Source organism: Bufo gargarizans, unplaced genomic scaffold (genome assembly GCF_014858855.1).
Source record: "Bufo gargarizans isolate SCDJY-AF-19 unplaced genomic scaffold, ASM1485885v1 fragScaff_scaffold_5_pilon, whole genome shotgun sequence".
NCBI classification, from domain to species: domain Eukaryota; kingdom Metazoa; phylum Chordata; class Amphibia; order Anura; family Bufonidae; genus Bufo; species Bufo gargarizans.
In genome coordinates this window covers 49,494-117,212 of record NW_025334147.1, presented here as the reverse complement: position 1 = coordinate 117,212, position 67,719 = coordinate 49,494, and the positions used below count along the sequence as shown (strand labels likewise).

Genomic DNA, 67,719 nt, shown 5'->3' with positions numbered 1-67,719 from the left:
TTATGTACAAGAATATAACTACTATAATACTGCTCCTATGTACAAGAATATAACTACTATAATACTGCTCCTATGTACAAGAATATAACTACTATAATACTGCTCCTATGTACAAGATATAACTACTATAATACTGCTCCTATGTACAAGAATATAACTACTATAATACCTCCTATGTACAAGAATATAACTACTATAATACTGCTCCTATGTACAAGAATATAACTACTATAATACTGCTCCTATGTACAAGAATATAACTATAATACTGCTCCTATGTACAAGAATATAACTACTATAATACTGCTCCTATGTACAAGAATATAACTACTATAATACTGCTCCTATGTACAAGAATATAACTACTATAATACTGCTCCTATGTACAAGAATATAACTACTATAATACTGCTCCTATGTACAAGAATATAACTACTATATACTGCTCCTATGTACAAGAATATAACTACTATAATACTGCTCCTATGTACAAGAATATAACTACTATAATACTGCTCCTATGTACAAGAATATAACTACTATACTGCTCCTATGTACAAGAATATAACTACTATAATACTGCTCCTATGTACAAGAATATAACTACTATAATACTGCTCCTATGTACAAGAATATAACTACTATAATACTGCTCCTATGTACAAGAATATAACTACTATAATACTGCTCCTATGTACAAGAATATAACTACTATAATACTGCCTATGTACAAGAATATAACTACTATAATACTGCTCCTATGTACAAGAATATAACTACTATAATACTGCTCCTATGTACAAGAATATAACTACTATAATACTGCTCCTATGTACAAGAATATACTACTATAATACTGCTCCTATGTACAAGAATATAACTACTATAATACTGCTCCTATGTACAAGAATATAACTACTATAATACTGCTCCTATGTACAAGAATATAACTACTATAATACTGCTCCTATGTACAAGAATATAACTACTATAATACTGCTATGTACAAGAATATAACTACTATAATACTGCTCCTATGTACAAGAATATAACTACTATAATACTGCTCCTATGTACAAGAATATAACTACTATAATACTGCTCCTATGTACAAGAATATAACTACTATAATACTGCTCCTATGTAAGAATATAACTACTATAATACTGCTCCTATGTACAAGAATATAACTACTATAATACTGCTCCTATGTACAAGAATATAAACTATAATACTGCTCCTATGTACAAGAATATAACTACTATAATACTGCTCCTATGTACAAGAATATAACTACTATAATACTGCTCCTATGTACAAGATTATAACTACTATAATACTGCTCCTATGTACAAGAATATAACTACTATAATACTGCTTCTATGTACAAAAATATAACTACTATAATACTGCCTATGTACAAGAATATAGCTACTATAATACTGCTCCTATGTACAAGAATATAACTACTATAATACTGCTCCTATGTACAAGAATATAACTATTATAATACTGCCTATGTACAAGAATATAACTACTATAATACTGCTCCTATGTACAAGAATATAACTACTATAATACTGCTCCTATGTACAAGAATATAACTACTATAATACTGCTCCTATGTACAGAATATAACTACTATAATACTGCTCCTATGTACAAGAATATAACTACTATAATACTGCTCCTATGTACAAGAATATAACTACTATAATACTGCTCCTATGTACAAGAATATAACTACTATAATACTGCTCCTATGTACAAGAATATAACTACTATAATACTGCTCCTATGTACAAGAATATAACTACTATAATACTGCTCCTATGTACAAGAATATAACTACTATAATACTGCTCCTATGTACAAGAATATAACTACTATAATACTGCTCCTATGTACAAGAATAAACTACTATAATACTGCTCCTATGTACAAGAATATAACTACTATAATACTGCTCCTATGTACAAGAATATAACTACTATAATACTGCTCCTATGTACAAGAATATAACTACTATAATACTGCTCCTATGTACAAGAATATAACTACTATAATACTGCTCCTATGTACAAGAATATAACTACTATAATACTGCTCCTATGTACAAGAATATAACTACTAATACTGCTCCTATGTACAAGAATATAACTACTATAATACTGCTCCTATGTACAAGAATATAACTACTATAATACTGCTCCTATGTACAAGAATATAACTACTATAATACTGCTCCTATGTACAAGAATATAACTACTATAATACTGCTCCTATGTACAAGAATATAACTACTATAATACTGCTCCTATGTACAGAATATAACTACTATAATACTCCTATGTACAAGAATATAACTACTATAATACTGCTCCTATGTACAAGAATATAACTACTAAATACTGCTCCTATGTACAAGAATATAAACTATAATACTGCTCCTATGTACAAGAATATAACTACTATAATACTGCTCCTATGTACAAGAATATAACTACTATAATACTGCTCCTATGTACAAGAATATAACTACTATAATACTGCTCCTATGTACAAATATAACTACTATAATACTGCTCCTATGTACAAGAATATAACTACTATAATACTGCTCCTATGTACAAGAATATAACTACTATAATACTGCCTCCTATGTACCACGAATATAACTACTATAATACTGCTCCTATGTACAGGAATATACTACTATAATACTGCTCCTATGTACAGGAATATACCTACTATAATACTGCTCCTATGTACAAGAATATAACTACTATAATACTGCTCCTATGTACAGGAATATAACTACTATAATACTGCTCCTATGTACAGGAATATAACTACTATAATACTGCTCCTATGTACAAGGAATATAACTACTATAATACTGCTCCTATGTACAAGAATATAACTACTATAATACTGCTCCTATGTACAAGGAATATAACTACTATAATACTGCTTCCTATGTACAAGAATATAACTAGCTATAATACTGCTCCTATGTACAAGAATATAACTACTATAATACTGCTCCTATGTACAGAATATAACTACTATAATACTGCTCCTATGTACAGGAATATAACTGCTATAATACTGCCTCCTGTGTACAAGAAATATAACTGCTATAATACTGCTCCTATGTACAAGAATATAACTACTATAATACTGCTCCTATGTACAAGAATATAACTACTATAATACTGCTCCTATGTACAGGGAATATAACTACTATAATAATACTGCTCCTATGTACAAGAATATAACTTACTATAAATACTGCCTCCTATGTACAGGAATAATACCTTACTATTAATACTGCCTCCTATGTACAAGAATATAACTACTATAATACTGCCTCCTATGTACAGGAAATATAACTACTATAATACTGCTCCTATGCTACAGGAAATATAACTGCTATAAATACTGCTCCTAGTGTACAAGTAATATACACTGCTATAATACTGCTCCTATGTACAAGAGATAACTAGCTATATACTGCTCCTATGTAGCAAGATATAACTACTATAATACTGCCTCCTATGTACAGGAATATAACTACTATAATACTGCTCCTATGTACAGGAATATAACCTGCTATAATACTGCTCCTATGTACAGGAATATAACTGCCTAAATTACTGCTCCTATGTACAAGAATATAAATGCTAATACTGCTCCTATGTAGCAAGAATGATACTGCTATAATACCTGCATCCTATGTACAGAATATAACTACTATAATACTGCTCCTATGTACAGGAATATAACTACTAGTAATAATGCTCCTATGTACAGGAATATAACTGCTATAATACTGCTCCTATGTACAGGAATATACTACTATAATACTGCTCCTATGTACAGTAATATAAACTACTATAAGTACTGCCTCCTATATACAAGAATATAACTACTATAATACTGCTCCTATGTACGGAATATAATACTAAAATAATACTGCTTCCTATGTCCAAGAATATAACTACTATAATACTGCTCCTATGTACAGGAATATACTACATAATACTGCTCTCCTCTATACCAGAATATACCTACTATAATACTGCTCCTATGTACAATATAAACTGCTATAATAAGCTCCATGTACAGTAAAATATAACTGCTATAATAATGCCCTCCTAGGTAAAATACTAAATACTATAATACTTCCTTCCTATGTACAATATATAAATGCTATAATACTGCTCCTATGTACAAGAATATAACTACTATAATACTGCCTTCCTATGTACAAGAATATAAATACATACTATACTCCTCCTATGTACAAGAATATAACTACTATAATACTGGCCTCCTATGTTAACAAAGAATATAACTACTATACTACTGCCTCCTATGTACAAAGTAATATAACTACTATTACTACTGTTGCTTCCTAGGTAAGGAATATAACTACTATAATTAACTGCTCCCTATATACAAGAATATACCTACTATAATACTGCTCCTATGTACAAGAATATAACTGCTATAATACTGCTCCTATGTACAGGAATATAACTGCTATAATACTGCCTCCTATGTACAAGAATATAACTACTATAATACTGCCTCCTATGTACAAGAATATAACTGCTATAATACTGCTCCTATGTACAAGAATATAACTACTATAATACTGCCTCCTATGTACAAGAATATAACTACTATACTACTGCCTCCTATGTACAAGAATATAACTGCTATAATACTGCTCCTATGTACAAGAATATAACTACTATAATACTGCTCCTATGTACAAGAATATAACTACTATAATACTGCCTCCTATGTACAAGAATATAACTACTATAATACTGCTCCTATGTACAAGCATATAACTACTATAATACTGCCTCCTATGTACAAGAATATAACTACTATAATACTGCTCCTATGTATAAGAATATAACTGCTATAATACTGCCTCCTATGTACAGGAATATAACTACTATAATACTGCCTCCTATGTACAAGAATATAACTACTATAATACTGCTCCTCTGTACAAGAATATAACTACTATAATACTGCTCCTATGTACAAGAATATAACTACTATAATACTGCCTCCTATATACAAGAATATAACTACTATAATACTGCTCCTATGTACAGGAATATAACTACTATAATACTGCTTTGTAGATTTGTCAGTTTCCAGTATTTCCGGCAGTAAGCTTGAACACCTATCATTCTATTTCCGCATTTCTCGATCTGTAATGTTTCTTTCTTGTATCTTTGTCTTAATTTTTTTTCTATCACTTTAAATTATTTGACAGTTTTATGTGAGTTTTTTTTTATTATTTTCCAGTTTTGCAGTTTTTCTCCCGGGGTCGGAGCTGCAGAACTTGTAGAATATAAATAACGCTGCAGGAATTCTTAGGGGGACGGAGCATTAGGCAGAGCCGCGGATCCGCTCATTAATTGGGCCTCTGGTGGTTTGCTTTTGGTGTGAATAATATCCTCATAAAATCAGCGCTCGGCTGAGGGTGCGGCGTCGACCTCGGCCTCGGCTCCTGTCTTCTCGTAGATCGGAATTATTTGTCAGTGATCCGATAAAACTCCGAAAATTTATGGCAGTGTATTCAGGAAACCGTAAAAACTTTTTATGTTAGAATTTTTTTTTTTTTATATTAAAAAAAAAAGGAAAATTTTATTCCAGTACGGCAAAAAGAGAAATGTAAAAATTTTCGGCAGTTCTGGAGCTGAAAAATTGCTCAGTTGTTAAGTGTTAAATATTCCACAGGGGCCTAAGTATATGGGGCACTCGGGCCCTGGAGCCTGTGGGGCCCATAATGCATTCGCTTCCACCCCCTCCAGATGCAGTGACACATAAAGGGTCACAGACTGGGGCAGCCTATGCTGCTGTGAGCACCAGTCTGACGGTGTCCGTGTGTCCGTCTGCTCTCATGTTCTGTATGAGGAGGAACGAGCACCACAGACCGCACACACAGTGGGGCCCAAGGGCCACTGTTCTCCAGTGAGGTTTAGAGATTCCAGAAATAACCAAACAGAATATTTCTAAGAGATCTGACAGCAGAAGACAACTGCAGAACATTCCAGTGTTTGGGGGTAGGTGCCCTTTAAGAAGCGAAATTTAGCACAAACCACAATAAATTACAGAGTAAAACCGCGGCGGACTCCGTATCTGACACTGTAATTATCTGCACATGAGGCCAGATGTGTGGGCTGCTGCTGAGGGCGAGGCGGGCGAGGCGGAGACGTGTAACGCCCAGGGCCAGTGATCAGCCAAGAGAAGACCCAAGTGATGACCCTGCTGGTGAGCATAGTGATAGTCCCAGTGATGACCCCCATAAAGATCCCAGTGATGACCCCACTGAAGCCCCAAGTGATGACCCTGCTGGTGAGCATAGTGATAGTCCCAGTGATGACCCCCATAAAGATCCCAGTGATGACCCCACTGAAGCCCCAAGTGATGACCCTGCTGGTGAGCATAGTGATAGTCCCAGTGATGACCCCCATAAAGATCCCAGTGATGACCCCACTGAAGCCCCAAGTGATGACCCTGCTGGTGAGCATAGTGATAGTCCCAGTGATGACCCCCATAAAGATCCCAGTGATGACCCCACTGAAGCCCGAAGTGATGACCCTACTGGTGAGCATAGTGATAGTCCCAGTGATGACCCCCGTAATGACCCTCATGATCACAGTGATGACCCCATTAGTGAGCATAGTGATGGTCCCAGTTATGACCCCTGTAATGACCTCCATGATCACAGTGATGACCCCATAACAATCCCAGTGATGACCCCACTAAAGACCGAAATGATGACCCCACTAGTGAGCATAGTAATGGTCACAGTGATGACCCCATAACAATCCCAGTGATGACCCCACTAAAGACCGAAATGATGACCCCACTAGTGAGCATAGTAATGGTCACAGTGATGACCCCATAACAATTCCAGTGATGACCCCATTGAAGACTGAAGTGATGACCCCACTGGTGAGCATAGTGATGGTCCCAGTTATGACCCCACTGAAGACCGAAGTGATGACCCCACTGGTGAGCATAGTGATGGTCCCAGTGATGACCCCATAACAATTCCAGTAATGACCCCACTGAAGACCGAAGTGATGACCCCACTAGTGAGCATAGTAATGGTCACAGTGATGACCCCATAACATTTCCAGTGATGACCCCACTGAAGACCGAAATGATGACCCCTCTAGTGAGCATAGTAATGGTCACAGTGATGACCCCATAACAATCCCAGTGATGACCCCACTGATGAGCATAGTGATGGTCCCAGTTATGACCTCCGTAATGACCTCCATGATCACAGTGATGACCCCATAACAATCCCAGTGATGACCCCACTAGTGAGCATAGTAATGGTCACAGTGATGACCCCATAACAATTCCAGTGATGACCCCAGTGAAGACCGAAGTGATGACCCCACTGGTGAGCATAGTGATGGTCCCAGTGATGACCCCACTAAAGACCGAAGTGATGACCCCACTGGTGAGCATAGAGATTGTCCCAGTGATGACCCCATAACAATTCCAGTGATGACCCCACTGACGACCGAAGTGATGACCCCACTAGTGAGCATAGTAATGGTCACAGTGATGACCCCATAACATTTCCAGTGATGACCCCACTGAAGACCGAAATGATGACCCCACTAGTGAGCATAGTAATGGTCACAGTGATGACCCCATAACAATCCCAGTGATGACCCCACTGAAGCCCGAAGTGATGACCCCACTGATGAGCATAGTGATGGTTCCAGTTATGACCCCCGTAATGACCCTCATGATCACAGTGATGACCCCATTAGTGAGCATAGTGATGGTCCCAGTTATGACCTCCATGATCATAGTGATGACCCCATAACAATCCCAGTGATGACCCCACTGAAGACCGAAATGATGACTCTACTAGTGAGCATAGTGATGGTCCCAGTGATGACCCCATAACAATTCCAGTGATGACCCCAGTGAAGACCAAAGTGATGACCCCACTGGTGAGCATAGTGATGGTCCCAGTGATGACCTCATAACAATTCCAGTGATGACCCCACTGAAGATCGATGTGATGACCCCACTGGTGAGCATAGTGATGGTCCAGTGATGACCCCACTGAAGACCAAAGTCTTGACCCAAGTGAGGAGCCCACTGACCACAGTTTTGACCCCAGCGGCCGGACCCTGCAGACCCCAGTGCTCGCCCTCACAGGGCTGATATCATTTAACCCTTATTCAGACGTCAGTGAATCCCGGGCAGCACACGTAGCCATTGATTTCAATGTGTATTCTCACATCCGTGATTCGCCATGGTCCGGGTGCCCGCACAGAAGCACGCCTTATTTGTGTCTGTGTGTACGGATCCATCACACATGATCATATACGGGTTCGTGAAAAAACATGGACACAAAGCGGATGGAATCTGTGTTTTACGGATCATTGATAGGAGACGCCCTTGAAATGACTTTTCAGCGGAGCAGCGTCCTTTGAACGCGGATCCTTCACAGATGACTGTCACTGGCGTGTGAATGAGGCCCTATACTGGGAATCTTCCGCACTGAGCATCAGGCACTGGTGGGGTAGGGAAGGGACAATCTTATGGGGGCGCCTCCTTGTGGATAGGATAGACCCCGGGGCTGGGATTAGTTCTCGCTGCCACAACAATCCCAGATCAGCAGGTGACAGCGACGGAATCCATCACAACCACAGTGCGGAGCATGCTGGGACCTGTAGTTCTACAGTACAGCTCTGCATTAATGAGAGCCCCACTGACTCCCAGATCTCCAGGGGATCCTGTGGGCTCACGATAGAGGGCCCAGGGCCCCAGGGGGATCTGTTTCCCATGGGAGGCGTCAGTAATAATCTGATCCGCTCGGTGCACAATGTATCAGAGATTATGATGGGACTAGTAGGGGGCGTGTCCTGTAGAGATGGGTGGGGACCTCAGAGTCCGGTCCGACGAGGGCCCAAGGCCCCCAGTCCCACGCTGCCCATGACTATGGAGCCTTTACTGACTGGGAAGTCTAGTGGGTGCCGGGGAGGTTCAGTGTGTTGTGATGTAGCAGAGCCGGCGCTTCCCAGGATGAGAGGAGTTTGTTCTCTTCCTGTCGCACACATGGATCTCATCAGCGGAGAGTCTGTGAGGCGGCATCCGATGCTTCTGCGTCTGATCAGCGTCTCCTCCGATCGTGTCAGGAACATGTGCGCCGCACTCGTCATGATTACCGGATGTCGCATACTTCACATTTTTCGGAATCGCTTTGGCGCAATATAACCTGCCCCCCGGCGATATTTTTAGGAGAATAGAATAATGTGATTAGATGATTATCATAAAATAAATGGAAAATTCCAGCACAGATGAGAGAGGCGGCGAGCAGTCTGCGAATCACGCGGTTGTCAGCGCAGTTGTCAGCGCTGTCAGGGACCAGAAATGACTCAGCGAGCTTTGCCTTGAAAGGAAACAACCGATGAGAAGGCGTTTTCAGGACGCCGGGGGACCGCGCCGGAAAGGACTGTAATCCGACAACTGCCGGATTGTCAGACACTCTGGGTTGTCAGAGTAAGGAGCGGCGCTGTACACGTGAAACCTGCTTCTGTCATTTAGTGAAGATGGGTGGGGGGCGGGGGTCCTCGGGCGGCTCCTCCGGTCCAACCTGAAGAGTAAGAACATAAGGACCATGCAGGCAGTGGTCATAGGGCCCCGGGAAGGAAGGGGCCCATTCTAGGGCTGTGCACACATACCAGAGGGGGGGCCCAGACATCCGGTGCAATGCGCAGGGGGACGCCCCCAATGGATGGGTATCCGTTCAGTATTCAGCCTGACACATAACCACCCCTTCATTAGCCACTGGCCCCAGGAGCTTACAATCTAACCCTCCCCCATACTAACATTGGGTTCATGGACGACACAGAATTCATATGAATCAAATGTAAACATTTATAATTCAGGATAACACCCATCATCCACTCAGAAGTCATGTGACCTGAAAAGGGGTAATATACAAAATGCTACATTGTTTCATTATTGTAGAGGAGACGCCCATCACTGGTGTAATATTAGGGGGCGTATAGGGGGGACCCCAATATAAGGAGGTAATGGGGGCTTCAGGACCTTCACCTATTATCCAGAGGGGAGGGAAGATGGAGGGGCGACCACCTGGACCGAAGAGCGGGGGGTTTGTTACAGTGTATCCACCAGTCTAGACTCCAGACTGATACATTATACAGGGATTGTGCAGCTCACAGATGACTATGTGACTGGACACATTGTAACAGACCCTCAGCTACGAGAGCAGGACCAGGTCACTGTGTTATGGGTCCTCTATCTACAGATTTGGCGCAGTGACATCATCGATGTCCGATTGTCTTCTGCAGGATCCGGGGGTCCAGGGCGGAGGGGCAGCGGGAGGCCTCAGGGCGCTGCAGTCACCGTCTCCTCTGTGTCGTCCTCACTCTTGGGGCTCGTCCTCTTGTAACTTTTTGGGGTGTCACCAACCCCCACTGTCGGAAAAACACAAAACCAGTAATGTGGGGTCAAGGGTCACAGACTGGAGGAGATCACATCAGCTACTGGATGCCAGTGATTCCCACCCTGAAAGGAGCCCCCCCAAGAGAGACATCCACACTCAGAGCCCCCCCAATAGAGACATCCATACTCAGAGCCCCCCGCAAGAGACATCCATACTCAGAGCCCCCCGTAAGAGACATTCCTACTCAGAGCCCCCCCCCCCCCCCCCCCCCGCAGGAGAGACATCCATACTCAGAGCCCCCCGAAAGAGACATGAGACATCCATACTCAGAGCCCCCCGAAAGAGAGACATCCATACTCAGAGACCCCCGCAAGAGACAGCCATACTAAGAGCCCCCCCGCAAGAGACATCCATACTCAGAGCCCCCCCAAGAGAGACATCCATACTCAGAGCCCCCCGCAAAAGACATCCATACTCAGAGCCCCCCGCAAGAGACATCCATACTAAGAGCCCCCCCGCAAGAGACATCCATACTCAGAGCCCCCCCCAAGAGAGACATCCATACTCAGAGCCCCCCCAAGAGAGACATCCATACTCAGAGCCCCCCATAAGAGACATCCATACTCAGAGACCCCCGCAAGAGACATCCATACTCAGAGCCCCCCATAAGAGACATCCATACTCAGAGCCCCCCATAAGAGACATCCATACTCAGAGACCCCCACAAGAGACATCCATACTCAGAGCCCCCCATAAGAGACATCCATACTCAGAGCCCCCCATAAGAGACATCCATACTCAGAGACCCCCGCAAGAGACATCCATACTCAGAGCCCCCCGCAAGAGACAGCCATACTCAGAGCCCCCCGCAAGAGACAGCCATACTCAGAGCCCCCCGCAAGAGACAGCCATACTCAGAGCCCCCCGCAAGAGACAGCCATACTCAGAGCCCCCGCAAGAGACATCCATACTCAGAGCCCCCCGAAAGAGACATGAGACATCCATACTCAGAGCCCCCCGAAAGAGAGACATCCATACTCAGAGACCCCCGCAAGAGACAGCCATACTAAGAGCCCCCCCGCAAGAGACATCCATACTCAGAGCCCCCCCAAGAGAGACATCCATACTCAGAGCCCCCCGCAAGAGACATCCATACTCAGAGCCCCCCGCAAGAGACATCCATACTAAGAGCCCCCCCGCAAGAGACATCCATACTCAGAGCCCCCCCCAAGAGAGACATCCATACTCAGAGCCCCCCCAAGAGAGACATCCATACTCAGAGCCCCCCATAAGAGACATCCATACTCAGAGACCCCCGCAAGAGACATCCATACTCAGAGACCCCCGCAAGAGACATCCATACTCAGAGCCCCCCATAAGAGACATCCATACTCAGAGACCCCCGCAAGAGACATCCATACTCAGAGCCCCCCGCAAGAGACAGCCATACTCAGAGCCCCCCGCAAGAGACAGCCATACTCAGAGCCCCCCGCAAGAGACAGCCATACTCAGAGCCCCCCGCAAGAGACAGCCATACTCAGAGCCCCCGCAAGAGACATCCATACTCAGAGCCCCCCGCAAGAGACATCCATACTCAGAGACCCCCGCAAGAGACATCCATACTAAGAGCCCCCCCGCAAGAGACATCCATACTCAGAGCCCCCCCGCAAGAGACATCCATACTCAGAGCCCCCCCCAAGAGAGACATCCATACTCAGAGCCCCCCGCAAGAGACATCCATACTCAGAGCCCCCCGCAAGAGACATCCATACTCAGAGCCCCCCATAAGAGACATCCATACTCAGAGACCCCCGCAAGAGACATCCATACTCAGAGCCCCCCATAAGAGACATCCATACTCAGAGACCCCCGCAAGAGACATCCATACTCAGAGCCCCCCGCAAGAGACAGCCATACTCAGAGCCCCCCGCAAGAGACAGCCATACTCAGAGCCCCCGCAAGAGACATCCATACTCAGAGCCCCCCGCAAGAGACATCCATACTCAGAGACCCCCGCAAGAGACATCCATACTCAGAGCCCCCCATAAGAGACATCCATACTCAGAGACCCCCGCAAGAGACATCCATACTCAGAGCCCCCCGCAAGAGACAGCCATACTCAGAGCCCCCCGCAAGAGACAGCCATACTCAGAGCCCCCCGCAAGAGACAGCCATACTCAGAGCCCCCGCAAGAGACATCCATACTCAGAGCCCCCCGCAAGAGACATCCATACTCAGAGCCCCCCGCAAGAGACATCCATACTAAGAGCCCCCCCGCAAGAGACATCCATACTCAGAGCCCCCCCGCAAGAGACATCCATACTCAGAGACCCCCGCAAGAGACATCCATACTCGGAGACCCCCGCAAAAGACATCCATACTCGGAGACCCCCGCAAGAGACATCCATACTCGGAGACCCCCGCAAGAGACATCCATACTCGGAGACCCCCGCAAGAGACATCCATACTCGGAGCCCCCCGCAAGAGACATCCATACTCGGAGACCCCCGCAAGAGACATCCATACTCGGAGCCCCCCGCAAGAGACATCCATACTCGGAGCCCCCCGCAAGAGACATCCATACTCAGAGCCCCCCATAAGAGACATCCATACTCAGAGCCCCCCGCAAGAGACATCCATACTCAGAGCCCCCCGCAAGAGACAGCCATACTCAGAGCCCCCCGCAAGAGACAGCCATACTCAGAGCCCCCCGCAAGAGACAGCCATACTCAGAGCCCCCCGCAAGAGACAGCCATACTCAGAGCCCCCCGCAAGAGACAGCCATACTCAGAGCCCCCGCAAGAGACATCCATACTCAGAGCCCCCCGCAAGAGACATCCATACTCAGAGACCCCCGCAAGAGACATCCATACTCAGAGACCCCCGCAAGAGACATCCATACTCAGAGCCCCCCATAAGAGACATCCATACTCAGAGACCCCCGCAAGAGACAGCCATACTCAGAGCCCCCCGCAAGAGACAGCCATACTCAGAGACCCCCGCAAGAGACAGCCATACTCAGAGACCCCCGCAAGAGACAGCCATACTCAGAGACCCCCGCAAGAGACAGCCATACTCAGAGACCCCCGCAAGAGACATCCATACTCAGAGCCCCCCGCAAGAGACATCCATACTCAGAGCCCCCCGCAAGAGACATCCATACTCAGAGCCCCCCCAAGAGACATCCATACTCAGAGCCCCCCGCAAGAGACATCCATACTCAGAGCCCCCCGCAAGAGACATCCATACTCAGAGCCCCCCGCAAGAGACATCCATACTCAGAGCCCCCCGTAAGAGACATCCATACTCAGAGCCCCCCTCAATAGACATCCATACTCAGAGCCCCCCGCAAGAGACAGCCATACTCAGAGCCCCCCGCAAGAGACAGCCATACTCAGAGACCCCCGCAAGAGACAGCCATACTCAGAGCCCCCCGCAAGAGACATCCATACTCAGAGACATCCATACTCAGAGACATCCATACATCTCCACCCTGAGCCGCCTCTACGAGAGACATCTATACCCAGGGTCCCCCGGAGGAGAAGTCTTCACCCGAGCTCCCCTGAAAGAGACATCTTCACCCTCAGGCCCCTGCGAGACACAGCTACAGCCGGAGCAACCCCACAAGAGACATCTCCGCGCTCCTACACTGGGGGCCACACTCCCAGATGCTCCTTTGCCCAGTCTCTGCTCAGGTTACTGGGAGTGCACATTGAGGTGACTGGTGTCAGGAGATCAGAGAGACTGGCTGAGCGTGGAGGAATCTAACAGCCTCCTTGATTTCTCTAGATTCAGTGTTGATAGGGTTAATGACCACTTCCTGTTTCTCAGCTGTTGCTCAGTGGTCATCACTTCTACCCTTTATAGTCTGACCCCTCCCTTCTGACTATGCGGTAGATAGCTTCATTTGATTTTGGAAAGAGCTGGAGTGTGTTTCTCCCTGAGTTTCTGCGCCTCTTTCTACATCAGAAGCTAAGTGTCTCGCCTGTTTGTATTTTGGCTTTTCCCCTTGGTTGTTACTTGGCCTCAGGGAGACGCTTGTTCCTTCTTTTGGGAAGGAACGGGTGGTCTCAGCCCTGCCAATATCTTTAGGGCTCCTCAGGGTCTCCAGGGCTTCCAGGTTCCTGTGTATGGGCATCTCTACCTTCAGGGGGTGCCCATACGGTTAGGAGTCAGGGCTAGGAGTAGGGTTCTTTAGGTGGTGACCCTTTCCCTTCCCTAGCGTTGAGGCCTAGTGGCTTTTCCCTTCCCCCTGGTTGTCGGTGTGGTGTTTCCTCCTATACCTCATCCGAGACAAGAAGTGAATGGGACGGGGGCTTTGGGGCAGTGATTTATCTGTCCTGGGGGGAGGTCATCAATATTTAAGTCCTGGACAACCCCTTTAATACTGAGCCGCAGTGGGTAAGTCTGAATGAGCCCCAAGCTGGACTATCCCATGCGGGGTGCACCACCAATGAGGCCAGGTGAGGCGACTGGGAGGGGCAAGCGGAAGAACCAAGGGCAGTGAGCGCTTTCATTGAGGCAAAGAGGTTAGGTTAGGAAATTGGCTTTGGGGGGGGGGACGTTTAAGTTTTCGCCTCAGGCAGCAGAAAGGCTGGTGCACCCCTGATTCCATGAGATGCCTCCTCTCCGATCACTCACCAGTTAATGAGCGCAGTAATTTCGGCCTGGTCTCGGTTCCTCTGTAGATCACAGACGCGCTCTGTAAAGAAAAGAGCTTGTGTGACCGTGTGTTATACTATACCATACCCACAGGACACGGCCATCACCTCGGACCCCGCCACATGCAGGAAGCATGGCGGTCACATTCAGCCCTCCCACCTTATATGGTTGCAGGTTCCTCGGTGACAGGACCCTCCCAAGGGGCGACTATTGGGGTCTGCACCACCATCGGACAGCGCTCCCTGCATACAGTGCAGAGGAGAACCTGCAGATCCGCACTGCTCTGCCACCATCTAGTGGTCAAAGTGCAAACTGACACCAGGAAGGTTCACCGTCTACATCTGTCAATGAGCTGCAGTCAGCTGAGGGTTTGTTACAATATATCCTCTAGGACAGGTAAACAGACCGATACACTGTAACAGAAGCTGCTGCTGCAGCAATCTCACCTGCTTCCTGCCGTCACTGGCACGGAGGCTCTGGTTGCGGCGGATCAGGATTTCCTTGGCTTGTTTGGCCCCGAGATCTGCAGACAGCGTGTGCCTGCTGTACAGCGTGTTCTGTAAGGACGAGAGGAGCGTTCATTAACTGAAAATGCTCCACTCACAGCCAGAGCTGCATTCACAATTCTGTATGCTGCTTATAGCAATGTGTGGACAAATATGCCTCTGACACCTCCAGATAGGCTTTATATCAGCCATAGTGCATTGTGGGAGCTGTAACTATCGAGCCACCAGGGGCATGTGAAGACATACTGCTTCAGAGCTAGCAGGAAACCAGCAGATTGCAGCTCTGGAGGTAACTGGAGTATGAGATATGATATAATATCAGAATTATGAATGCAGCTCTGGAGGTGACTGGAGTATGAGATATGATATAATATCAGAATTATGAATGCAGCTCTGGAGGTGACTGGAGTATAAGATATGATATAATGTCAGAATTGTGAATGCAGCTCTGGAGGTGACTGGAGTATAAGATATGATATAATGTCAGAATTATGAATGCAGCTCTGGAGGTGACTGGAGTATAAGATATGATATAATGTCAGAATTGTGAATGCAGCTCTGGAGGTGACTGGAGTATAAGATATGATGTAATGTCATAACTGCAGCTCTGGAGGTGACTGGAGTATAAGATATGATGTAATGTCAGAATTGTGAATGCAGCTCTGGAGGTGACTGGAGTATAAGATATGATGCAATGTCAGATTTGTGAATGCAGCTCTGGAGGTGACTGGAGTATAAAATATGATGTAATGTCAGAATTGTGACTGCAGCTCTGGAGGTGACTGGAGTATAAGATATGATGCGATGTCAGAATTGTACAGACTAACCCAACCAGGTATTTCTGGTAAAAACTAGATCGATAGTAGAGTAACCCAATAAATGAAAACATAGATTAACTAATGCGGGCGACCTTATTAAGACTTTTATTAACTATACATAAAAATTGGCCCGTATTAATTGATACAAATACAATGGAAATTTTTAAGAAAAAAAAATATGAAAAAGAATAAGAAATCACGGTGCCCAAGTAACAGCAGCCGCGAAATGTGCGTCAGCACGACCCGACAGGACCGAGGATAGCTGCTACACTAAAATGGCTATCTACCAATCTGTCCCGTAGACTGGGGCCCCTTCGATGGATAATTTGCGGGGTCTCTGAGACCACTTATTGAATATCTGGGTCTAGCTGGAGAAGGCCCCAATGCTTCGAGAGGACCCCCCTCACCTCTGTAGCCGCCTCATCACAGGTGGCTATTAGCCGGATCAGATTGCCCCCCACTTTTCTGCACGATCAGCAGTACGGACCCTCTTTAGGAGACCCCTTTTCACGGAATCTCTGCCGCAGGTCATCAGCCTGTGTTTTAAAATCCCAAAAGGCTGAACAATTCCTTCTCATCCTGAGGTATTGTCCAAAGCGAGATGTCCAGTTCGTGGATGTTGGCTTCCTGGAAGTTCTGCTTTGGATCTCGCCATGAGAGTCTCTTATCATCTCAATGTCAAGAAATGGAAATGTCTCGAAAATCAGAGGAAGCGCTCTCACCGATTCTTCAAACTGACCCTCATCACCTTTCCAGATCAGATAGACATCATCCGCACTCCTGATGTGTGCAGCGGGTGCCGCTCCAAATACATTAGTCCTTTCCCACCAGCCCAGGAACGATGCATACGATGGGGCACATGAAGACCCCATCGCGGTGCCGCTGAGCTGGTCGTAGAAGGTGCCGCCAAACAGAAAGAAACTCTGTGTGCTGTCCGCATCCGTTGCTCCGTTCCGTGGCCCTGCAAAAACTATGAGTCCCGTCCTATTCTTGTCCGTTTTGCGGACAAGAATAGGCATTTCTATAATGGGCTCCTGTTCCGTTCCACAAATTGCAGAAGGCACGCGGGCGGCATCCGGTTTTTGCAAACCAAACAGCGCGGTCGTGTGAACAAGCCCTAAGTGAGGGTATACCGGAGTAAGGTAAAGGTCCCTTTACAAACCTTAAAAATAAAAGTCTTAAAATGCCACCCCCGGGAGACCCAACTGCATAGAGGGCTTTGTGAGTCGGGTCTCCCGTGATTTGGAGAATCAAACGACCGCGTTTCAATTCTACTAAATCTGAGTATAAAGCCCATCAGATCTAGAAAGGGATAAGGACATAACAATAAACCCTCTGACAACGGGGGGACATTGCGATTATGGACACGGTCATGGACATGGGGATAGATGCACCTCGGAGACGCTCACATCTCCTCCTTCCACATCTTAGCAAAATAAACTGTTGAAAATCCTACGTGCGGCCAAAGCGGACGATTTAATTTCGGAAGAAGAGTTTGACTTCATGTATAAAAAACATCCCACGATAGCAACCTTTCACAGCCTACCCAAAATCCACAAGGGAGCGGCCCCGTTAAATGGCCGCCCCATTGTGTCAGGCGTAAATAGCCTTAGTCAAAATGTAGGGATCTACGTGGACCGAGCTCTCGCAGCGTTTGTAAGAGCACTGCCCTCGTGCACGAGAGACCCAGGCGATCCGGGATCTATCTCGTTAGAACAAGATGTATCCTTTGCATCTATTTTTTCTTCATATTTGAGACATACCCAGGGTAAGGTTTATCAAATAGCCTATTTACAGACGCCTATGCAGGCGCTGAACCTATCTTGTCCCAGGGGAAAATGTAATACTTCACTTATATTATTATTTGGGTTAAAATACCTGATTTATACCTTTATTTAATTTTACTTGATGAACCAAATAATAGAGAAAGATTAGAAATACAGTGAACACTCCACTGCGTGGTCAGATGATGGTCGGTGAGTCAGGCGGGAGAGCACGTGCGCTAGCCCTCACCCCGGGCACTTATAGGCAGTTGGCTGCCTTCATGTCGCTTGCAGTGACGCCTTCACCGAGGCTGAGTTGTGGGAGCTGAACTCACTCTTCCCACTAGGGATGAGCGGGAGGTGCCATATTCGATTTCGCGATATTTCACGAATATTCAATTGAATATTCGTGTTATATTCATCGAAATCGAATATTCGTAATTATTCCAATTATCGCTATTAATATGCGATTTAATTAATCGTGTATTGCAATTTTTTTTCTTAGGCAACGTTCCTATGACATTGACTATGGCTAGGCTATATGTGTATTTTACGAATATTCTTAATATTGCTCTAACTTCGTCTTTTAGAATATTCGTTATATTCTAAAAGACGAAGTTAGAGCAATATTACGAAATTTTGTAAAAACACATAGATTGTAATTCGGGTAATATACTGCTATAATCCTTTTTTTTTTTGTTGTCTAATTTTTTTTGCCTCTTCAGAACTTAAGTTTTGTTAAAGATGTGCACTATAAAAAAATACTATAGCAGTATATTAGCTAAATGTGTATTTTACGAAATTTCGTAATATTGCTCTAACTTCGTCTTTTAGAATATTCGTAATATTGCTCTAACTTCGTCTTTTAGAATATTCGTAATATTGCTATAACTTCGTCTTTTAGAATATTCGTAATATTGCTATAACTTCGTCTTTTAGAATATTCGTTATATTGCTATAACTTCGTCTTTTAGAATATTACAAATATTCTAAAAGACGAAGTTAGAGCAATATTAAGAACATACGTAAAAAGTTGAAATCACAATTCGATTATTATAACTTGAATAAATCGAATTGCGATTTCAACTTAGCACTGCTATATTCCATAGTAGGCTAGAATTAACGAATATGGAATATAGCAGTGCTAAGTTGAAATCGCCATGCGATTACTTCGAGTTATATTAATCGCATCGCGATTTTAACTTGGACCTGGTTTACTATGGTTGGCTTCAATGGCTTGGTAGAATTAGCGAATATGACGAATGTATTCGTCATATTCCACAAAACGAAGATATTCTCCATCTTCCTTTTAGCTACCTATTCATCAACTTCGTGAATTCTAGCAACCATATAGGAAAGTTGACTATAGAGACAGCGAAGTTTAATTCGCTATGAGATTATATTACTTTGCTTTTTTTTATAAATAGAATAATTATAATAATTATCAGGTATTATAATTATTCTATTTATTTTTTAAAAAAGCTAAGTAATATAATCGCATAGCGAATTACTTATAAATAAACAAATGTTAAGTGGGCTCTAAACCCTACTGCCCTATAATACTACATAGATGACTGATGATCTGTAATAGCCAAGTGTCGCTCACTGCTGAGATGTTGTATCTCTTAGGTCCTGTATTGACTATAGTGCCTCAGCTGTATAATTTAAAGGGGGGGGCACATGGGATGATGATGCAGAATTAATCTGCCATGGGATTTATAGTACCATATCTACGCGGTGCCTCGGCTATATGGTTTTAGCGGGGTTTCCCAGGCAATGGTGCAGATATAGTGCCCCATGGGGGTTGATCCATATTGCGGCACAGGTCACACTTACAGTACTAGTACATGCTGATTGCTACTATAAGATACATTCTTAGTCTGATTAGTAAGGTGGAAAAACCTCTATTTTCAAAACAACGTGATCTGTAGATAAGGAGCTCAATATTTTGGTTCTATACACATAGATGTCAACTGACACTTGAGCAATGAAATTTTTATTAAAATAAAGATAACTAGAACTATCTAATAGTTTATTGCCACCTACATCCTCTCCCTCGTTTTCACAGGAAAGCGGTAAATGCAAATCCCTCATTAAGCCCCTTTGGACTGAGGCTATCAAGTCCATAGATCCATCTTGTTTCTTCTTTCAGAAGGATAACATCAAGATCCCCCCCTTCTGGCGCCTAGACTCTTTTTACAGATGCCCCAAAATGTGAGCACTTTGTGATCTCAATCATGAGGAGCCCTTACATGTCTGGAGACTGACGTGTCTGCCTTGGTGTTGATGCTGCGGATATGCTGGCAGATCCTTCTCCTGAACGCTTGGGACGTCTTACCGACATATATCTTGGGACATGAGCATTGGGCGGCAAGTACTTTGCCTTTGGTCTTACAGTTTATATATTGTCTGATATGCAGGATTAGTGAATGATCGACATCTTCTCACAACAGGGCAGAACACGCAGTCACCACACGGGTAGGTGCCCACTATTTTAGATGTTAGCCAGGTAGTCTTTGGTGGGTCAGGGCCATAGAAGCTATGGACCAACACATCCTTCAGATTCCTCCCTCGACGGTAGGTGACACTGGGATTCTGCGTGATAACGTTCCTGGGATCATTGTCTGCCCACAGGACATGCCAGTGTTTCTTCAGAATCCGAAACACTTGATTGTTTTGGGCATCAAAGGTGCCGATGCATCTAACAACTTGTGCCCCCGATGTCTTTGGTGCAGCATTTAACAGTTCTGTCCGATTGATATTGCTTGCTCTAGCAGATGCCTGAGGCAAGACCTTTTTGGGATATCCCCTTACTCGAAAACAATCGTACAGGGTATTACTCTCTTTAGTAAAACTGGCATCGTCTGAACAGTTCCTGCGGGCTCCGATAGACTGTCCCACAGGTGTCCCCTCTCGGAGTGGTTTCGGGTGGTAACTATTCCACCGCAATAAATAGTTTGTCGCTGTGGGTTTCCGATGGATCTCGGATTGGATGTGGCCATCAGGGTCCAGGAAAAGTCTGAGATCAAGAAACGTGATTGTGTTATCATCGATCTCAGAAGTGAACTTCATCCCAATGGAGTTTGTGTTAAGGCTGTGAACAAATTGGTGACATTTTTCTGTGGTGCCTTCCCAGAGTATTAGTACATCATCAAGGTACCTGCCCCAGAAAAGTACGCGCTGTGTGAAATCAGAGTATTCATGTGTAAAACAATAGAGTCCTCCCACCACCCTTTGCATCTACTGACGTTGCGGTGCTGCACTCCTCTGTCCGCCGCTCCACTCCTCTGTCCGCCGCTCCACTCCTCTGCCCGCCGCTCCACTCCTCTGCCCGCCGCTCCACTCCTCTGCCCGCCGCTCCACTCCTCTGCCCGCCGCTCCACTCCTCTGCCCGCCGCTCCACTCCTCTGCCCGCCGCTCCACTCCTCTCCTCTGTCCGCCGCTCCACTCCTCTGTCCGGCAGTCTACTCCTCTGTCCGCCGCTCAGGAGTGCGGATGATTTCTATCTGATCTGGAAAGGTGATGGGGGTCAGTTTGAAGAATCTGTGAGAGCGCTGGACGTCAATAACATCGGCCTGGAGTATAAGATATCATGTAATGTCAGAATTGTGAGTGCAGCTCTGGAGGTGACCGGAGTGTAAGATATGATGTAATGTCAGAATTATGAGTGCAGCTCTGGAAGTGACTGGAGTATAAGATATGACGTAATGTCAGAATTATGAGTGCAGCTCTGGAAGTGACTGGAGTATGAGATTTGATGTAATGTCAGAATTGTGAGTGCAGCTCTGGAGGTGACCGGGGTACGATGAATCAGCACGGGCTTCGCACATTAGTAGCTATAAGAAATGTTGACTTTCACCCGCATCCAGTTTTGCGGCTGCTCACACCATGCGGTTCCAGTCACATGACTGCGCTCACCGTTTTCCTGATCTTGTACAGACTCGTGGACAGGATTTTCTGGATGTCGTCCTTCTCCCTCGCAGAAAATCGGATTCTGCTCTGGGACTCGTCGTAATGTCGCCTAAAAGGAACAGAAAAAAGAAAGATTTAAAGGGCCGGTACAAGTAACGCAGCTGGATCACTGGCTTCTGCAACTTTCTAATTCCTTTTTAGAATCTCTGCTTGCTGGAAGTGAATAGGTGAATTCTTGTTTATACCCAGAGGCTAAGAACCTGCAGTGACCTCATACTAGTAACAGCTGAGGGTCTGTTACAGTTGGATCCAGTTTGGACAATTATCCCCTCTTCCGGGTACCTCTGTACGTACAGCACCTGCCGCCGTGTTTGACACCTGACAACCCTCACAATGAAATGTAATAGGAAATATGAACTTTCCTTATGACTCATTCCCCTTTAAGACCAGTGGCACCAGGTGACTCGCTGGTTACAATGTATCATCAGAAGGCTCCGCCCACCTGACGGCTGCAGCAGGCGACATATATGGCAGCTGTCCGCTCTCGGCGAGCTCGATGGCGTGCTTCTTCTCCAGCTTCTCGTACAGGAGGACGATGCTGGACTTCGGCTGATGATCTCGCAGTAGAATCCTCCTCAGACACAGGCTGTCAAACTGTTCAAACCTGGAGACCCGATCAACAGGCGATCAGCCCGATCAGTGGCACAGATAGCATACCCTCAGCTAGATACCCATGCTGCCAGTCCCCCCTGCTGTATCAGGTTACCCGGCTGCAGCAGTGATGTACCCGTATACCCACATAACCACAGCAGCTGATAACTGCCCGGGCGGTATACGGCAGGAGACCACTGATACCAGTGACTGGCTGCAGCGGTGACATGCCTGTATACCCACATAACCACAGCAGCTGATAACTGCCCGGGGCGGTATACGGCAGGAGACCACTGATACCAGTGACTGGCTGCAGCGGTGACATGCCCGTATACCCACATAACCGCAGCAGCAGATAACTGCCCGGGGCGGTATACGGCAGGAGACCACTGATACCAGTGACTGGCTGCAGCGGTGACATGCCCGTATACCCACATAACCTCAGCAGCAGATAACTGCCCGGGGCGGTATACGGCAGGAGACCACTGATACCAGTGACTGGCTGCAGTGGTGCCATGCCCGTATACCCACATAACCGCAGCAGCAGATAACTGCCCGGGGCGGTATACGGCGGGAGACCACTGATACCAGTGACTGGCTGCAGCGGTGCCATGCCTGTATACCCACATAACCACAGCAGCAGATAACTGCCCGGGGCGGTATACGGCAGGAGACCACTGAAACCAGTGACTGGCTGCAGTGGTGACATGCCTGTATACCCACATAACCGCAGCAGCAGATAACTGCCCGGGGCGGTATACGGCAGGAGACCACTGATACCAGTGACTGGCTGCAGCGGTGACATGCCCGTATACCCACATAACCACAGCAGCAGATAACTGCCCGGGGCGGTATACGGCAGGAGACCACTGAAACCAGTGACTGGCTGCAGTGGTGACATGCCTATATACCCACATAACCGCAGCAGCAGATAACTGCCCGGGGCGGTATACGGCAGGAGACCACTGATACCAGTGACTGGCTGCAGCGGTGACATGCCCGTATACCCACATAACCTCAGCAGCAGATAACTGCCCGGGGCGGTATACGGCAGGAGACCACTGATACCAGTGACTGGCTGCAGCGGTGACATGCCTATATACCCACATAACCGCAGCAGCAGATAACTGCCCGGGGCGGTATACGGCAGGAGACCACTGATACCAGTGACTGGCTGCAGCGGTGACATGCCCGTATACCCACATAACCTCAGCAGCAGATAACTGCCCGGGGCGGTATACGGCAGGAGACCACTGATACCAGTGACTGGCTGCAGTGGTGACATGCCTATATACCCACATAACCGCAGCAGCAGATAACTGCCCGGGGCGGTATACGGCAGGAGACCACTGTCAGTCCTGGATGATTGCGGAGCGGTATATGTATCATGTCGGAGTCTTCCTCTTACTTGTCTCTCCAGTACATCTGCCCCCCGCGGCCGCACACGTCCTCCATTCCGGCGATCAGGTGATCCATCAGCTGCGGATAGGACAAAACGTATATCTCATGAGGGGACAACACCAACAACTAGAGGGGGCATGGTGGGAGTAGTAGTTCTATGAAATCTATTGGTGGTGGTAGTATCTCTTTAACAGCTGGGGACATGATGGGAGTAGTATCTGTAACTGGAGGCATGATGGGAGTAGTATCTAAAATAATTTTAGACATGTGTGAGTAGTATGTCTAAAACAGCTAGACAGAGACAGGGAAAAGAAAAAAAGAGGGTTAGTCACTGGGCCTTTCAGAATGATGGTCCAGGGATAACTTCGCAGGGCGCCAAAGGTAGGTCAAAGGGTACGTATAATTTGTTTGTACCAGAATTTTTGGAGAACAAGTATATGTATATATTAAAAATTTAGTGGAACAAAGGAGGGCAGGCTGCCAATGGTCTCGACCCACCCTGATGCCCTCAAGGTGGGTGATTAGGATGAAAACAGTGGGGTTGCGTAAAAAACGCTAGAAAGGACCACAAAGAGGCGCCAAGATCCCTAGTATCTAGGGTTGTGATGGTATATACCATCACAACCCTAGATACTAGGGATCTTGGCGCCTCTTTGTGGTCCTTTCTAGCGTTTTTTACGCAACCCCACTGTTTTCATCCTAAAACAGCTAGAGTCATGGTGGGAGTTGTAGTTCTAATGGATATACAAGCTGTAGCGTTTGCAGATCTGTCCCCATGACACTGGCTGACCCGTGTTGGTCCCGTGTTCATATGTGCCCGCATTGCTGAGAAGGACGATATTTTATTATATGCAAATGAACCTCTAGGAGCAATAAGGGCGTTGCTGTTGCACCTGGCGGCGCTGCTTTCTCTGCACTCTGACAGGATTACTAGGTGTAATGGCAACGCCTTCATTGCTCCTAGAGGCTCATTTGCATATATTAACACATCATTTTTCTCAGCAATGCGGGTACATATGAACATGGGACGCCTTCAGCTGCCAGGAGCACATGGAACAGGTCAGCCAGTGTCATAGGGACAAAACTGCTGACAGATGCCCTTTAAATTACATTTAATAGACAATAGGGCCACGCTGAGAGTTGTAGTCTCACAATCTCAACGTCACAGGTTGGCTCCAACTGTCCAACATCAGAAGAGCTTCAGTCTGAGGGCATTACAGAAAACAACCAGAGGGCAGAGGGGTGACCACAGGGTGGACACCAAATCCAAACCCTCACCATACAGGATCCCTACTGTGCAGTCACTGGGGGAGAGTACTTGTGTGAGGCTGCCCACCGCAACTAATCAGAGGGAGACTTTCATTTTCTGCAGTCAGGTGCTGTAGTCGGGGCTGCAGTCAGGTGCTGTAGTCGGGGCTGCAGTCAGGTGCTGTAGTCGGGGCTGCAGTCAGGTGCTGTAGTCGGGGCTGCAGTCAGGTGCTGTAGTCGGGGCTGCAGTCAGGTGCTGTAGTCGGGGCTGCAGTCAGGTGCTGTAGTCGGGGCTGCAGTCAGGTGCTGTAGTCGGGGCTGTAGTCGGGGCTGCAGTCAGGGGCTGTAGTCGGGGCTGCAGTCAGGTGCTGTAGTCGGGGCTGTAGTCGGGGCTGCAGTCAGGTGCTGTAGTCGGGGCTGCAGTCAGGTGCTGTAGTCGGGGCTGTAGTCGGGGCTGCAGTCAGGGGCTGTAGTCGGGGCTGCAGTCAGGGGCTGTAGTCGGGGCTGCAGTCAGGTGCTGTAGTCGGGGCTGCAGTCAGGTGCTGTAGTCGGGGCTGTAGTCGGGGCTGCAGTCAGGTGCTGTAGTCGGGGCTGCAGTCAGGTGCTGTAGTCGGGGCTGTAGTCAGGGGCTGTAGTCGGGGCTGTAGTCAGGGGCTGCAGTCAGGGGCTGTAGTCGGGGCTGTAGTCAGGGGCTGCAGTCAGGGGCTGCAGTCAGGGGCTGCAGTCAGGGGCTGTAGTCGGGGCTGCAGTCAGGGGCTGTAGTCGGGGCTGCAGTCAGGGGCTGTAGTCGGGGCTGCAGTCAGGGGCTGTAGTCAGGACTGTATTTGTGGCAGTAGTCAGGACTGTATTTGGGGCTGCAGTCAGGGGCTGTAGTCAGGGGCTGTAGTCGGGGCTGTAGTCGGGGCTGCAGTCAGGGGCTGTAGTCGGGGCTGCAGTCAGGGGCTGTAGTCGGGGCTGTAGTCGGGGCTGTAGTCGGGGCTGCAGTCAGGTGCTGTAGTCGGGTGCTGTAGTCGGGTGCTGTAGTCGGGTGCTGCAGTCGGGTGCTGCAGTCGGGGCTGCAGTCAGGTGCTGCAGTCGGGTGCTGTAGTCGGGGCTGCAGTCAGGTGCTGTAGTCGGGGCTGTAGTCGGGGCTGCAGTCAGGGGCTGTAGTCGGGGCTGCAGTCAGGTGCTGTAGTCGGGGCTGCAGTCGGGGCTGCAGTCAGGTGCTGTAGTCGGGGCTGTAGTCGGGGCTGCAGTCGGGTGCTGTAGTCAGGGGCTGTAGTCAGGGCTGTAGTCAGGGGCTGTAGTCAGGGGCTGCAGTCAGGGGCTGCAGTCAGGGGCTGCAGTCAGGGGCTGCAGTCAGGACTGTATTTGTGGCAGTAGTCAGGGCAGTAGTCAGAACTGTATTTGGGGCAGTAGTCAGGACTGTAGTTGGTGCTGTAGTCAGAACTGTAGTCAGGGGCAGTAGTCAGGGCAGTATTTGGGGCTGTATTGCAGGAAGTAGTTAGGACTGTAGTCGAGGGCAGTAGTCAGGACTGTATGGATCACTTTGACCTTTGTTTTTTATTTTCATATTTGAGACAGATGTTGTGCTCCGTTAATAAACTGTTGCGAGTAGCGGGTCGGGGTCAGGAGCTCAAGTTCAACAGGAGAGGAGTGAACAGAATCCTTTGCTTCTTCGCAGAGGACCGCACCAACACAATGGCACATTCTGCTTTATGGAGACTGCAAATAATGGGGTGGATGAGAATATAGCAGAGGAGGATGAGAATATAGCAGAGGAGGAGGAGGAGAATACAGCAGGGGGGGGGGGAGAATACAGTAGAGGGGGAGGAGAATACAGCAGGGGAGGAGAATATGTAACTCCCCCAAATGGCATTACCACTCTTACTCCCTGCTTCTGCCTGTATATGCAATAACCAATTCATCTTATGCCTTTATTCCAGGTCCTCCAAGTAGTGTGCATTTCCTCCTATGCATTTGTATTGTTCATGCAATAACCTGGTTCCCCAGCGGGTGGCTCTCTTTTACTTTCCTCCAAAGAGCAAGTACGATCTTGGTAGAACCAGTTAGTTCCTGTACTCCATGCTATAGGGAGGAAAGCAGACACTCGTCCCTGGTGGGACTGAGCTCTCCCTAAAAGCCAACCAGGACCAGAAGTTCCTATGATCATAGTGGGAAACAGACTAAGAACAACAGCAATCCAATTTAATATTGCTGACATAGCAGAGCTGAGAGAGTATACTACAGATTTAGCAGAAAGAAGTTTGTTTTGCAGAAGCTGTTTGCCTGCCAAAGTCCTGCTAAAACCTGTTGGGAACCAAGAAAAGTTCTGTGGATTGTTTGGATTAAGCAACTTCCATACAACCAAGTCTGGACTCAACTTTATTTCTACACTATCCAAGTTAACTACCCTTTTGCACTGCTTCGGACGGCCACGTCTGGGATCCAACCGTATCCAGGTTAAGAACACTGTGACACGTGCAACACAACATCTTCAGGGATATTGTGGTCACTTCTACACCGCCCTGGCAATCCTACAGCTAGGTACCAACACTTCACTCAAAGGAAGGTTTGTGCTTCTGTTGCTTCACTGCAACTGGTGTCCCGACAGCTTACTCTGTCAGAGGGACATATAATCGTAAAAACTTCTTAAAGGATAAGGGATACCCCAGGAGCTGAACTCGAATATAGCAGAGGAGGAGGAGGAGAATACATCAGAGGGGGGAGGAGAATACAGCAGAGGAGGAAGAGAATACAGCAGAGGAAGATGAGGAGGAGAATACAGCAGAGGAGGAGGAGAATACATCAGAGGGGGAGGAGAATACATCAGAGGGGGAGGAGAATACAGCAGAGGGGGAGGAGAATACAGCAGAGGGGGAGGAGGATACAGCAGGGGGGGAGGAGGAGGAGGAGAATACAGCAGAGGGGTAGGGGGAATACAGCAGTGGGGGAGGAGGAGAATACAGCAGAGGTGGAGGAGGATACAGCAGAGGGGGAGGAGGATACAGCAGAGGTGGAGGAGCAGAATACAGCAGAGGGGGAGGAGAATACAGCAGAGGAGGAAGAGAATACAGCAGAGGGGGAGGAGGATACAGCAGAGGGGGAGGAGAAAACATCAGAGGGGGAGGAGAAAACAGCAGAGAGGGAGGAGAATACAGCAGAGGGGGAGGAGGATACAGCAGAGGGGGAGGAGGATACAGCAGAGGGGGAGGAGGATACATCAGAGGAGGGTGAGATTACAGCAGAGGAGGAGGAGAATACAGCAGAGGAGGAGGAGAATACAGCAGAGGAGGAGGAGAATACAGCAGAGGAGGAGAATACAGCAGAGGAGGAGGAGAATACAGCAGAGAGGGAGGAGAATACAGCAGAGAGGGAGGAGAATACAGCAGTGGGAGAGGAGAATACAGCAGAGGGGGGAGGAGGATACAGCAGAGGAGGAAGAGAAAACAGCAGAGGGGGAGGAGGATACAGCAGAGGGGGAGGAGAATACATCAGAGGAGGGTGAGATTACAGCAGAGGAGGATGAGAATACAGCAGGGGGGGGAAGAGAATACAGCAGAGGGGGAGGAGAATACAGCAGAGGGGGAGGAGAATACAGCAGAGGGGGAGAAGAATACAGCAGAGGAGGAGGAGAATACAGCAGAGGAGGAAGAGAATACAGCAGAGGGGGAGAAGAATACAGCAGAGGAGGGTGAGATTACAGCAGAGGAGGAGGAGGAGGAGGAGAATACAGCAGAGGAGGGGGAGGAGAATACATCAGAGGGGGAGGAGGAGAAAACAGCAGAGGGGGAGGAGAATACAGCAGAGGAGGAAGAGAATACAGCAGTGGGGGGGGGGAGAATACAGCAGTGGGGGAAGAGGAGAATACAGCAGAGGAGGAGGAGAATACAGCAGAGGGGGAGGAGAATACAGCAGAGGGGGAGGAGAATACAGCAGAGGGGGAGGAGAATACAGCAGAGGGGGAGGAGAATACATCAGAGGGGGAGGAGAATACATCAGAGGGGGAGGAGGAGAAAACAGCAGAGGGGGAGGAGAATACAGCAGAGGGGGAGGAGAATACAGCAGAGGGGGAGGAGGAGGAGGAGAATACAGCAGAGGGGGAGGAGAATACAGCAGAGGAGGAAGAGAATACAGCAGAGGGGGAGGAGAATACAGCAGAGGGGCAGGAGAATACATCAGAGGGGGAGGAGGAGAAAACAGCAGAGGGGGGGGGAGAATACAGCAGAGGAGGAAGAGAATACAGCAGAGAGGGAGGAAAGTCTTCATATTGTTAGCAGATTTTTGCTACAATGTGGCAGCGTCACTTACCCGGATGTTGACCTGTTCGCTGACGGTGGAGGAGGTTTTGTTCAGTTTCTTCACTTCTAGCAGCTCCACCAGCGGCCTGATGGTCATTCCCTGTGTGAATACGACCCAGGGATGAGATATTTGCACAGTATAGGGCGTCACCCTCTCGTCTAATCATTCAGGCGGCATCTCTGTGAGATCACTGACAGCAGCCTCATTGGTTCATGTATAAAGCCGATGAACGGGTATGTCTCGGGGCCCCACACTGGGCTCTACACAGAAGCACGTGGGCGGCTCCTTTCACATCCTGAGCCCTTATTTTACAAAAAGATTCCTGAGCCTCCATGATTTAATCCGTAGCTGGCACATCCACCCGTGACGGTCTCTGCGGATCGTGAGGGTTCGCTGCATTTGTGGCTATTAAATAGAATAAGGTGGAATCGACTGCAGCATCAACAGAGCCAGTGAGTCAGTGGTAGAAACAGTAAGAATCGGGAGAAGGTTCCTGCAGAGGATAAAGCAGCAGACATGGAGGGGGGGCAGACGGCAGCTCCTCAGGGGAGGGGCTAAAGTACATGCTTGTGAAGGAGGTAGAGCTCCCTTGTAGTCACCTCAGCCCTACCTGCTGTGCTCTCCTTTACTCTAACACATGGACATTTAAACAGCGGCTCAGAACTGACCTGGACGAAGACGGTGAAGAGGATGACCGCGCTGGTGGCCGCAGTAAACATATGCTTTGGTTTTATCTCGGGAAGAAGAAAGACCAGTGAGAAGCAGATGGCTCCACGTAGACCGCCATAGGAGATGATGAACTGATCCTTCCTGGAGACGATGTTCCGGCAGAACTTGTTCAAAATGCTTGTAAGTACTACTACCCCTATAATAAAAACAATCATCAGTACTACTACCCCTATAACAAAAACAATAATCAGTACTACTACCCCTGTAACAAAAACAATCATCAGTACTACTACCCCTGTAATAAATACAATCATCAGTACTACTACCCCTATAATAAATGCAATTATCAGTACTACTACCCCTATAATAAATGCAATCATCAGTACCACTACCCCTGTAATAAATACAATCATCAGTACTACTACCCCTATAATAAATGCAATCATCAGTACTACTACCCCTGTAATAAATACAATCAGTACTACTACCCCTGTAATAAATACAATCATCAGTACTACTACCCCTGTAATAAATACAATCAGTACTACTACCCCTATAATAAATGCAATCATCAGTACTACTACCCCTGTAATAAATACAATCATCAGTACTACTACCCCTGTAATAAACAAAATCATCAGTACTACTACCCCTGTAATAAAAACAATCATCAGTACTACTACCCCTGTAATAAATACAATCATCAGTACTACTACCCCTGTATCAAATACAATCAGTACTACTACCCCTGTAATAAATACAATCATCAGTACTACTACCCCTGTATCAAATACAATCAGTACTACTACCCCTGTAATAAATGCAATCACCAAACACATACCACCATATAGTGACCGTATAATACCTCCATACAGTGCACACATACCCCCATATAGTGACCATATAGCACCTCCATACAGTGCACACATACCACCATATAGTGACCATATAGCACCTCCATACAGTGCACACATACCACCATATAGTGACCGTATAATACCTCCATACAGTGCACACATACCACCATATAGTGACCATATAATACCTCCATACAGTGCACACATACCACCATATAGTGACCATATAGCACCTCCATACAGTGCACACATACCACCATATAGTGACCATATAATACCTCCATACAGTGCACACATACCACCATATAGTGACCATATAGCACCTCCATACAGTGCACACATACCACCATATAGTGACCATATAGCACCTCCACACAGTGCACACATACCACCATATAGTGACCGTATAATAGCTCCATACAGTGCACACATACCACCATATAGTGACCATATAGCACCTCCATACAGTGCACACATACCACCATATAGTGACCGTATAATACCTCCATACAGTGCACACATACCACCATATAGTGACCATATAGCACCTCCATACAGTGCACACATATCACCATATAGTGACCATATAGCACCTCTATACAGTGCACACATACCACCATATAGTGACCATATAGCACCTCCATACAGTGCACACATACCACCATATAGTGACCGTATAATACCTCCACACAGTGCACACATACCACCATATAGTGACCATATAATAGCTCCATACAGTGCACACATACCACCATATAGTGACCATATAGCACCTCCATACAGTGCACACATACCACCATATAGTGACCATATAGCACCTCCACACAGTGCACACATACCACCATATAGTGACCATATAGCACCTCCATACAGTGCACACATACCACCATATAGTGACCATATAGCACCTCCACACAGTGCACAGATACCACCATATAGTGACCATATAATAGCTCCATACAGTGCACACATACCACCATATAGTGACCATATAATAGCTCCATACAGTGCACACATACCACCATATAGTGACCATATAATAGCTCCATACAGTGCACACATACCACCATATAGTGACCATATAATAGCTCCATACAGTCCACACATACCACCATATAGTGACCATATAATAGCTCCATACAGTCCACACATACCACCATATAGTGACCATATAATACCTCCATACAGTGCACACATACCACCATATAGTGACCATATAATAGCTCCATACAGTGCACACATACCACTATATAGTGACCATATAATACCTCCATACAGTCCACACATACCACCATATAGTGACCATATAGTACCTCCATACAGTGCACACATACCACCATATAGTGACCGTATAATAGCTCCATACAGTGCACACATACCACCATATAGTGACCATATAGCACCTCCATACAGTGCACACATACCACCATATAGTGACCATATAATAGCTCCATACAGTGCACACATACCCCCATATAGTGACCATATAATAGCTCCATACAGTGCACACATACCACTATATAGTGACCATATAATACCTCCATACAGTGCACACATACCACCATATAGTGACCATATAATAGCTCCATACAGTCCACACATACCACTATATAGTGACCATATAATACCTCCATACAGTGCACACATACCACCATATAGTGACCATATAATAGCTCCATATAGTCCACACATACCACCATATAGTGACCGTATAATACCTCCATACAGTGCACACATACCACCATATAGTGACCGTATAATAGCTCCATACAGTCCACACATACCACCATATAATGACCGTATAATAGCTCCATACAGTGCACACATACCACCATATAGTGACCGTATAATACCTCCATACAGTGCACACATACCACCATATAGTGACCATATAGCACCTCCATACAGTGCACACATACCACCATATAGTGACCGTATAATAGCTCCATACAGTGCACACCTACCACCATTTAGTGACCATATAGCACCTCCATACAGTGCACACATACCACCATATAGTGACCGTATAATAGCTCCATACAGTGCACACCTACCACCATTTAGTGACCATATAGCACCTCCATACAGTGCACACATACCACCATATAGTGACCATATAGCACCTCCATACAGTGCACACATACCACCATATAGTGACCATATAGCACCTCCATATAGTCCACACATACCACCATATAGTGACCGTATAATACCTCCATACAGTGCACACATACCACCATATAGTGACCGTATAATAGCTCCATACAGTCCACACATACCACCATATAGTGACCATATAATACCTCCATACAGTGCACACATACTACCATATAGTGACCATATAATACCTCCATACAGTGCACACATACCACCATATAGTGACCATATAATACCTCCATACAGTGCACACATACCACCATTTAGTGACCATATAATACCTCCATACAGTGCACACATACCACCATATAGTGACCATATAGCACCTCCATACAGTGCACACATACCACCATATAGTGACCATATAGCACCTCCATACAGTGCACACATACCACCATATAGTGACCATATAATAGCTCCATACAATGCACACATACCACCATATAGTGACCATAAAATAGCTCCATACAGTGCACACATACCACCATATAGTGACCGTATAATACCTCCATACAGTGCACACATACCACCATATAGTGACCGTATAATACCTCCACACAGTGCACACATACCACCATATAGTGACCGTATAATAGCTCCATACAGTGCACACATACCACCATATAGTGACCATATAATACCTCCATACAGTGCACACATACCACCATTTAGTGACCATATAATACCTCCATACAGTGCACACATACCACCATATAGTGACCATATAGCACCTCCATACAGTGCACACATACCACCATATAGTGACCATATAGCACCTCCATACAGTGCACACATACCACCATATAGTGACCATATAATAGCTCCATACAATGCACACATACCACCATATAGTGACCATAAAATAGCTCCATACAGTGCACACATACCACCATATAGTGACCGTATAATACCTCCATACAGTGCACACATACCACCATATAGTGACCGTATAATACCTCCACACAGTGCACACATACCACCATATAGTGACCATATAATACCTCCATACAGTGCACACATACCACCATATAGTGACCATATAATACCTCCATACAGTGCACACATACCACCATATAGTGACCATATAATAGCTCCATACAGTGCACACATACCACCATATAGTGACCGTATAATAGCTCCATACAGTGCACACATACCACCATATAGTGACCTTATAATAGCTCCATACAGTGCACACATACCACCATATAGTGACCATATAATACCTCCATACAGTGCACACATACCACCATATAGTGACCATATAATAGCTCCATACAGTGCACACATACCACCATATAGTGACCATATAATAGCTCCATACAGTGCACACATACCACCATATAGTGACCGTATAATACCTCCATACAGTGCACACATACCACCATATAGTGACCGTATAATACCTCCACACAGTGCACACATACCACCATATAGTGACCATATAATACCTGCACACAGTGCACACATACCACCATATAGTGACCGTATAATACCTCCATACAGTGCACACATACCACCATATAGTGACCATATAATACCTCCATACAGTGCACACATACCACCATATAGTGACCGTATAATACCTCCATACAGTGCACACATACCACCATATAGTGACCGTATAATACCTCCATACAGTGCACACATACCACCATATAGTGACCATATAGCACCTCTATACAGTGCACACATACCACCATATAGTGACCGTATAATACCTCCATACAGTGCACACATACCACCATATAGTGACCGTATAATACCTCCATACAGTGCACACATACCACCATACAGTATAGTGACCATATAGCACCTCCACACAGTGCACACATACCACCATATAGTGACCGTATAATAGCTCCATACAGTCCACACATACCACCATATAGTGACCATATAGCACCTCCATACAGTGCACACATACCACCATATAGTGACCATATAGCACCTCTATACAGTGCACACATACCACCATATAGTGACCATATAATACCTCCATACAGTGCACACATACCACCATATAGTGACCATATAGCACCTCTATACAGTGCACACATACCACCATATAGTGACCGTATAATACCTCCATACAGTGCACACATACCACCATATAGTGACCGTATAATACCTCCATACAGTGCACACATACCACCATATAGTGACCATATAGCACCTCCACACAGTGCACACATACCACCATATAGTGACCGTATAATAGCTCCATACAGTCCACACATACCACCATATAGTGACCATATAGCACCTCTATACAGTGCACACATACCACCATATAGTGACCATATAGCACCTCCACACAGTGCACACATACCACCATATAGTGACCGTATAATAGCTCCATACAGTCCACACATACCACCATATAGTGACCATATAGCACCTCCATACAGTGCACACATACCACCATATAGTGACCATATAGCACCTCTATACAGTGCACACATACCACCATATAGTGACCATATAATACCTCCATACAGTGCACACATACCACCATATAGTGACCATATAGCACCTCTATACAGTGCACACATACCACCATATAGTGACCATATAATAGCTCCATACAGTGCACACATACCACCATATAGTGACCATATAATACCTCCATACAGTGCACACATACCACCATATAGTGACCATATAATACCTCCATACAGTGCACACATACCACCATATAGTGACCATATAATACCTCTGTTGCGGAGCTTGAAGATATACCCTCAATATCTACACTTAAATCCCCTTGTAGCTGAAGAAACAGGTCAATGTCCAGAGACAATTTCCCCAGTGACTGGACGACACACAGTTTGGGAGTCACTGACTTTACTAGGCATGTGCACCTGGATTCAAACCCCCAACAGCCTCATTTACATACAATACATGGATTACTATGGTACAAGGAGAGGTGGGGTCAGACAATAGCAAGGGCTGATGGGAGGTTGAGGGGGGGGGGGAAAGAGGTACAGACAAGAAAGACATTGGATAAGTGGCGATGTTTGCCACAATGCTCCCCCAGAACCAAGCCGGCATACACAGTCTGATCCCAACGGATCGGCTTGGGGATGTCCGGAGGAGCGCTCACAGATCACTTTTCAAGTTCAGTTTGTCTGGATAACCCGTCGGCGTTGCCATTTTGCTTCCCAGGGCGGTAGTGGATGGTAAAGTCAAAAGGCTGCAGCGCCAAACTCCAGCGCAGCAGCCGGGCATTGTCTTCTGACACCCTGTTCAGCCGCACCAGCGGGTTGTGATCTGTGAATAAGGAAAAGGGTTGTCCATACAAATAGGGCTGCAGCTTTTTAAGGGCCCACACCACGGCCAGGCATTCTTTTTCTATGGCGGCGTAGCTTACTTCCCGGGGTAAAAGTTTTCTGCTTAAGTAAGCCACTGGATGCTCGCCGCCATCTTCTCCGACTTGGCTCAGTACTGCCCCCAATCCAAACATAGAAGCGTCTGTGTGGACAAGAAAGCGTTTAGTTGGATCAGGGGCGGCAAGTACAGGTGCATTCACAAGAGCCGTTTTTAGTTGCTGGAATGCCTGCTCACACTCTGGGGTCCAGACTACTATCTTAGGAAGATTCTTGCGGGTCAAATCGGTGAGGGGTTTGGCCAGGGTACTGTAGTTGGGTAAAAATTTACGGTAGTATCCTGCGGTACCTAGGAATGGCAGTACTTGAGTTTTGGTCCGAGGGGTTGGCCATTTGGCTACAGCCTCTACCTTAGCCGGTTCAGGTTTTTGTTGGCCACTCCCTACCCGGTGTCCTAGGTATTGGACTTCTGCCATCCCTATATGGCACTTACTGGGTTTCAGAGTTAATCCTGCCTCCCTAATACGGTCTAGTACGGCTCCTATGTGGGTCAGGTGTTCAGTCCAGGAGTGGCTGAAGATCGCTATATCATCTAGATAGGCGCAAGCGTACTCCTGGAACCCATCCAATAGCCGATCCACCATCCTCTGAAAAGTAGCCGGAGCGTTTTTCATCCCGAATGGCATGACCTTAAACTGGTACAGGCCAAACGGGGTGACAAACGCCGACTTAGGGATGGCGTCTTCGGCTAGGGGAATCTGCCAATACCCCTTACAAAGATCTATTGTGGTGAGGTATTGGCCCCTGGCCATTTTGTCCAGGAGCTCGTCTATCCGGGGCATAGGGTAGGCATCGGATATGGTCTTATCATTAAGCCTCCGGTAGTCTACGCAGAAGCGGGTAGTCCCATCCCGCTTCGGCACCAGAACTACTGGGGAGGCCCAAGGGCTTTCAGAGTGCTCTATAACTCCTAGTTTTAGCATTTCTTCAATTTCCTTGCGCATATTATCCTTTACAGATTCAGGTATGCGGTAAGGAGGTTGGCGGAGAGGGGTCTGCCCTGGTGTTTCTACTCTGTGGGTGGCTAACGGGGTGTACCCGGGGAGATTAGAAAACGTGGTTCCTTTTTCCCTTATTAGACTATGAACCTGCGCCCTTTCCTGGGGACTCAGCCGTTCACCTAACTGAACCTCTTCCAGGTCCTCTTTCTGGCCCTCTTTCTCTAGGAGGTCTGGGAGAGGTAAATTGTCAAAGTCCTCTGCGGCAGAGGCGCAAATAGCGGTCACCTCTTCTATGCGCTCGTAGTAGGGCTTCAGCATGTTCACATGGAGCATGCGTCTGCCCCCTGCTCCAGCGCACGGGCCGATCACATAGGTGGTATCACAGATTTGCTCCACCACCTTGTATGGGCCCTGCCAGGAGGCCTGCAGCTTGTCATTAGGGACTGGCCGTAGGATTAACACCTTCTGCCCGACCTGAAAGCTGCGGTCCCTGGCCCCCTTATCATACCATCTGCGCTGTCGTTGTTGGGCCGCTTGGAGGTTAGTACGTACCGCCTGGGTCAGAGCCTCCAAGCGTTCCCTAAACTCCAGCACGTATGGAACAATAGGGGTACCATTCGTAGTTACCCCTCCCTCCCAGTGTTCTCTGATAAGGTCTAAGGGACCCCTCACTCTCCTCCCGAACAATAATTCAAAAGGGGAGAATCCCGTGGATTCTTGAGGTACTTCCCTATAGGCAAAGAGCAAGTGGGGCAAAAACCGTTCCCAGTCTTTTTGAGTGTCTATGAACGTGCGGATCATCTGTTTAAGTGTTCCGTTAAACCGTTCACAGAGCCCGTTGGACTGGGGGTGGTAGGCGGAGTTTAAGATCGGTTTCACCCCACACACTTTCCATAGTTGGTGGGTGACCTCTGCAGTGAACTGGGTGCCCCTATCCGATATAATCTCCCGGGGAAATCCCATACGGGAGAATATTTGCATAAGGGCATCGGCTATAGTCTCTGCATGTACATTGGTCAACGCCACTGCCTCTGGGTATCTAGTGGCGTAGTCCACCACGGTCAAGATGTATTTCTTACCGGAGGGACTGGGTTTCGCTAGGGGTCCTATTATGTCTACGGTTACTCGACTGAAGGGTTCTTCAATTATGGGCAGGGATCTGAGTTTGGCTTTATAGCGATCCCCTCTCTTCCCTACCCTCTGGCAGGTATCGCACGTTTGACAGTATTGTCTAATATCCTTTGAGATACCTGGCCAGAAGAAGTTCTGTGTCAGCCGATGTTTCGTTCGGCTGATTCCTAAATGTCCTGATAATTGTATATCGTGCGCGATGCGCAGCAACTCTTGTCTATACTTTCGGGGTACCACTAACTGCTTAGTGGGCACGGGTATGGACCCTGCTACTACCTTCTCTGCATAGCGGTATATGAGACCTTTGTCCCAAGCATATCTCTCTCCCTCCAACCCTCCTTGGTCCTTGTTAATCCTATCTTTATATACCTGCAGGGAGGGATCTAGGGCCACCTCACTGCCAAATTCCAGGGGGGCATCCCAGGGGAGAATAGGAGGGGTGTGTGGCATATTGTTTACCTGAGCCTTAGAGTGATCGGATGGAGCCGTGGTGCGTGCTTGCTGCCGGGTAACAACCGGGTAGGCCTCTTGGATAGTTGGTTGAGGGACAAAAGCAGAGGTGAGCTCCCCCAAGTCGTTGCCCAAAATAACATCAGCGGGCAAATCCTGCATAATTCCCACCTCCACGTTTCCATGCCCTGCCCCCCAATTCAAATGCACCTTGGCAGTGGGAACTTTGTAAATTGCTCCCCCTGCCACCCGTACAGCTACACAGTCTCCGGTGAGGGTGTGCTTAGGCACCAAATGATTTCGGACCAGGGTTAACGTGGCCCCAGAGTCACGTAATCCTTGTATACTCTTCCCCTCCATGTGTACCACCTGGCAGTGCCCCTGACGGTTGTCTGAGGCGGCTTGTATGGGGTTTACCTCGTGTAGGATCCCCAGAGGCTCTTCTATTGAGGTGATTGTGGATGTTGGGAGCACAGATTCTCTTTGGCAGCAGTGTACTGCAGCCCGATTGGGGGGAGAAGGACCCTGGTAGTTCCAGTTCTGGCGAGGTCGGTTACGTGGGCAGTCTCTCTGGATGTGCCCCTGTTGGTTGCAGGTGTGGCAGCGGATCGGTGGTCGGGTATTGTACCTAGGAGGGTACTGGTTGTGGCTCGCGGCTGGTCGTGGGTGAGCCAAGGTAGTCACTGCTGGCAGAGGGGTGGTAGATCCATACGTGGTCCGGTGTGGTGTGCGTTGGTCTCGTCTGGTGTCTTGGAACTCGTCAGCTAGCTTGGCTGCCTCTGGTAGGGTACGGGGTTTGCGATCTCGTACCCAATTTTGCAGTTCTGTGGTTAGGCCATTAAAAAACTGCTCCATTACTATTAACTGGAACATCTCTTCCATAGTGGTGACCCGTGTCGCTTCCATCCACCCCTTGGCGGCTCGTTGTAGTTGGTGTGCCCATTCAGTGTGTCTTTTGTTTGTTTCTTGATGTCCCGGAATTTGAGTCGGTATGCCTCAGAGGTAATGGCACACCGTGCTAGGATGGCTTGTTTGACTTTGTGATAATTCCTGATGTCTTCGTCTGGGACGGTTCGGTATGCCTCTGCGGCGCTGCCTGACAATCTACCTGCCAGCAGGGGTACTTGGTCGGCTGGGCTGATGTCGTGTAGCTGGCACAACCTTTCGAAATCCTGTAGGTATTCGTCAATATCACTTTCTCCTTCTGTGTAATTTTTAAAAGCTTGGTAGGGAATCTTAGCTTTTCCCTGGGTAGTGCTGGTGGGCGCTGGGGCTCTTTCCCCAACTCGCTGAATAGCGTTTTGCTTAGCTACAATGTACTCGTGTACATCTGCTATCAGTCTTTCTAGTGTCTCCACGGAGGGGGTGTTTGGGTAAAAAGCTAACCTGCTATTGAGCTCTCTTGCAAATTCCGTTGGCTCTGTCTCCTGTGGAGTTGCCGCAGTGGTCGCTCTGTCCCCCTCCATGAGTTCGGCCACAAGAGTAGCTTTGGTTTTGTTGCTGGCTTTTCTTCCCCTTGCTTCAAATAATTCCTTTAACGCAGTTCGTTTCAATGTGGCATAATTCGTCTCCATTCACCGTTCGTTCGAATGACTGCACATATTCTTGAACTCCGGTATATCCGAATGGCTGTTTCAACGAACTGCTGCTTTGCTGTGCGGTTTGAATCCCGCCGCTGCCACCAATTGTTGCGGAGCTTGAAGATATACCCTCAATATCTTCACTTAAATCCCCTTGTAGCTGAAGAAACAGGTCAATATTCAAGAGACAATTTCCCCAGTGACTGGACGACACACAGTTTGGGAGTCACTGACGTCACTAGGCATGTGCACCTGGATTCAAACCCCCAACAGCCTCATTTACATACAATACATAGATTACTATGGTACAAGGAGAGGTGGGTCAGACAATAGCAAGGGCTGATGGGAGGTTGAGGGGGGAGGGGAAGAGGTACAGACAAGAAAGACATTCTATAAGTGGCGATGTTTGCCACAACCTCCATACAGTGCACACATACCACCATATAGTGACCGTATAATAGCTCCATACAGTCCACACATACCCCATATAGTGACCGTATAGCACCTCCATACAGTGCACACATACCACCATATAGTGACCATATAATAGCTCCATACAGTGCACACATACCACCATATAGTGACCATATAGCACCTCCATACAGTGCACACATACCACCATATAGTGACCGTATAATAGCTCCATACAGTGCACACATACCCCCATATAGTGACCGTATAGCACCTCCATACAGTGCACACATACCACCATATAGTGACCATATAATAGCTCCATACAGTGCACACATACCACCATATAGTGACCATATAATAGCTCCATACAGTGCACACATACCACCATATAGTGACCGTATAATAGCTCCATACAGTCCACACATACCACCATATAGTGACCATATAATACCTCCATACAGTGCACACATACCACCATATAGTGACCATATAATACCTCCATACAGTGCACACATACCACCATATAGTGACCATATAATACCTCCATACAGTGCACACATACCCCCATATAGTGACCGTATAATAGCTCCATACAGTGCACACATACCACCATATAGTGACCATATAGCACCTCCATACAGTGCACACATACCACCATATAGTGACCGTATAATAGCTCCATACAGTCCACACATACCACCATATAGCACCTCCATACAGTGCACACATACCACCATATAGTGACCATATAATACCTCCATACAGTGCACACATACCACCATATAGTGACCGTATAATACCTCCACACAGTGCACACATACCACCATATAGTGACCATATAATAGCTCCACACAGTGCACACATACCACCATATAGTGACCGTATAATACCTCCATACAGTGCACACATACCACCATATAGTGACCATATAATACCTCCATACAGTGCACACATACCACCATATAGTGACCATATAATACCTCCATACAGTGCACACATACCCCCATATAGTGACCGTATAATAGCTCCATACAGTGCACACATACCACCATATAGTGACCATATAGCACCTCCATACAGTGCACACATACCACCATATAGTGACCGTATAATAGCTCCATACAGTCCACACATACCACCATATAGCACCTCCATACAGTGCACACATACCACCATATAGTGACCATATAATACCTCCATACAGTGCACACATACCACCATATAGTGACCGTATAATACCTCCACACAGTGCACACATACCACCATATAGTGACCATATAATAGCTCCACACAGTGCACACATACCACCATATAGTGACCGTATAATACCTCCATACAGTGCACACATACCACCATATAGTGACCGTATAATACCTCCACACAGTGCACACATACCACCATATAGTGACCATATAATAGCTCCATACAGTGCACACATACCACCATATAGTGACCGTATAATACCTCCATACAGTGCACACATACCACCATATAGTGACCGTATAATACCTCCACACAGTGCACACATACCACCATATAGTGACCGTATAATACCTCCACACAGTGCACACATACCACCATATAGTGACCATATAATACCTCCATACAGTGCACACATACCACCATATAGTGACCATATAATACCTCCATACAGTGCACACATACCACCATATAGTGACCATATAATAGCTCCATACAGTGCACACATACCACCATATACTGACCGTATAATACCTCCATACAGTGCACACATACCACCATATACTGACCGTATCGCAGCGCTGTATACCTGATGCTCGCCAGAACAAGCAGCAGACGATGGTGAGGAGGGTGAAGGGCCAGTTCCACTCGTGATTACTTTTCACGGTATAGAAGCCGAGGAAGAAGAAGATGAGCGTCTCGCTGAGGCTGCTCCACATCTTCATGAAGTACTTCACGGTGGTGGACGACTTCTGCGAGATGTTGGCCTCCACGTAGCGCTTCATACTCACGGAGCAGGAGATGAGGCTGCGGAGAGTTAGCGCTGTCACCTGCGTCACATTTACCGTCTCCTGGCGCTGCAGCCGGTGAGAACACTGAGATGCTGCAGCAGAGTGCAGGCTACACAGTACTCCCAGCAGGTGGCGCTGTCCTACCAGGCATGAAATTCACATCTGGGGAGCAGTGCTGTCATATAAAGCATCCAGACTGTGCAGTCGCTATGGGGCCCCCGCAGGGCAGGACCCCGGCCTAGGTGGCCTCGTCCCCTACACACAGCTCCATGTTACAATATTAGGGACAGGGAGAGCGGCAGAAATGTCATGTAAGAGGAAGGGGACACAACAGCGGCCGCCCCGGGGTCATACAGCCCAGCCCCAGCAGGGGGCGGTGTGGGGCTGTGCGCCTCTACACCTACCCCAGCAGGGAGTACAGGATTCAGACCCCGCCGCCATACTTACGCCATAATCCCGGACATTTGGAAGATTTCTGCCGTCAGATAAGCCAGGTAGCTGTAGAGGAAAACAAAGAGCGGCTCGATAATTCGGATGTTCTCCGTAAAACGCGTGGTAAAGGCCGCCAAAAACCCAAATATCAGTCCAACCAGAATCCCACCGATGCCAACCACAAATATGCTGCCAACTCCGAGAAAGATGTCCCCCAGCAGGATGTCCGCCATGCCATGCCAGGCTTTGAAGAGATTATACAGAACCTGTGGAAGTACGAAAAATCATGGAAATGTGAGAAAAAACATCTCCTGCTGAAAATAATCATTAAACCTAGAACTGTAAACTTATAATGTGCATATAGTGCCGTACAGTGCCCACCCTGATCAAACACTGCCGTACAGTGCCCACCCTAAACAAACACTGCAATACAGTGCCCACCCTAAACAAACACTGCCAGACAGTGCCCACCCTAAACAAACACTGCCAGACAGTGCCCACCCTAAACAAACACTGCCAGACAGTGCCCACCCTGATCAAACACTGCTGTACATTGCCCACCCTGATCAAACACTGCCGTACAGTGCCCACCCTAAACAAACACTGCCGTACAGTGCCCACCCTGATCAAACACTGCAATACAGTGCCCACCCTGATCAAACACTGCCAGACAGTGCCCACCCTGATCAAACACTGCCGTACAGTTCCCACCCTAAACAAACACTGCCAGACAGTGCCCACCCTGATCAAACACTGCCGTACAGTGCCCACCCTAAACAAACACTGCAATACAGTGCCCACCCTAAACAAACACTGCCGTACAGTGCCCACCCTAAACAAACACTGCTGTACAGTGCCCACCCTGATCAAACACTGCCAGACAGTGCCCACCCTGATCAAACACTGCTGTACATTGCCCACCCTGATCAAACACTGCCGTACAGTGCCCACCCTAAACAAACACTGCCGTACAGTGCCCACCCTGATCAAACACTGCAATACAGTGCCCACCCTGATCAAACACTGCCAGACAGTGCCCACCCTGATCAAACACTGCCGTACAGTTCCCACCCTGAACAAACACTGCCGTACAGTGCCCACCCTGATCAAACACTGCCGTACAGTGCCCACCTGATCAAACACTGCCGTACAGTGCCCACCCTGATCAAACACTGCCGTACAGTGCCCACCCTGATCAAACACTGCCGTACAGTGCCCACCCTGATCAAACACTGCCGTACAGTGCCCACCCTGATCAAACACTGCCGTACAGTGCCCACCCTGATCAAACACTGCCGTACAGTGCCCACCCTAAACAAACACTGCAATACAGTGCCCACCCTAAACAAACACTGCCAGACAGTGCCCACCCTGATCAAACACTGCCGTACAGTGCCCACCCTAAACAAAACACTGCAATACAGTGCCCACCCTAAACAAACACTGCCGTACAGTGCCCACCCTAAACAAACACTGCCGTACAGTGCCCACCCTGATCAAACACTGCCAGACAGTGCCCACCCTGATCAAACACTGCTGTACATTGCCCACCCTGATCAAACACTGCCGTACAGTGCCCACCCTAAACAAACACTGCCGTACAGTGCCCACCCTGATCAAACACTGCAATACAGTGCCCACCCTGATCAAACACTGCCAGACAGTGCCCACCCTGATCAAACACTGCCAGACAGTGCCCACCCTGATCAAACACTGCCGTACAGTTCCCACCCTGAACAAACACTGCCGTACAGTGCCCACCCTGATCAAACACTGCCGTACAGTGCCCACCCTGATCAAACACTGCCGTACAGTGCCCACCCTAAACAAACACTGCAATACAGTGCCCACCCTGATCAAACACTGCCAGACAGTGCCCACCCTGATCAAACACTGCCGTACAGTTCCCACCCTGATCAAACACTGCCGTACAGTGCCCACCCTGATCAAACACTGCCGTACAGTGCCCACCCTGATCAAACACTGCCGTACAGTGCCCACCCTGATCAAACACTGCCATACAGTGCCCACCCTAAACAAACACTGCCGTACAGTGCCCACCCTAAACAAACACTGCCGTACAGTGCCCACCCTGATCAAACACTGCAATACAGTGCCCACCCTGATCAAACACTGCCAGACAGTGCCCACCCTGATCAAACACTGCCATACAGTTCCCACCCTGAACAAACACTGCCGTACAGTGCCCACCCTGATCAAACACTGCCGTACAGTGCCCACTCTAAACAAACACTGCAATACAGTGCCCACCCTGATCAAACACTGCCAGACAGTGCCCACCCTGATCAAACACTGCCGTACAGTTCCCACCCTGATCAAACACTGCCGTACAGTGCCCACCCTGATCAAACACTGCCGTACAGTGCCCACCCTGATCAAACACTGCCGTACAGTGCCCACCCTGATCAAACACTGCCATACAGTGCCCACCCTGATCAAACACTGCCATACAGTGCCCACCCTAAACAAACACTGCCGTACAGTGCCCACCCTGATCAAACACTGCCGTACAGTGCCCACCCTGATCAAACACTGCCGTACAGTGCCCACCCTAAACAAACACTGCAATACAATGCCCACCCTGATCAAACACTGCCAGACAGTGCCCACCCTGATCAAACACTGTCGTACAGTGCCCACCCTGAACAAACACTGCAATACAGTGCCCACCCTGATCAAACACTGCCATACAGTGCCCACCCTGATCAAACACTGCCGTACAGTGCCCACCCTAAACAAACACTGCCATACAGTTACCATCCTGATCAACCACTGCCATACAGTGCCCATCCTGATCAAACACTGTCGTACAGTGCCCACCCTAAACAAACACTGCCATACAGTTACTATCCTGATCAACCACTGCCATACAGTGCCCACCCTGATCAAACTTTGCCGTACAGTGCCCACCCTAAACAAACACTGCCATACAGTTACCATCCTGATCAACCACTGCCATACAGTGCCCACCCTGATCAAACACTGCCGTACAGTGCCCACCCTGATCAAACACTGCCGTACAGTGCCCACCCTAAACAAACACTGCCATACAGTTACCATCCTGATCAACCACTGCCATACAGTGCCCACCCTAAACAAACACTGCAATACAGTTACCATCCGGATCAACCATTGCCGTACAGTGCCCACCCTGATCAAACACTGCAATACAGTGCCCACCCTGATCAAACACTGCCGTACAGTGCCCACCCTAAACAAACACTGCCATACAGTTACCATCCGGATCAACCACTGCCGTACAGTGCCAACCCTGATCAAACACTGCCATACAGTGCCCACCCTGATCAAACACTGCCGTACAGTGCCCACCCTGATCAAACACTGCCGTACAGTGCCCACCCTGATCAAACACTGCCGTACAGTGCCCACCCTGATCAAACACTGCCATACAGTGCCCACCCTGATCAAACACTGCCATACAATGCCCACCCTGAACAAACACTGCATACAGTGCCCACCCTGATCAAACACTGCCATACAGTGCCCACCCTGAACAAACACTGCCATACAATGCCCACCCTGATCAAACACTGCCATACAGTGCCCACCCTGATCAAACACTGCCATACAATGCCCACCCTGAACAAACACTTCTGTACAGTGCCCACCCTGATCAAACACTGCCATACAGTGCCCACCCTGATCTAACACTGCCATACAGTGCCCACCCTGATCAAACACTGCCATACAGTGCCCACCCTGAACAAACACTGCCATACAGTGGCCACCCTGATCAAATACTGCCATACAGTGCCCACCCTGATCAAACACTGCCATACAGTGCCCACCCTGAACAAACACTGCCATACAGTGCCCACCCTGAACAAACACTTCTGTACAGTGCCCACCGTGATCAAACACCGCCCTACAGTGCCCACCCTGATCAAACACTGCCATACAGTGCCCACCCTGATCAAACACTGCCATACAGTGCCCACCCTGATCAAACACTGCCATACAGTGCCCACCCTGATCAAACACTGCCGTAAAGTGCCCACCCTAAACAAACACTGCCATACAGTTACTAACCTGGTCAACCACTGCCATACAGTGCCCACCCCGATCAAACACTGCACTATTCTCCATGCAGTCCGGTCCTGCGGTCCTACTATTCTCCATGTAGTCCGGTCCTGCGGTCCTACTATTCTCCATGCAGTCTGGTCCTGCGGTCCTACTATTCTCCATGTAGTCCGGTCCTGCGGTCCTACTATTCTCCATGTAGTCCGGTCCTGCGGTCCTACTATTCTCCATGTAGTCTGGTCCTGCGGTCCTACTATTCTCCATGTAGTCCGGTCCTGCGGTCCTACTATTCTCCATGTAGTCCGGTCCTGCGGTCCTACTATTCTCCATGCAGTCTGGTCCTGCGGTCCTACTATTCTCCATGTAGTCCGGTCCTGCTGTCCTACTATTCTCCATGTAGTCTGGTCCTGCGGTCCTACTATTCTCCATGTAGTCTGGTCCTGCGGTCCTACTATTCTCCATGTAGTCCGGTCCTGCGGTCCTACTATTCTCCATGTAGTCTGGTCCTGCGGTCCTACTATTCTCCATGTAGTCTGGTCCTGCGGTCCTACTATTCTCTATGTAGTCTGGTCCTGCGGTCCTACTATTCTCCATGTAGTCCGGTCCTGCGGTCCTACTATTCTCCATGTAGTCCGGTCCTGCGGTCCTACTATTCTCCATGTAGTCTGGTCCTGCGGTCCTACTATTCTCCATGTAGTCTGGTCCTGCGGTCCTACTATTCTCCATGTAGTCTGGTCCTGCGGTCCTACTATTCTCCATGTAGTCCGGTCCTGCGGTCCTACTATTCTCCATGTAGTCCGGTCCTGCGGTCCTACTATTCTCCATGTAGTCCGGTCCTGCTGTCCTACTATTCTCCATGTAGTCCGGTCCTGCGGTCCTACTATTCTCCATGTAGTCTGGTCCTGCGGTCCTACTATTCTCCATGTAGTCCGGTCCTGCGGTCCTACTATTCTCCATGTAGTCCGGTCCTGCGGTCCTACTATTCTCCATGTAGTTCCGATCCTGCGGTCCTACTATTCTCCATGTAGTCCGGTCCTGCGGTCCTACTATTCTCCATGTAGTCCGGTCCTGCTGTCCTACTATTCTCCATGTAGTCTGGTCCTGCGGTCCTACTATTCTCCATGTAGTCTGGTCCTGCGGTCCTACTATTCTCCATGTAGTCCGGTCCTGCGGTCCTACTATTCTCCATGTAGTCTGGTCCTGCGGTCCTACTATTCTCCGTGTAGTCCGGTCCTGCGGTCCTACTATTCTCCATGTAGTCCGGTCCTGCGGTCCTACTATTCTCCATGTAGTCTGGTCCTGCGGTCCTACTATTCTCCATGTAGTCCGGTCCTGCGGTCCTACTATTCTCCATATAGTCTGGTCCTGCGGTCCTACTATTCTCCATGTAGTCCGGTCCTGCGGTCCTACTATTCTCCATGTAGTCTGGTCCTGCGGTCCTACTATTCTCCATGTAGTCCGGTCCTGCGGTCCTACTATTCTCCATGTAGTCCGGTCCTGCGGTCCTACTATTCTCCATGTAGTCCGGTCCTGCGGTCCTACTATTCTCCATGCAGTCCGGTCCTGCCGTCCTACTATTCTCCATGTAGTCCGGTCCTGCGGTCCTACTATTCTCCATGTAGTTCCGATCCTGCGGTCCTACTATTCTCCATGTAGTCTGGTCCTGCTGTCCTACTATTCTCCATGCAGTCTGGTCCTGCGGTCCTACTATTCTCCATGTAGTCCGGTCCTGCGGTCCTACTATTCTCCATGTAGTCTGGTCCTGCGGTCCTACTATTCTCCATGTAGTCCGGTCCTGCGGTCCTACTATTCTCCATGTAGTCCGGTCCTGCAGTCCTACTATTCTCCATGCAGTCTGGTCCTGCGGTCCTACTATTCTTCATGTAGTCCGGTCCTGCGGTCCTACTATTCTCCATGTAGTCTGGTCCTGCGGTCCTACTATTCTCCATGTAGTCCGGTCCTGCGGTCCTACTATTCTCCATGTAGTCTGGTCCTGCGGTCCTACTATTCTTCATGTAGTCCGGTCCTGCTGTCCTACTATTCTCCATGTAGTCCGGTCCTGCGGTCCTACTATTCTCCATGTAGTCTGGTCCTGCGGTCCTACTATTCTCCATGTAGTCTGGTCCTGCGGTCCTACTATTCTCTATGTAGTCTGGTCCTGCGGTCCTACTATTCTCCATGTCGTCCGGTCCTGCGGTCCTACTATTCTCCATGTAGTCCGGTCCTGCGGTCCTACTATTCTCCATGTAGTCTGGTCCTGCGGTCCTACTATTCTCCATGTAGTCTGGTCCTGCGGTCCTACTATTCTCTATGTAGTCCGGTCCTGCAGTCCTACTATTCTCCATGTAGTCCGGTCCTGCGGTCCTACTATTCTCCATGTAGTCCGGACCTGCAGTCCTACTATTCTCCATGTAGTCCGGTCCTGCGGTCCTACTATTCTCCATGTAGTCTGGTCCTGCGGTCCTACTACTCTCCATGTAGTCCGGTCCTGCGGTCCTACTACTCTCCATGTAGTCCGGTCCTGCGGTCCTACTATTCTCCATGTAGTCCGGTCCTGCGGTCCTACTACTCTCCATGTAGTCTGGTCCTGCGGTCCTACTATTCTCCATGTAGTCTGGTCCTGCGGTCCTACTATTCTCCATGTAGTCTGGTCCTGCGGTCCTACTATTCTCCATGTAGTCTGGTCCTGCGGTCCTACTATTCTCCATGCAGTCCGGTCCTGCGGTCCTACTATTCTCCATGTAGTCCGGTCCTGCGGTCCTACTATTCTCCATGTAGTCTGGTCCTGCGGTCCTACTATTCTCCATGCAGTCCGGTCCTGCGGTCCTACTATTCTCCATGTAGTCCGGTCCTGCGGTCCTACTATGCTCCATGTAGTCCGGTCCTGCGGTCCTACTATTCTCCATGTAGTCCGGTCCTGCGGTCCTACTATTCTCCATGTAGTCCGGTCCTGCGGTCCTACTATTCTCCATGTAGTCTGGTCCTGCGGTCCTACTATTCTCCATGTAGTCTGGTCCTGCGGTCCTACTATTCTCCATGTAGTCCGGTCCTGCGGTCCTACTATTCTCCATGCAGTCTGGTCCTGCGGTCCTACTATTCTCCATGTAGTCTGGTCCTGCGGTCCTACTATTCTCCATGTAGTCCGGTCCTGCGGTCCTACTATTCTCCATGTAGTCCGGTCCTGCGGTCCTACTATTCTCCATGTAGTCCGGTCCTGCGGTCCTACTATTCTCCATGTAGTCCGGTCCTGCGGTCCTACTATTCTCCATGTAGTCTGGTCCTGCGGTCCTACTATTCTCCATGTAGTCTGGTCCTGCGGTCCTACTATTCTCCATGTAGTCCGGTCCTGCGGTCCTACTATTCTCCATGTAGTCTGGTCCTGCGGTCCTACTATTCTCCATGTAGTCCGGTCCTGCGGTCCTACTATTCTCCATGTAGTCCGGTCCTGCGGTCCTACTATTCTCCATGCAGTCTGGTCCTGCGGTCCTACTATTCTCCATGTAGTCTGGTCCTGCGGTCCTACTATTCTCCATGTAGTCTGGTCCTGCGGTCCTACTATTCTCCATGTAGTCCGGTCCTGCGGTCCTACTATTCTCCATGTAGTCCGGTCCTGCGGTCCTACTATTCTCCATGTAGTCCGGTCCTGCGGTCCTACTATTCTCCATGTAGTCTGGTCCTGCGGTCCTACTATTCTCCATGTAGTCCGGTCCTGCGGTCCTACTATTCTCCATGCAGTCTGGTCCTGCGGTCCTACTATTCTCTATGTAGTCTGGTCCTGCGGTCCTACTATTCTCCATGTAGTCCGGTCCTGCGGTCCTACTATTCTCCATGTAGTCCGGTCCTGCGGTCCTACTATTCTCCATGTAGTCTGGTCAGGACGAGCCCCCTATAGACTGGGCCGTCAGCTCATATATAGCACTGTGACACCAGTACGTGTCTCCGTAGGGCAGGTTTACGAAGCGGGACGCCCCAGGTCGTGTGCCCCCCTATAAATCCGCCCCCCGTGAACTCACCACAGTGACTGCGTCGTTGAGCAGAGATTCTCCGAACACCAGGATATAAAGCTTTTCATTCACGTGAATCTCCTCAAACACCGACAAGATGGAGACCGGATCGACGGCGGCGATGAGACTGCCGAACCACAGGGCGTGCATCAGCGAGATGTCTGCCAGGCCCAGTGCCCGCACCTGGCATATGCCGTAGAGGGACAGTCCGATAGCAGCAACGTTCCACAGGGTCCCCAGGACGGCGTACAACAGGATGGGGCCCAAGTTCTCAAAGAACGGGCGAATAGGGAGAAAGTAACCGGCGTCCAGGACGATGGGCGGCAGGAGGTAGAGGAAGAAGACGCTGCTGTTCACCTCCGGGACCTCGTGATTCATAACCGTAATGATCCCCCCAAAAATGAGGCCCAAGATGAGGAGGACGCAGCTCTCCGGGACCACCGAGCGGACTCTGGGGGAGAAGTGGAAACCTGCAGAAATAAGAAGGACACTCCATCAGCTCCTCCCCACACAGCTGGGAACTTGTTACAGTGTGTCAGTGCAGCTAAGAGCTTCAACCTAGACTCCAGGAGAGGATAGAGACTTATGTGGCTGCACTGATACATTGCAACAAGCCCTCAGCTAAGAGAAGAAGTGTTAGGCCTCGACATGTACCTATCTGCGTCCTACGCATGTGCCCCATCCCCCTACTTTGTCAGCCTGGGTATAACGGTGAATGTCACCATTCACTGACTGCAAGCAGAGATCTTGACAATGAGGTGGAATTGCAACACAAAGTCTATTACAAGGACACAGAACTTCTACATCTATGAATCTTTCTGCAGAAGACCGAACAGCAAGCAAAGATCTGGGATGGGGCCCCAGGGCCCTACTCCACCCCTGTGTGGCCCCGGTGCCAGCCCCCTGCTCACCCGCCGGCACCTCTGGGTGTCATCCCTGGAGAAGTGTCACCTCTTACCAATCTTAGCGAGTGACGCTAGCAAAATGGCCAGGGTGATCTCGAAGGGCACCTGCACATGGTGGTACGCCAGGGAGAAGATCTGATGCCCGGACGAGTTCCTGGACACATTGGTCACCTCCATGGGGGAAGCTAACCACAGCTGAGTGAGGAAGACCAGCACTCCCATCATCTTCATGCCTTCGCCTCCTGTGTTCAGACTGACTCCGGAGGGGAGATCAGCGGTGCAGCGTCCCATCTAATATCCCTGGAACTTCTCCAACAGAAGCCTCAGATCCGGAAAATTCCACAAGTCATGAAAAGAAAACCATTATCTCCTGGATTTAATGACACGATGAAGCGAGTGCTCCAGCTCTGCGGCCAAATGGGGTGAGTGCACAATGAGAGCACACAACTGGCACAGGGCGGGCACCGCCACATAACAGGCGGTATAGTGAGGGGTCTGCATACAGCGTGGTGCCCTGGAGTCCTGGCTGTGAGCCGCAGCCATGTTAGTATGACAGCTAGCAGATCACAACCCCCATCATCTCCACTGAGACACCAGCTATGTGAGCAGACAATATGTGGAAAGCAAAGCCATAAATCAGTGCTGGCGCTCCCTGCTGGGTGATCACTGATAGTGCACCTACTGGACCGTCAGTAATGGAGCCCCCCACTGGGCCATTAGTAATGGAGCCCCCTACTGGACCATTATCAATGGAGCCCCCTACTGGACCGCCAGTAATGGAGCCCCCCACTGGACCATTAGTAATAGAGCCCCCTACTGGACCGTCAGTAATGGAGCCCCCTACTGGACCGTCAGTAATGGAGCCCCCTACTGGACCGTCAGTAATGGAGCCCCCTACTGGACCGTCAGTAATGGAGCCCCCTACTGGACCGTTAGTAATGGAGCCCCCTAGAGGGTTATCTTTAACAGTGTCCCCTACTGCACCATCAGTAACACTGCCCCCTACTGGACCATCAGTAGCACTGCCCCCTACTGGAGCATCAGTAACACCGCCCCCTACTGCACCATCAGTAACACTGCCCCCTGCTGGACCATCAGTAACACCGCCCCCTACTGCACCATCAGTAACACTGCCCCCTACTGGACCATCAGTAGCACTGCCCCCTACTGGACAATCAGTAACACTGCCCCCTACTGGACCATCAGTAACACCGCCCCCTACTGGACCATCAGTAACACTGCCCCCTACTGGACCATCAGTAACACCGCCCCCTACTGCACCATCAGTAACACTGCCCCCTACTGGACCATCAGTAGCACTGCCCCCTACTGGACAATCAGTAACACTGCCCCCTACTGGACCATCAGTAACACTGCCCCCTACTGGACCATCAGTAACACTGCCCCCTACTGGACCATCAGTAACACCGCCCCCTACTGGACCATCAGTAGCACTGCCCCCTACTGGAGCATCAGTAGCACTGCCCCCTACTGGACCATCAGTAACACCGCCCCCTACTGGACCATCAGTAGCACTGCCCCCTACTGGACCATCAGTAACACCGCCCCCTGCTGGACCATCAGTAACACTGCCCCCTACTGGACCATCAGTAACACCGCCCCCTACTGCACCATCAGTAACACTGCCCCCTGCTGGACCATCAGTAACACCGCCCCCTACTGGACCATCAGTAACACCGCCCCCTACTGGACTATCAGTAACACTGCCCCCTACTGGACCATCAGTAACACCGCCCCCTACTGGACCATCAGTAACACCGCCCCCTGCTGGACCATCAGTAACACTGCCCCCTACTGGACCATCAGTAACACCGCCCCCTACTGGACCATCAGTAACACTGCCCCCTGCTGGACCATCAGTAACACTGCCCCCTACTGGACCATCAGTAACACCGCCCCCTGCTGGACCATCAGTAACACCGCCCCCTACTGGACCATCAGTAACACCGCCCCCTACTGGACCATCAGTAACACCGCCCCCTACTGGACTATCAGTAACACTGCCCCCTACTGGACTATCAGTAACACTGCCCCCTACTGGACCATCAGTAACACTGCCCCCTGCTGGACCATCAGTAACACTGCCCCCTACTGGACCATCAGTAACACCGCCCCCTGCTGGACCATCAGTAACACCGCCCCCTACTGCACCATCAGTAACACCGCCCCCTACTTGACCATCAGTGCCCCCTACTGGACCATCAGTAACACTGCCCCCTACTGGACCATCAGTAACACTGCCCCCTGCTGGACCATCAGTAACACTGCCCCCTACTGGACAATCAGTAACACTGCCCCCTACTGTACCATCAGTAACACTGCCCCCTACTGGACTATCAGTAACACTGCCCCCTACTGGACCATAAGTAACACCGCCCCCTACTGTACAATCAGTAACACCGCCCCCTACTGGACCATCAGTAACACCGCCCCCTGCTGGACCATCAGTGTCTCCTAGTAACAAATGGGGTCATTTATTAAGACCAGCATTTTTCTGGCATATATTAGGGTATAATATAATCTTAGTTTCTACGGTTGATAAAAGATTATCCTCATTAAGCATTAAAGTTAATTCCAATTAATGGAAAACACAATGAAGTAGAAGACAATTCTCCCGTCCGGCAACGAGAGCAACTCTGTGAATCAGTGACCCGAGTAAGGATCTTCTCTGGTATCTATAGGATCTCAAAACCGGAGGAAAACGCTTCAGTTTTGTCCCTATTTATTATCAATGGGACAAAACAGAACGGAACGGAGCGGAGCACACAGAATGCGTTCTGCTTTGTTACATTCCCGCGCCGCACACAAAACCACTGCAAGCAGCGTTTATGTGTGTGTAATGGGATACTGGTCAAGACGGCGTGAAACACAATGTAAGTCAACGGTGCTAAAACAACCGGATCCGCTCAGAATGGATGCAGCCGGTTATATTATCATAACGGAAGCCATTTTGCTGATCCAAGATGGATCCAGTAAATATCCAGATGTCAACTTAGCCTAAAATTATCACACTCCAGAAATATGTCCAACCCCATTGCGCTGATCGGCTGAGTCCTCAATCACAACTGCTAGCAGATATTCACATAGTGTCACCGCTCTTACAGTAAGGAGTCCATAGTCTCACTGCTCCTACAGTATAGAGTCCATAGTCTCACTGCTCCTACAGTATAGAGTCCATAGTCTCACTGCTCTTACAGTATAGAGTCCATAGTCTCACTGCTCTTACAGTGTAGAGTCCATAGTCTCACTGGTCTTACAGTACAGAGTCCATAGTCTCACTGCTCTTACAGTGTAGAGTCCATAGTCTCACTGCTCTTACAGTATAGAGTCCATAGTCTCACTGCTCTTACAGTATAGAGTCCATAGTCTCACTGCTCTTACAGTAAAGAGTCCATAGTCTCACTGCTCTTACAGTAAAGAGTCCATAGTCTCACTGCTCTTACAGTACAGAGTCCATAGTCTCACTGCTCTTACAGTAAAGAGTCCATAGTCTCACTGCTCTTACAGTATAGAGTCCATAGTCTCACTGCTCTTACAGTACAGAGTCCATAGTCTCACTGCTCTTACAGTAAAGAGTCCACAGTCTCACTGCTCTTACAGTATAGAGTCCATAGTCTCACTGCTCTTACAGTATAGAGTCCATAGTCTCACTGCTCTTACAGTACAGAGTCCATAGTCTCACTGCTCTTACAGTATAGAGTCCATAGTCTCACTGCTCTTACAGTATAGAGTCCATAGTCTCACTGCTCTTACAGTAAAGAGTCCATAGTCTCACTGCTCTTACAGTATAGAGTCCATAGTCTCACTGCTCTTACAGTATAGAGTCCATAGTCTCACTGCTCTTACAGTAGAGTCCATAGTCTCACTGCTCTTACAGTAAAGAGTCCATAGTCTCACTGCTCTTACAGTAAAGAGTCCATAGTCTCACTGCTCTTACAGTATAGAGTCCATAGTCTCACTGCTCTTACAGTGTAGAGTCCATAGTCTCACTGCTCTTACAGTACAGAGTCCATAGTCTCACTGCTCTTACAGTACAGAGTCCATAGTCTCACTGCTCTTACAGTATAGAGTCCATAGTCTCACTGCTCTTACAGTAAAGAGTCCATAGTCTCACTGCTCTTACAGTAAAGAGTCCATAGTCTCACTGCTCTTACAGTATAGAGTCCATAGTCTCACTGCTCTTACAGTATAGAGTCCATAGTCTCACTGCTCTTACAGTGTAGAGTCCATAGTCTCACTGCTCTTACAGTACAGAGTCCATAGTCTCACTGCTCTTACAGTACAGAGTCCATAGTCTCACTGCTCTTACAGTATAGAGTCCATAGTCTCACTGCTCTTACAGTAAAGAGTCCATAGTCTCACTGCTCTTACAGTAAAGAGTCCATAGTCTCACTGCTCTTACAGTATAGAGTCCATAGTCTCACTGCTCTTACAGTATAGAGTCCATAGTCTCACTGCTCTTACAGTATAGAGTCCATAGTCTCACTGCTCTTACAGTACAGAGTCCATAGTCTCACTGCTCTTACAGTAAAGAGTCCATAGTCTCACTGCTCTTACAGTATAGAGTCCATAGTCTCACTGCTCTTACAGTATAGAGTCCATAGTCTCACTGCTCTTACAGTAAAGAGTCCACAGTCTCACTGCTCTTACAGTATAGAGTCCATAGTCTCACTGCTCTTACAGTATAGAGTCCATAGTCTCACTGCTCTTACAGTATAGAGTCCATAGTCTCACTGCTCTTACAGTAAAGAGTCCATAGTCTCACTGCTCTTACAGTAAAGAGCTCCATAGTCTCACTGCTCTTACAGTACAGAGTCCACAGTCTCACTGCTCTTACAGTAAAGAGTCCATAGTCTCACTGCTCTTACAGTAAAGAGTCCACAGTCTCACTGCTCTTACAGTAAAGAGTCCATAGTCTCACTGCTCTTACAGTAAAGAGTCCACAGTCTCACTGCTCTTACAGTAAAGAGTCCATAGTCTCACTGCTCTTACAGTAAAGAGTCCACAGTCTCACTGCTCTTACAGTATAGAGTCCATAGTCTCACTGCTCTTACAGTAAAGAGTCCATAGTCTCACTGCTCTTACAGTATAGAGTCCATAGTCTCACTGCTCTTACAGTAAAGAGTCCATAGTCTCACTGCTCTTACAGTAAAGAGTCCATAGTCTCACTGCTCTTACAGTATAGAGTCCACAGTCTCACTGCTCTTACAGTATAGAGTCCATAGTCTCACTGCTCTTACAGTAAAGAGTCCATAGTCTCACTGCTCTTACAGTATAGAGTCCACAGTCTCACTGCTCTTACAGTATAGAGTCCATAGTCTCACTGCTCTTACAGTAAAGAGTCCATAGTCTCACTGCTCTTACAGTACAGAGTCCATAGTCTCACCGCTCTTACAGTAAAGAGTCCATAGTCTCACTGCTCTTACAGTATAGAGTCCATAGTCTCACTGCTCTTACAGTAAAGAGTCCATAGTCTCACTGCTCTTACAGTATAGAGTCCATAGTCTCACTGCTCTTACAGTAAAGAGTCCATAGTCTCACTGCTCTTACAGTAAAGAGTCCATAGTCTCACTGCTCTTACAGTATAGAGTCCATAGTCTCACTGCTCTTACAGTAAAGAGTCCATAGTCTCACTGCTCTTACAGTCAGAAGTGCCCCCTACTGGAGAATCTCTGGAAAGATCTTTATATGAAGATGAACACATAGAATACTGATTAATGTGCAAGGAGAAAATGAAGAGAAATCCTTCCCCTGCTAATAGTTTTGTCCTCAGGAGCCTCAGATTCTTAATAATTTAGAGGAGAAAAGTGAGAGACATGAAATATAGAAGAGAAATATCAGCAGATGGACCGAGAATAACAAGACAGGAGGATAACCCCAACTTTCAACACTGCAAGGCAGCACAAGTCATGTACCCGACCCAGACACACAAAAACCCCCCAAAGAAATGACAGCAGAAAAGAGTATCATACCGCCAGACTAATACAGTAATATAGTAATTATAGTCTTGTACATAGGAGCAGTATTATAGTAGTTATATTCTTGTATATAGGGGCAGTATTATAGTAGTTATATTCCTGTACATAGGAGGCAGTATTATAGTAGTTATATTCCTGTACATAGGAGCAGTATTATAGTAGTTATATTCTTGTACATAGGAGGCAGTATTATAGTAGTTATATTCTTGTACATAGGGCAGTATTATAGTAGTTATATTCTTGTACATAGGAGCAGTATTATAGTAGTTATATTCTTGTACATAGGAGCAGTATTATAGTAGTTATATTCTTGTACATAGGAGCAGTATTATAGTAGTTATATTCTTGTACATAGGAGCAGTATTATAGTAGTTATATTTGTACATAGGAGCAGTATTATAGTAGTTATATTCTTGTACATAGGGCAGTATTATAGTTTATATTCTTGTACATAGGAGCAGTATTATAGTAGTTATATTCTTGTACATAGGGCAGTATTATAGTAGTTATATTCTTGTACATAGGAGCAGTATTATAGTAGTTATATTCTTGTACATAGGAGCAGTATTATAGTAGTTATATTCTTGTACATAGGAGCAGTATTATAGTAGTTATATTCTTGTACATAGGAGCAGTATTATAGTAGTTATATTCTTGTACATAGGAGCAGTATTATAGTAGTTATATTCTTGTACATAGGGCAGTATTATAGTAGTTATTCTTGTACATAGGAGCAGTATTATAGTAGTTATATTCTTGTACATAGGAGCAGTATTATAGTAGTTATATTCTTGTACATAGGAGCAGTATTATAGTAGTTATATTCTTGTACATAGGAGCAGTATTATAGTAGTTATATTCTTGTACATAGGAGCAGTATTATAGTAGTTATATTCTTGTACATAGGAGCAGTATTATAGTAGTTATATTCTTGTACATAGGAGCAGTATTATAGTAGTTATATTCTTGTACATAGGAGCAGTATTATAGTAGTTATATTCTTGTACATAGGAGCAGTATTATAGTATATTCTTGTACATAGGAGCAGTATTATAGTAGTTATATTCTTGTACATAGGAGCAGTATTATAGTAGTTATATTCTTGTACATAGGAGCAGTATTATAGTAGTTATATTCTTGTACATAGGGCAGTTATAGTAGTTATATTCTTGTACATAGGAGCAGTATTATAGTAGTTATATTCTTGTACATAGGAGCAGTATTATAGTAGTTATATTCTTGTACATAGGAGCAGTATTATAGTAGTTATATTCTTGTACATAGGAGCAGTATTATAGTAGTTATATTCTTGTACATAGGGCAGTATTATAGTAGTTATATTCTTGTACTAGGGCAGTATTATAGTAGTTATATTCTTGTACATAGGAGCAGTATTATAGTAGTTATATTCTTGTACATAGGAGCAGTATTATAGTAGTTATATTCTTGTACATAGGAGCAGTATTATAGTAGTTATATTCTTGTACATAGGAGCAGTATTATAGTAGTTATATTCTTGTACATAGGAGCAGTATTATAGTAGTTATATTCTTGTACATAGGAGCAGTATTATAGTAGTTATTCTTGTACATAGGAGCAGTATTATAGTAGTTATATTCTTGTACATAGGAGCAGTATTATAGTAGTTATATTCTTGTACATAGGAGCAGTATTATAGTAGTTATATTCTTGTACATAGGGCAGTATTATAGTAGTTATATTCTTGTACATAGGAGCAGTATTATAGTAGTTATATTCTTGTACATAGGAGCAGTATTATAGTAGTTATATTCTTGTACATAGGAGCAGTATTATAGTAGTTATATTCTTGTACATAGGAGCAGTATTATAGTAGTTATATTCTTGTACATAGGAGCAGTATTATAGTAGTTATATTCTTGTACATAGGAGCAGTATTATAGTAGTTATATTCTTGTACATAGGAGCAGTATTATAGTAGTTATATTCTTGTACATAGGAGCAGTATTATAGTAGTTATATTCTTGTACATAGGAGCAGTATTATAGTAGTTATATTCTTGTACATAGGAGCAGTATTATAGTAGTTATATTCTTGTACATAGGAGCAGTATTATAGTAGTTATATTCTTGTACATAGGAGCAGTATTATAGTTATATTCTTGTACTTGTACATAGGAGGCAGTATTATAGTAGTTATATTCTTGTACATAGGAGGCATGTATTATAGTAGTTATATTCTTGTACATAGGAGCAGTATTATAGTAGTTATATTCTTGTACATAGGAGGCAGTATTATAGTAGTTATATTATTGTACCATAGGAGCAGTATTATAGTAGTTATATTCTTGTACATAGGAGCAGTATTATAGTAGTTATAGTCTTGTACATAGGAGGCAGTATTATAGTAGTATATTCTTGTACATAGGAGCAGTATTATAGTAGTTATATTCTTGTACATAGGAGCAGTATTATAGTAGTTATTATTCTTGTACATAGGAGCAGTATTATAGTAGTTATATTCTTGTACATAGGAGCAGTATTATAGCTAGTTATATTCTTGTACATAGGAGCAGTATTATAGTAGTTATAGTCTTGTACATAGGAGGCCAGTATTATTAGTAGTATAATCTTGTACATAGGAGCATTATAGTTATATTCTACATAGGAGCAGTATTATAGTAGTATATTCTTGTACATAGGAGCAGTATTATAGTAGTTATATTCTTGTAATAGGAGCAGTATTATAGTAGTTATATTCTTGTACATAGGAGGCAGTATTATAGTAGTTATATCTTGTACATAGGAGCAGTATTATAGTAGTTATATTCTTGTACATAGGGCAGTATTATAGTAGTTATATTCTTGTACATAGGAGCAGTATTATAGTAGTTATATCTTGTACATAGGAGCAGTATTATAGTAGTTATATTCTTGTACATAGGAGCAGTATTATAGTAGTTATATTCTTGTACATAGGAGCAGTATTATAGTAGTTATATTCTTGTACATAGGAGCAGTATTATAGTAGTTATATTCTTGTACATAGGAGCAGTATTATAGTAGTTATTTCTTGTACATAGGAGCAGTATTATAGTAGTTATATTCTTGTACATAGGAGCAGTATTATAGTAGTTATATTCTTGTACATAGGAGCAGTATTATAGTAGTTATATTCTTGTACATAGGAGGCAGTATTATAGTAGTTATATTCTTGTACATAGGAGCAGTATTATAGTAGTTATATTCTTGTACATAGGAGCAGTATTATAGTAGTTATTTCTTGTACATAGGAGCAGTATTATAGTAGTTATATCTTGTACATAGGAGCAGTATTATAGTAGTTATATTCTTGTACATAGGAGCAGTATTATAGTAGTTATATTCTTGTACATAGGAGCAGTATTATAGTAGTTATATTCTTGTACATAGGAGCAGTATTATAGTAGTTATATTCTTGTACATAGGAGCAGTATTATAGTAGTTATATTCTTGTACATAGGAGCAGTATTATAGTAGTTATATTCTTGTACATAGGAGCAGTATTATAGTAGTTATATTCTGTACATAGGAGCAGTATTATAGTAGTTATATTCTTGTACATAGGAGCAGTATTATAGTAGTTATATTCTTGTACATAGGAGCAGTATTATAGTAGTTATATTCTTGTACATAGGAGCAGTATTATAGTAGTTATATTCTTGTACATAGGAGCAGTATTATAGTAGTTATATTCTTGTACATAGGAGCAGTATTATAGTAGTTATATTCTTGTACATAGGAGCAGTATTATAGTAGTTATATTCTTGTACATAGGAGCAGTATTATAGTAGTTATATTCTTGTACATAGGAGCAGTATTATAGTAGTTATATTCTTGTACATAGGAGCAGTATTATAGTAGTTATATTCTTGTACATAGGAGCAGTATTATAGTAGTTATATTCTTGTACATAGGAGCAGTATTATAGTAGTTATATTCTTGTACATAGGAGCAGTATTATAGTAGTTATATTCTTGTACATAGGAGCAGTATTATAGTAGTTATATTCTTGTACATAGGAGCAGTATTATAGTAGTTATATTCTTGTACATAGGAGCAGTATTATAGTAGTTATATTCTTGTACATAGGAGCAGTATTATAGTAGTTATATTCTTGTACATAGGAGCAGTATTATAGTAGTTATATTCTTGTACATAGGAGCAGTATTATAGTAGTTATATTCTTGTACATAGGAGCAGTATTATAGTAGTTATATTCTTGTACATAGGAGCAGTATTATAGTAGTTATATTCTTGTACATAGGAGCAGTATTATAGTAGTTATATTCTTGTACATAGGAGCAGTATTATAGTAGTTATATTCTTGTACATAGGAGGCAGTATTATAGTGTTATATTCTTGTACATGGAGGCAGTATTATAGTAGTTATATTCTTGTACATAGGAGCAGTATTATAGTAGTATAGTCTTGTACATAGGAGGCAGTATTATAGTAGTATATTCTTGTACATAGGAGGCAGTATTATAGTAGTTATATTCTTGTACATAGGAGCAGTATTATAGTAGTTATATTCTTGTACATAGGAGCAGTATTATAGCAGTTGATATTCTTGTACATAGGGAGCAGTATTAGTATTCTTGTACATCGGAGGCAGTATTATAGTAGTTATATTCTTGTACATAGGAGGCAGTATTATAGTAGTTATATTCTTGTACATAGGAGCAGTATTATAGTAGTTATATTCTTGTACATAGGAGGCAGTATTATAGTAGTTATATTCTTGTACATAGGAGGCAGTATTATAGTAGTTATATTCTTGTACATAGGAGCAGTATTATAGTAGTTATCGTCTTGTACATAGGAGGCAGTATTATAGTAGTTATATTTCTTGTACATAGGAGGCAGTATTATAGTAGTTATATTCTTGTACATAGGAGCAGTATTATAGTAGTTATATCCTTGTACATAGGAGCAGTATTATAGTAGTTATATTCTGTACATAGGAGCAGTATTATAGTAGTTATATTCTTGTACATAGGAACAATATTATAGTAGTTATATTCTTGTACATAGGAGCAGTATTATAGTAGTTATATTCTTGTACATAGGAGGTAGTATTATAGTAGTTATATTCTTGTACATAGGAGCAGTATTATAGTAGTTATATTCTTGTACATAGGAGCAGTATTATAGTAGTTATATTCTTGTACATAGGAGCAGTATTATAGTAGTTATATTCTTGTACATAGGAGCAGTATTATAGTAGTTATATTCTTGTACATAGGAGCAGTATTATAGTAGTTATATTCTTGTACATAGGAGCAGTATTATAGTAATATAATATATACAGTAAATGTGCTTGAAATTTTGCAAAATATAAATGTCCCGGATTAGTGTAATGTGGGATATTAGTATTTTGCTGTCAGTGGGCTTTTCGCTGACTAGAACTGACGGATTCAGTGTCTTGCTCGGTGGAAGGATAAGCAGAGCTTTCATCTTCACCGTCCAGCTCAGTGCACAGAGCAGATGCTGTAACTTTCCACAACTGTCAGCTCAATCCCACAGAAGTCCAGCAATGTCTTTGTTCATGTTATGGGAGATTTTTTGCCTCATTCTCCACAATTTTTGTATTGACACAGCTCCATCCAGGGGTGTAACTTCTAGTGACTGGGCCCAGGGGCCCCAGTCCTGCAGAGGCACAGTAGAGCGGCGGGGATCAGGTAAGTGTGATGCCCACCGCGGGTTCGGCTTCGCTAGGAGTCTTTGAAAGAAAGGTGGAAGACCCCTTTATTAACCGCCTAACGCAGATCTGCGGACCGGAGGCGGCAGCTGTGCGCTCAACAACGCATCGGCGCGTCATCTCGCGATACCCGATATTTCCTGTGAACGCGCGCACACAGGCGAGCGCGTTCACAGGAACTGAAGGTAAGCGAGTGGATCTCCAGCCTGGCAGGCTGGAGATGTGATTTTTTTAACCCCTAACAGGTATATTAGACGCTGTTTTGATAACAGCGTCTAATATACCTGCTACCTGCTCCTCTGGTGTCCCTTTTGTTTGGAACCACCACCAGAGGACACAGGTAGCTGTGCAAAGTAGCACCAAACACCACCTACACTATACCCCCCACTGTCACTTATTAACCCCTTATGAACCCCTGACCACCCCATATAGACTCCCTGATCACCCCCCCCCCCCCCCCCCCGTCATTGATCACCCCCTGTCATTTATCACCCCCCTGTCATCGATCACCCCCCTGTAAGGCTCCATTCAGACGTCCGTATGATTTTTACGGATCCACAGATACATGGATCGGATCCGCAAAACACATGCGGACGTCTCAATGGAGCCTTACAGGGGGGTGATCAATGACAGGGGGGTGATCACCCATATAGACTCCCTGATCACCCCCCTGTCATTGATCACCCCCCTTTTATTGATCACCCCCTGTAAGGCTCCATTCAGACATTTTTTTGGGCCCAAGTTAGCGGAAATTGTTTTTTTTTGTTTTTGCTTTTTCTTACAAAGTCTCATATTCCACTAACTTGTGTCAAAAAATAAAATCTCACATGAACTCACCGTATCTCACGCTTTAGGGCCCCTAAAATGCCAGGGCAGTATGAATACCCCACATGTGACCCCATTTCGGAAAGAAGACACCCCAAGGTATTCCGTGAGGGGCATATTGAGTCCATGAAAGATTTACATTTTTGTCCCAAGTTAGCGGAAAAGGAGACTTTGTGAGAAAATACAAAAAAAAAAATCAATTTCCGCTAACTTGTGCCAAAAAAATGTGCCAAAAAAAAAATATTCTATGAACTCGCCAGGCCCCTCATTGAATACCTTGGGGTGTCTTCTTTCCAAAGTGGGGTCACATGTGGGGTAATTATACTGCCCTGGATTTTTAGGGGCCCGAAAGTGTGAGAAGAAGTCTGGGATCCAAATGTCTAAAAATGCCCTCCTAAAAGGAATTTGGGCCGCTTTGCGCATCTAGGCTGCAAAAAAGTGTCACACATCTGGTATCGCCGCACTCAGGAGAAGTTGGGGAATGTGTTTTGGGGTGTCATTTTACATATACCCATGCTGGGTGAGAGAAATATCTTGGTCAAATGCCAACTTTGTATAAAAAAATTGGAAAAGTTGTGTTTTGCCAAGATATTTTTCTCACCCAGCATGGGTATATGACACCCCAAAACACATTCCCCAACTTCTCCTGAGTACGGCGATACCAGATGTGTGACACTTTTTTGCTGCCCAGGTGGGCAAAGGGGCCCAAATTCCAAAGAGCACCTTTAGGATTTCACAGGTGATTTTTTACACATTTTGATTTCAAACTACTTCTCACGCATATGGGCTCCTAAAATGCCAGGGCAGTATAACTACGCCACAAGTGACCCCATTTTGGAAAGAAGACACCCCAAGGTATTCCGTGAGGGGCATGGCGAGTTCCTAGAATTTTTTATTTTCTGTTACAAGTTAGCGGAAAATGATGATTTTTTATTTTTTTATTTTTTTCTTACGAAGTCTCATATTCCACTAACTTGTGACAAAAAATAAAAAATTCTAGGAACTCGCCATGCCCCTCACGGAATACCTTGGGGTGTCTTCTTTCCAAAATGGGGTCACTTGTGGGGTAGTTATACTGCCCTGGCAATTTAGGGGCCCAAATGTGTAAGAAGAACTTTGCAATCAAAATCTGTAAAAAATGGCCGGTGAAATCTGAAAGGTGCTCTTTGGAATGTGGGCCCCTTTGCCCACCTTGGCTGCAAAAAAGTGTCACACATGTGGTATCGCCGTACTCAGGAGAAGTTGGGGAATGTGTTTTGGGGTGTCATTTTACATATACCCATGCTGGGTGAGAGAAATATATTGGCAAAAGACAACATTTCCCATTTTTTTATACAAAGTTGGCATTTGACCAAGATATTTATCTCACCCAGCATGGGTATATATAAAATGACACCCCAATACACATTCCCCAACTTCTCCTGAGTACGGCGATACCACATGTGTCACACTTTTTTGCAGCCAAGGTGGGCAAAGGGGCACACATTCCAAAGAGCACCTTTAGGATTTCACCGGTCATTTTTTACACATTTTGATTTCAAACTACTTCTCGCGCATCTGGGCCCCTAAATTGCCAGGGCAGTATAACTACCCCACAAGTGACCCCATTTTGGAAAGAAGACACCCCAAGGTATTCCGTGAGGGGCACGGCGAGTTCCTAGAATTTTTTTTTTTTGTCACAAGTTAGTGGAATATGAGACTTTGTAAGAAAAAAATAAAATAAAAAATAAATCATAATTTTCCGCTAACTTGTGACAAAAAATAAAAAGTTCTATGAACTCACTATGCCCATCAGCGAATACCTTAGGGTGTCTACTTTCTGAAATGGGGTCATTTGTGGGGTTTTTATACTGTCTGGGCATTGTAGAACCTCAGGAAACATGACAGGTGCTCAGAAAGTCAGAGCTGCTTCAAAAAGCGGAAATTCACATTTTTGTACCATAGTTTGTAAACGCTATAACTTTTACCCAAACCATTTTTTTTTTTTTACCCAAACATTTTTTTTTTATCAAAGGCATGTAGAACAATACATTTAGCGAAAAATTTATATATGGATGTCGTTTTTTTTGCAAAATTTTACAGCTGAAAGTGAAAAATGTCATTTTTTTTCAAAAAAATCGTTAAATTTCGATTAATAACAAAAAGAGTAAAAATGTCAGCAGCAATAAAATACCACCAAATGAAAGCTCCATTAGTGAGAAGAAAAGGAGGTAACATTCACTTGGGTGGTAAGTTGCATGACCGAGCGATAAACGGTGAAAGTAGTGCAGTGCCGAAGTGTAAAAAGTGCTCTGGTCATGAAGGGGGTTTCAGCTAGCGGGGCTGAGGGGGTTAATAGAGTGTCTTAGTTCGCCGCACACAGCAGTGAGAACGCCGCCGGCAGCGCTTGCAGGGCAGTCGGGATTATTCATGAGCCCTGATCCCTCTTGTTCCTATTCTCTGCTGTCACTGATGGACAGGTTAG

At 46.3% G+C, this 67,719-nt stretch overlaps 1 protein-coding gene across 1 annotated transcript; it reads right to left on the bottom strand.

Moving 5' to 3' along the window:
• Positions 1-10,095: 10,095 nt before the first annotated feature.
• Positions 10,096-52,941, bottom strand: LOC122922677 (sodium/hydrogen exchanger 2-like). The gene is made up of 12 exons (XM_044273374.1): positions 52,764-52,941; positions 51,815-52,275; positions 43,755-44,005; positions 43,106-43,323; positions 30,397-30,593; positions 29,738-29,827; positions 24,207-24,277; positions 22,650-22,811; positions 22,154-22,256; positions 15,595-15,705; positions 15,128-15,188; positions 10,096-10,517 (listed from the first exon to the last, which is right to left on the bottom strand). Exons 1-12 carry the CDS (start codon positions 52,939-52,941, stop codon positions 10,429-10,431), a joined length of 1,992 nt encoding a protein of 663 aa, XP_044129309.1. The 3' UTR covers positions 10,096-10,428.
• Between the last annotated feature and the right edge of the window lie 14,778 nt (positions 52,942-67,719).

What these genes read in the sequence shown, in the direction of transcription:
- LOC122922677 (XM_044273374.1), bottom strand. Translation starts at nt 52,941, where the DNA reads ATGAAGATGATGGGAGTGCTGGTCTTCCTCACTCAGCTGTGGTTAGCT. An exon ending in TCAACGACGCAGTCACTGTG is followed by an intron (nt 44,006 to 51,814) that starts GTGAGTTCACGG and finishes GTACTTCCACAG; the next exon opens with GTTCTGTATAATCTCTTCAA. An exon ending in CTTGTTCTGGCGAGCATCAG is followed by an intron (nt 30,594 to 43,105) that starts GTATACAGCGCT and finishes TTTTTATTATAG; the next exon opens with GGGTAGTAGTACTTACAAGC.